Below are 72,089 nucleotides of genomic sequence, written 5' to 3'. Positions count from 1 at the left end.
GCGCCACCATCGCACCCCACCTCCACAAAGTCATCAACATCTCCTTCGAGACCGGGACCTACCCCCTACTCAAGAAACCCATGGCGGACCCAAGAGACCCCAAGAATTTCTGGCCCTTCTCCCTGCACCCATTCCCATCCAAGGTCATCGAGAAGATCATCAACAGACAACTCACCCACTACCTCGAAGAAAACAACATCCTGGACCCATCCCAGTCAGGGTTCCGCAGCAACCACAGTACTGAAACTGCCCTCATCGCCGCCACCAATGACATCAGGGCCCTGCTTGACAATGGCGAAACCACAGCCCTCATCCTCCTGGACCTCTTTGCCGCCTTTGACACCGTCTGCCACCGCACCCTACGCACACGCCTCCACAACGCAGGGATCCGGGACAAAGATCTGGAGTGGACCACCTCCTTCCTCTCCGGCAGAACCCAGAGCGTCCGCCTCCCCCCTTTCCGATCCGAAGCCTCCAAGATCATCTGCGGTGTCCTCAAAGGATCGTCCTTCAGCCTTACACTATTCAACGTCTACATTGCCCGCTCGCCCACGTCGCCCGGCTACACAACCTCAACATCATCTCCTACGCCGACGACACCCAACTGATCCTCTCCCTCACCAAGGGCCCCCTCACCACCAAATCCAACCTCCACGAAGGTATGAAGGCCGTCGCCGAATGGATGAGGAACAGCAAACTGAAGTTGAACTCAGATAAGACGGAAGTCCTCAGCCTGGGACGACTTTTGGTGGCCGACCGCTCTGGGAGCAGCCCGACACCCACCGACCACGCACGCAACCTGGGCGTCATCCTCGACTCAACACTCTCCATGACCAAGCAAGTCAGCGCCGTTTCCTCATCCTGCTTCAACACCCTCCGCATGATCTACAGATGGATCCCCACAGATACAAGAAGAACAGTCATCCAGGCCCTCGTCAGCAGCAAACTTGACTACGGAAACGCCCTCTACGCAGGAGCCCTGACCAAACTCCTCAAACGAATGCAACGCATACAAAACGCCTCCGCACACCTGATCCTCAACGCCCCTTGCCACAGCCACATCACTCCCCATCTGAGAGACCTACACTGGCTCCCCGTCAACAAAAGGATAACCTTCAAGCTCCTCACCCACGCACACAAGGCGCTCCACAACACCGGTCCAGCCTACCTCAACAGACAACTCACCTTCTACACCCTGTCCCACCAACTCCGCTCAGCCGACCTCGCTCTCGCCACCATCCCCCGCATCCTAAGAGCGACCACCGGATGCAGATCCTTCTCCCACTTCGCCGGCAAGACCTGGAACACCCTTCCTTTGCTCCTACGACAGACCGAAGACCTGCTGACTTTCAGGAAGCACCTCAAAACCTGGCTATTCGAGCAGTAGCAGCACCCCCCCTCCCCTCAGCGCCTTGAGACCCTTACGGGACGCGTCCACGGCAAGCCTGAAAAAACAGTCATGTCGGCAGTCTCCCGCCCGCCGTACTTAGATGCATTGCGGCTAAGCCCAAGACCACCACGACGGAGTATATTCCGTCGCGCCAGCTGCATCCCGCAGCTGACGCAGTGGACTCGAGTGCCTACGATTCGCACTCCATCACTGTCCTGATGGCAGTATCCCACCAAGCCTATCTAGATAACACAGTTGTGCTGATGGTGTGTCAGCAGTGGGCCCATGATGGTGGGACTCCATTGCAGAACCCGGTCAGTATAGTACCACGGCTGTGGCCATTGGTTGGATGCCAGTAGCCCACACCTGTTGCAAACTGGACAATTGTGAACACCTGCAAAACACACCATAAAACACACTCCTTTTCAGACCATGAGGGAGGCCATGCCACAAGATAAGCCTGCTCCCATCAGCCCAGTCCCTTCACCTGTACCCCCACTTCCTCCCCGGAGGGGACGGTCATCTAGACGAGCAGCAGAGGATGGCAAGACCAACACCACCACCTCCGGGAGACGCCAAACCTAATTTCCTCCTTGTGTGCCTACCATTCACTCTGTGGACTGTTTCATGGACACATTTACTTTTTCAGAGGACACTAGTATTGTGGACATTGGACTTCAAACTCCATTTGGCTCTACTAACTTTTCCATTCACCTTGATAGACTCTTCTTAGTTTATTTCATCTTATTTTATTTCACCTCACACTTGTTTTTTTTCATCCGAATAAATGTAATGGACACAGAGTACAAGACTCTAGTTTGATTATCTGTTACATTTCCTTTGTCATGTCCATCTTCAACCATCATGTTGGGGAAACTACTGAACCTCCATTCAGGAACAAAATGTTGCTATTTCAAAGAGGAAACTTGTCAACAAATTTATTAAAAGTAAACAAACTCGACGGAGAATGTATGTGGAGCATACTAATGTTACAAGCAGTTCCTTGTAGAAATTGAGACTGGGTTACAAAACCACTCCTAAACCAAATATCTGTCACATTCAGAGTTATATGCTCCACTAACTTGATACCACGGAGGAAAGGGAACATGCAGTGGGAACACATTAAATAGGCAAACTATCACTGATGCATGACCTCAGTTGGAGCCATACATCCTGCCCTCACAGTAGGAATCATTGGTCAATAACACCAATAGTCCACATTATGGCAGTGACAACATTTGAGGACACATGACCAGTACAGGACACGGAGGGGATATCTGGTGCAATGACACATTCCCAATTCACTCGTGCGCTAACAAAAAGTACTATCACCTATGATGAAACACATCAACAGCTACCTCCGCAGCCACAAATTGAAGATTTAGCAAATGTGAGGGAAAACAGTATGCTAGGACTTGACATACACACGTGGTTTGAGCAACTCAAGTGGCACATATTGCCTTGATGGCACCTTCACACACATACAATCTTAAGAACTTCCATGCTATCAGAGTGCACGTTGTCTTTGGAAAAGATTTGTCCATCTCAAGTGGGTGTCTGTCCCAGGATCAACACATGTATACTTTGTACTTCAAAATAGCAGCATATTACAGCAAATGTTACAACAAAATGTCCAAATGAAGATGACACAGTGAAGGACCCTAAAACAAAATAACAAAACAAAATTAATTTTACCACATATTTAATTGCAATCACTTGACCAGTCATGAGGATACACGTACTTAGCACAAGCACAGTTCATCTATGTGAATGACCACATAACCCTATGTAGGGCAACTCTGATCCTCTAACATTTTTGCTTTGAACTTTCCTGCACTGACCATTCCTAACAAATTACTGTAGCAGTCAGATAAGTACCCTGGTGCACAAGTTGTACTGACATTGGAGCTTAATATTTGTAAAGAGATACTTATACTCAGGTAAAGAAGTGGGAAATTCATTGTGACGTAAGTCAACTCCTTCCTCTTCACCACTGTCATCTTCAGAGGACATTTCATCACCCTTACCGATGGACTCATTATGGTCTCCCTCCTCTGCAATTATAGGGATGTCTCACCTCAGGGCGATGTTATGGAGAATGCAGCAGGCAACCCTGATCTGGCACACCTTATCAGGTGAGTAGAGGAAGGCTCCACCGTCTTGTCTAGGCACCTAAACCTAGCCTTTGGGAGTCCGAAAGCCAGCTCCACTGGCCTCTGTGTTCTTCCATGGGTCTCACTGAAGTAGACTTCCCCTAGTGTTCTTGAATTCCTCAGCTGTGCCAATAACTAAAGTCAGTTAGGATACGCTGCATCTCCTACACTGAAGCAACACACAAACAGATTGGTCACATATTAAACCATTGTCCCTTCCTGAACTAGGACTCAGGCAAAAGATCAACAAGTCATGTTGTACTTACCAACAAGCCAGGCCCTCTCTGGTTCAAGTTGTGACATCTGCATTGGTATATTGCTGTTCCTTAGTATGAATGGATCGTGTTGACCCAGGGAAGAGGGCACACACACTTGAGATGTACAAGCCTGGTAAGCAGACAACTTGCACATTGATGGAATGAAAGTTATTCTGATTGTGGTAGACCTGTTCTCTGTTGTGTGATGGCACCAAGGCAATATGTGTGGCATCTATTGATTTAACCACTTGCAGCATTCCACCCAAAGCATAAAATTCTCCCTTCACGGTGGCTAATACTGTGGATGTGGGAACTGGATGTAGCAGTTGATGTTTTTCATCAGGGAAGCAAGGACTTCTTGTAGTACACCTCTGAATCTTGGCTAGGAGATGCCCCCAGATACTGCCATGGTGTATTGAAAGGTGCCAGTGGCTACAGCATATAGCACAGCCATGAGCTTTACTACTGGTGTTATGGCTGTTGGATTCCTACTGTGAGGCAGAAGATCAGGCTCCAGGCTCCAACTGCTGACACAAATCCAGGATAGTTTGCCTATTTAGATGCTATTGATCGATTATGTCTCTTTCCTCCATGGTGGCAAGGTCTGGAAAGGGCTGGAACACCTGAGGCTGTCGCCTGCTTCCCATAGCTGGGTTCAGACGTCTGTATGTATGGAATAGAAAAGAAAAGGTGAAATGGTCACTCCATACTTTTAATGTCAACACACATCAGAAATCTGGGTACAGTAGAAATGTCATTGGGTAATACATGTAAACACATTGACATCAAACATTTGGTCCACTAAGATCTTACAAAATCCATATTTAGGATGTTCTGGTCATCATGTGCAAATAATACATTCAAACTGTATTATTTGCACCAATTGTATTTCTTTAAAAACCTTCAACTGAGGTAGTACTTCCCCTGCAGCACTACTGTTGTCAAAGACAGTCTTGGTTCACATTGTATCGTGTCATATCTTGCCAAGAGAAGTGTTGTTTGTATCTGACATTTATAAATGCACTAACCTCCATTTTGAGTGCTAGTGACGCAAAAACATTTGTAAAATGCGCAGCTTCACACCCTAAAATGGTGGCTGTCTGACCTTGCAGTCAGGATATTGGCTACCCGGCGACCGTCAGCAGAATTTGACCATGTAATACAGTGGTTCCCAAAGTTTTTTGACCCGCGGCTCCCCTGACCTATTGGCCACTGGCCATGGCTCCCCATTATGTTACTTTTTTTTGGTGGGTGGGGGGATGTAAGCCCGGCCTCTGGAGTAGTTCCTTTTTTCACTCTAAAACATAATTGGGATGGAGCCGATGAAGGTACCATATTCATAAATATAACAAAATTAAAATGTAACAATTGTTTAATTTAAAAAAACAAACTTTAATTTGTAAAGTCAGAAACAATACTCTTCAACACTTGGGTGTACATTTGGATTTTTTAAAAACAATAGACCCAAACTGGGCTAACATCACAGAGGAATTTTCACAGTTGAGAAACGCGGATTGTTACCCATGCGCAGGAATGTGTTTGCTCAATAAAAAACCATAAAGGTGTTTACACAGAACCTGTGGGAAAATATATGTGAGCAGTTTCCCCCTCAACCGGCAGGTTGCCCACATGCTGAGCATTGGAATAACCAAGTTCATTAGGTAATAAATAACCATGCTATGTATATCATACAGAAATAAATGAAGTAGCTTAACATGAAATATTCAATCCCTCTCCAGTAGGTGGCGTCCGAGCCTGTGAAATGCTGTCTATGGAACTAGTATAGTCCTTGATGAAAATGCCAAATTAGGGCTTTGGTATCTGTTTGTATATTTGAATTATGTGACTTTTGTGCAATTTAACGAATTCCAGTAACAAAGGAATGAACAAAAAAACGATTCTTATATAAATTTACAGTTTTCAAATTTGATTTCCTATTAGGTCATAAGATTAATTGGCACCATCAGCACATAATTGTATCATAAAGTGCATCTTTTCACGGCGCCCCTGGCTGGCTTTAATGGCGCACCTGGAAACCACGGCGCACAGTTTGGGAACCTCTGATGTAATAGATGGTAACCTCCACGATAGGCCCTGCCACAGGCTAACATGTGTGACGGCTATGCACAAAAGCTAATGGCTGTGTCCATCTCTGTTACAGGTCGCATCTGCCATGTACTTGTATGCCGCATTGCAAAAAAACACTCACTTGCCTCCTAACACTGCAGCCCTCTGGGAGCCAGGCTGCCAGGCGAATCTGATTACAGGGCCCCTCCCTTCTTCCTTGAGGAGCTGGAGTCCTGGCAAGGGAAGTTCTGTCCCTGTACAGCCAACTCTATGGGATGCCAGAGGAACAGGTGCATGTCTAATTGGTGAATGTATGACTGAGTAACCTCTTCCTTTCTGATTCACAGGGTATGTGGTCTCTTTTTGGTAATGTGGGTGGTTTTGAGCTTGGAGTTGAAAGAATAATATAGTTGGGACAGATTTTTGTGACCAATGTCTGAGCATGGCATTATTAAGTCACCTGACAGTAACATCTGTAATGTGTGTCCAGGTAACACACAAATCCTATTTCATCACACAAACTGCAGGCCGCTGACTAACTGTGGCAATTAGACAATGTACCAGTAGCATGTTTGACAACATACAGCCAGTGTTGAAATGACAGTGATGTAGAGTGAAAAATGTGGAGGGTCTGAAGTTGTCAGATGCTGTACTGTCACGTGGGATTACAGCACACATTGGCACTCCTTCTTACCGCCATGCCGACTGCCGCCAACATACCGCGACTGCGGTGGTATACCGCAACGCGTATTATGACCCACACATAAAAATCCGCCACTATACAGCCACACACATAAGTCTGCCAGCCCAAAGATCAGTGATAAACTGGTGGTCCCAAAATCCACACAGTTACGCCAACAGAAATACGCCCACAGCATTATGACCCACGAATCACCACAGCGGACATTCAACCATGGTAAACCATTGGCGGTACATACCGCCGCCCTCAAAATACACACACTCAAACAAAACACCACCACATTGGACAATACACACACCTGACACACATACACACACCACACCCGCACCACTATAAAACACCCACCCACATTACCCACAACCCTTTACCACAACCAACAATTTACAACAGAGAGAGACACGCCAGGAGCACCTACAGAACCAGAGCCACAAAACACCATCACCCATACATTGTCCACGCACGTCACAGCACACACCCCACACACACTCACACACACCACACACACTACACCCATGGCACCACAAAGATACCCCAGATTCTCTGAGGAGGAGCTAAGGGTCATGGTGGAGGAAATCATCTGGGTAGAGCCACAGCTATTCGGATCACAGGTGCAGCAGACATCCATTGCTAGGAAGATGGAGCTATGGTGGAGAGTCGTGGACAGGGTCAAACCCATGGGACAGCACCCAAGAACCAGGGATGACATCAGGAAGAGGTGGAACGACCTACGGGGGAAGTTGCGTTCTGTGGTTGCAAGACACCAGATAGCAGTACAGAGGACGGGCGGTGGACTCCCACCTCCTCACCCACAACTAACAACATGGGAGGAGCAAGTCTTGGCAATAATGCATCCCGAGGGCCTGGCAGGAGTAGCAGGAGGACTGGACTCTGGTAAGTCAAATATTTACTACTTTCACACCCTACCTGCATGCCATCACATACCCCCACCCTCACTCCCATCACTCCACTACCTCCCACACACCCCACCATCACAACCCACCTATCCCACAACCAAGCCCTGAATACAACATCAATGCATGGACACCCATCACAGACCTGCATGGACACCCATCATCATAGCATGGACAGTAGTGACAATCACTTAGCCAACCAAATTACAACTCACACAAGCCAAAGCTGCCTTGGTAATAACAACCACAGAGGGAAACACACCCATGCACCACATGTCACAAGCAGAAGCAATAACACTGCATTTACATACCCACAGGACCCCCACACAACATCACTGGAGAGGAGGTGCCAGCAAAATCTAGTCCCCCCCCAGAAGATGCCCACAGTGATGACAGCAGCTCTGCACGCCTGGATATGGATGACCAATCTGGCCAATCTGGGATCTCTGGACAGTCGGTTACCTAGCCACAGTCCCATACCACCACAGAGCCTCCCCCCCTCAGGAAACACCACCACAGCACCCACCTGTCGGGCCCATACCACTGTCCCCAGGACACATCAATCAGCAGTGTGTCCACCACTACAGGGACCCCAGGCAACTCCACAAACACAGGACAATCAGGGACCAGGGGTCAGGCCAGTGGGCACATGGTTCAGGGGACAGAGGCACAGGACAACAGGTAAGCTGGGAGGACTGCTGGGCGACAGGGGGAGGACAGGCCAAGGGAAACGACCCTCAAAGAGGCACTTGCAGGGATCCTGGGAGCATACCACCATTCCCAGGAGACGATGGGCCAGATACTGGCCAAGTTGCAGGAGACCCAATGGCTGCAGGAGGGACAATACCTGGGGATCAGGGATGACCTGAAGGACATCCACACCACCCTGGTCACCATTGCAGGGGTGCTGGCAGACATGGCCAACACCATGAGGGAGGCAGTGGCACACTACCGGGCCCATGACACTAGCCACACCGATGAACAGCCCTCCACCTCCGCCAACGCTAGTGGACAGGAGGCCCCGCCACAGGAACAACAGACCACCAGCACCCCAACCCCTGCAGAAGGAGAACCACCATACAAACGGTCCCTGCAATCCAGACAGAAGCCAGAGAACATGCCAAGACCCCGCCAGGAAATGAGACTCACCTGATTGTCACCCTTGTGTCCCACTCTGTCACCCTGCCCACCTTGAACTGCCATTGCTCCCCTTCCTACGCCCCCTTGGACAATGCACCTATGATACCAATAGACTGTACTCTATCATGGGCTCTTCTCCACCATCACCCCGGCCCATTGCACATCCCCATTTACTTCTCAGCACTGAAATAAACACCCTTGGAATAAACATGTATGGAGTATGTCAAATGATTTAGGAAGGTAGTTGTTTAACAATCTGTAGACATTGCAAATAGACAGTACAGTGATGTAAACATAGTTATGACCTGTAATGTGCTGCAGTCAATACACCAGGAGCCACTGGAGGGTACAAATATCTGCAAATAGACATGTTAAAGGATACAATAAGTGGGCTGTGTAGTGGGAACAGCAGCCAGACAGAAAAAATTCACTTCACAAAACAGCAATGGAAGGTGAGATTACAGTATCTTACCTGTGTGTCACTGGAAGTACTGTTGTATTATGGTTCTTCTGTTGTCCACATCCTCTTCCGCTGCCTCCTCTTCGTCACTGTCAGTAGGCTCCACCGCTGCCACACGACCATCTCCAGCCTCATCCTCCTGCAGAAAAGGCATCTGGTGTCTCAAGGCCAGGTTGTGCAACATGCAACGATGATCTGGCAGACCTTCGTGGGTGAGTAGCACAGGGATCCACCTGTCAGTTGGAGGCACCTGAACCTGGCCTTCAGGAGGCCAAAGGTGCGCTCAAGGATCCTCCTTGCTCGCCCATGTTCCTCATTGTAATGTTCCTCTGCCTTTGTCCTGGCATTCCTCACTTGGGTCAGTAGCCATGAGAGGTTGGGGTAACCAGAGTCACCTGCAAATACCGAGGGATACCAGTTAGCCAGACACTCACCCTTAGGGCCAACCCACACCCATATACCAACAACCACTGAGTCGGGACCATGGGCTCAGCTATTAGCCACACCCGGTGCCTCTGGAGTTGAGCCATCACATATGGGATGCTGCTATCCTCAGGATATGGGCATCATGCACAGACCCAGGATACTTTGCATTGACATTGGAGGTGTCACTTCCTTTTGTCCTCGCATTATTCCTGAGGGTTACGGGGTGGATATGTAATGTTGTTGCATCTGTTTGAGTGTATGGTGTTGAAGGTTGGGATTGTTGCGTGTATGTGTCAATCTCTTTTTCCTCCCCCCTCCCTTGTGTGCTAGGTGCGGTACTCACCGTGGTCTTCTTCGCCGCCGTTTGTGTTCCTGGTGTAGGAGGCGGTATACAAGCATGGGGAAGATGTGCAACTCGGGCTCCATGGCGTTGCAGTTCTTCCTTGAGTGTCCAGAGGTGAGTCGTTTCCCTTCTGTGTACTGTTTCTGCCGTGCTTTTGATGGCGTTGGTACCGCCCCGGAAAAGCTGGCGGATTGGCTTGTTGTAATAGGGTGGGCGGTACATTGTCTTCCACCTGGCTGTTGGTGGTTACCGCAGCGGTGCGGAGTGTTAAAGTGGCTGTCTGTGTTGGCGGTTGCCGCCGTGGTTATAATTCCATTTTTTTTTACCGCCGGCCTGTTGGCGGTATTACCACCACTTTATCACCGACCGCCAGGGTTGTAATGAGGGCCATTGTGTTTCATTTTACTCTGTATGGTTTAAACCTCTCATGGAGCCATATATAGGTGGACTTATTTTGTGTTCAGATGGCAATGGCTCACCATCGTCCATTCCAGTCTTTTCCATTAGAATCACACTTGTTCAAACAACCCACAAATCCCTTCTCTCATTGACACATAGCAGCCCTCATTTCTTGCCCTCAGTATCTGTATGTGATGCAGACCACGGCTACTGAGATGATGTGTCAATAATATGCACATATGCATTTAGACAGGAAGCCAATGTAGATGTGATTATGTTTATGTGCAAGGACTGTACAGGTTGTTTGGCCTCCAGTAGCGCACAATGATTGTGAGTGATCAGGTTTGTCCCTCACAACAGAATTGGTTGCACAGTTCTGGCCAAGATCATGTAGGCCTGATCAGGTAACATGAGAAGCTACCAAGTATTGACAGTACACATGAGGACACTCCAAATCAGTACTTCCACCTGACCTATGACAGTTTTATGGCAACAAATTCTAGTAACTGTTTTATAAATGCAAGCGTGAATTTATGAACAGTGATGTCACAGCAGTACTGTCCAACAGTGACACTGAATTGTCTTTTCCTGTTCTATTGTGTCATATAAACAGGTCAACGTCCATCATAAGAGAGATATCTGGAAGGCCATCGCCAAGAAGGTGTGGACCCTGGGGGTCCACAAGCAGTGTAGTCTGCACTGTAGGATGAGGTGGGAGGACCTGCGTTGGGCGTGCAGAAAATCAGCCGAAAGCCAAGTCGGGCAGTCCTCCCACTGATCCAGGCGGGTGCACCGCACCCTAACCGCCCCCCAATTGCCTGCATCCTTGCATTGGGTTCCCTGGAGCTTGATGGGCAGCTGAGGGCCCAACCACAGCAACAAGGGGGTAAGTCATTCTCTCTAGATATTGTCGTGGTTTGACCTCTTTACTTTCCAGTTATGTTGTATGACATCAACTTTGAAACGTCCAAAGGCAATGATGATTTCTGGAGATGTAAGTTGATCAGACACTGTATGATAATGCTGTGTGTGGTATATTGCTTTGAGCTGTACCTTGCCAATAACTTCCTCCTCACAAGGCAAGTACTGTTGTGGGCAGACACATGGCTGCATGCAAACAAAGGGATTGCCAGCATTTTCACAAAACATTCCCCATGTGTGATGGTACATCACAAATGTATGTAGTGAATGTAGGCTGACTTCTGATATGGTGAGCAGGAGAAGACTTGGAAAAAGTCTGAACTGTAAATGGAAGGGGAGGCTGAAAGTTAGAGATAGGGTAAGGATAATGAATCCTGTGTTGGTCAAACATGCTTTATCAAAGTTTAGCATACCGCAATGGCTGCTTGCGATTCAGGGGAAACCATTGAATTTGTTGTTTGGTTGTTGGCTGAATTTTTCAGGTGTATTGTATGCTGAAGAAAAGCATTGGAAATGTGTCTGTTTGGGGTGATTGTGATGCATTTATCAATGATGGACATGTCAAAGACTTGCAGGTTGTAGATCTGGTGATCTGGTTTTGCACCATGATTAGTGCAGCATGTTGTCAGGAGGTGTTTCCACTGCAAAATGAAATTTGAAACTGTGTTACCTGTTAAGGCATCATTTATGGTTGTTGCTTTACTCGTGTTGATAACATTGTTCTTATTTTCCTAGTTTGTAACAATGGTTATTTTGCATTTAGTTGCAATTTTATTGATCTATATTTTTTGAAGTGTAGAATTCAGAGAAACAACCTACTGCTAGCCTTGGGCCAAGTTGCTTTATGAGAAAATGACTGTACAGTCAGTCATCCAGTTAAAAACTAGCTCTTCTCTAGCAAGTGTGAAGTCTCAGAGCCAAGAGGGCAAGGCGAAGCAGTGTCTGCTGGCACATGGGACTGGAGGTTGCTGGTAGCTGGCCAGTCAAAAATACTGATCTCCAACTAGGAGTGTAAAAACCATTGGGTAATTCATGCCACTGATGCAATCTATGTTCACAGTTCACATGTTCTTCTTAATTGTCTCTAAGATTATTTACTTTTTCCAGATATTATATTCTGTGATTTGTTTTTCATCTAACATATAACTTGTGCATAGTGCATACTGATTACTGACTTGCCTCTAGGGGGTCTGGGTAAGTATGATTTGCAGATGGGTGTTCATACAGGGCATGATTCAACACTCTAGATTTGAGTCTGAAGGCAGTGGAACTGTCTCACAGTACTGCCTGTCTTTGGACCATAAAGTGTTCAGAATATGCTCAGCCTATTGTTGGTGTGTCGCAATTGGAACATGTTCAGTTCTATTTATTTACCACAATATCATTGTTGTTATTCCTGTAAATGAAAATGAATAAAATTCAGTCATGACAAGTACTGACAGAGCAATCCATCTAGCTTGTTTTAGGTCTACGAATCTGTTCTTGTGATATACCTCGGTGAACTAACACAAAACGCATAGAGAAGCACTTTAATACTGGTCAAGTAGCATGGTGTGTCACGCACAGGATATTAGTGCACCTGTTTTAGGACAAGTGCTTAATGACATAGTCCATGCCTCTTGTAAAGCATTGTCTTTACAAGTTTTGAAATGCCCTTTTTATAAACCTCACCTCCGCACAGGAGGTTACTGATCACTACCAAAACAGCTCTTCTCACTTCATCCAACCATTCCACAAGTTGTGTGAATGTTGTAGGGGAACTGAGGGAAGAGCTGCTACAGAAACATGGCCACAGTAGTATTTCCTCAGCTGGCCTTTTATTGCTATTACAGGAATTTCATCGTGGCCCACATCCTGTGTTGGTAGTTCACCCAACTATGGTTTTCATTTGCTTTCTGGTACTTTTATTTTTGTTTTTCCCCACCATAAATGCACCAGTATACAAGTGAGTAAAATAAAACAATAATTGGGCAGGACCTGGTTGCATACCAGGCCCTGTAGCCAACATCATGCTGCACCTGTGGGGTTCACACAGTTATGTATGGGAATAAAATCTTATTTTATGTTTTAAAAAACTTAGGAATTCATTAAAAAAAACAAAGGTGAAAGTGATGTTATAGTTAGGTATGGTAATAACTTACTTTACATTTTTTTTTTTAACTTAGAAATAAACTGAAAAAAACAAAGGATAAAGTGATGTTTTAGTTAGGTGAAAATGTCAGTTAAAACATAACATTTTAAAGTAAAAAAAGCTTGGAAATTCACAAACTATAGTTAACCGAAGAAACAACAACTCATGCCTTCTTCATGCCCTGCTTATGACTTCACACATTACATACATCACTTATGAAATGTTCAATGACATAATTGACATCACTGATGACATCTGAAATGACATCACCTTTGCTTCGCCACTGTCATATTAGGTAAGATGGGTGTGTGCACGTCATTGACAGTAAGTTTCAGAATCTAATAGTATTTGGGACCTGGGTGAGTGAATGGTAAAGTGCGGGTTGAAGTGGTGGAAGTGCTTTTTGTTTTTCCAATGCAGTTTTATTTAGCGTGCACTTGGCCAAATGGCATCAGTGCAATTTACATGAGCACCAGATTACATTAAATTACATTGTCTGATTTTGAGAAGCAAAAACAGGGAAAGGTGAGACATAAAAGTAGGATTAAAGTGCTTTGTGTAACTTTTATGTCTGACCTGTACAATTTATGTGTGTGTGTGTGTGTGTATACATATATATACACACACAGACACAGACACATATATATGTCTGTGTATATATATATATATATATGTTCGATGGCATGTGTAGCTGCAGATACACATGCTGTGCATTATCCTGACATCTAGTGTTGGGCTCGGAGTGTTACAAGTTGTTTTTCTTTGAAGAAGTCTTTTCGAGTCACGAGACCGAGGGACTCCTCCCTTTCGGCTCCATTGCGCATGGGCGTCAACTCCATCTTAGATTGTTTTCTTTCCGCCATCGGGTTCGGACGTGTTCCTCTACGCTCCGTGTTTCGGTTCGGAAAAGATTGTTATCCATCGGAAAACTCGACGGTATTGTTTGCGCTCGGTACCGGGTTAGTGCTAGCACATCGACACCGAAGAAACAAAGGTTCCGGCAGCCCTTCGGGGTTTCCACGCCTCGGCGGGGCCTGGGCGGCCCGACCGCATCCATCTTCAACGCTCATAGACCCGGCCCCCTTCCGCTTCTGCCCCAACTGCCACGCAAAGTATCCTTATACAGACCAACACTTGGTCTGTAATCTGTGTTTGTCCCCCGAACACAACGAGGATACTTGTGAGGCCTGTTGGGCATTTCGATCCAAGAAGACACTGCAGGATCGTAGAGCTCGAAGACTCCAGATGGCGTCGACACCGGCCGGACACACCGACGTCGAAGAAGAGGAGACATTCGCCATTAGAGATTCGGACGAGTCAGAGAGTGAGCAGCCGAAGACACAGCAAACCGTGAGTAAACCAGCCCCGGCAAAAACTCACTCGAAAATCATGAAGGCCCAGGGGACGCAACCGCCAACAGGCCATGACTTTACACGAAAATACGGTGACCAAACATCGGCACCGAAAAAGGCCTCCCAGCAGCCGAAGACATCCGACTCTGGTCGAGATACCGGCTCCGAACAGACACGGCACCGAGAGTTCGGCACACCGAAAATCAAAAAGGTTTCCTCGGAGCCGAAAAACACTGTCGAAAAATTTTTGGTACCGAAACATTCTTCCTCGGAGTCGAAACAAAGCTCCTATACAGAGGAACAAGGCCTTTCCACACACTTACAAGGCCACAGATTTGAACAAGAGCTGGGCATGGGAGAGCCTGACCACACCCAAAGAAGGCTCCATATCCAAAAGGACACGGGGAAAATCAGAACTCTTCCTCCAATCAAAATGAAGCGAAGCTCGCATTTCAAGAGGTGGAAATGCAGCCAAAGGCAAAAGTGGCAAAAGAGAAAACTCCAGCACAATTTTTGCCACAACAATCACCAATACATTCACCACATCTGTCTCCGGTAGCAACACCTCCAATGATGCAGTCACCAACGCACACAGGGATGAGTCAAGATGACCCGGATGCATGGGATTTGTATGACGCACCGGTCTCTGATAATAGTCCCGAATGCTACCCGGCAAGACCTTCACCACCTGAAGACAGTACTGCTTACATGCAAGTGGTTTCCAGGGCAGCTGCATTTCGTAATGTTGCATTGCATGCAGAGCCCATAGAAGATGACTTCTTGTTCAACACCCTGTCATCTACGCACAGCCAATACCAAAGCTTGCCAATGCTGCCAGGCATGTTAAAACACGCTAAACAGGTGTTTCAAGACCCAGTCAAAGGCAGAGCCATCACGCCTAGGGTGGAGAAGAAATATAAACCTCCCCCTACTGACCCTGTGTACATCACACAACAGTTAACTCCAGATTCAGTGGTAGTAGGAGCAGCCCGAAAAAGGGCGAACTCACAAACTTCTGGAGACGCACCACCACCCGACAAAGAAAGTCGGAAATTCGATGCAGCAGGCAAAAGGGTGGCAGCACAGGCAGCCAATCAATGGCGAATTGCCAATTCTCAGGCTCTTCTAGCAAGATACGACAGGGCACATTGGGATGAAATGCAACATCTCATTCAACACCTTCCCAAAGAGTTCCAGAAACGTGCCCAACAGGTTGTCGAGGAGAGCCAAAGTATCTCCAACAACCAAATAAGGTCGGCCATGGACTCAGCAGACACGGCGGCCAGAACAGTAAACACGGCGGTAACCATTCGGAGACACGCATGGCTATGAACCTCCGGATTTGAGCCCAAAATTCAGCAAGCAGTGCTAAATATGCCATTCAATGAACAACAACTATTTGGGCCGTAGGTGGATACAGTGATAGACAAACTGAAGAAAGACACTGACACGGCCAAAGCCATGGGCGCGCTCTACTCCCCACAGAGCAGAGGCACTTTTAGGAAGCCACACTTTAGAGGGGGGTTTCGGGCCCAGACCACAGAGCCTTCCACCTCACAAGTCAGACCCACATATCAGGGCCAATATCAGAGAGGAGGTTTTCGTGGACAATATAGGGGTGGACAGTTCCCTAAAACAAGAGGGAAATTCCAGAGCCCAAAAACCCCACAAACTAAACAGTGACTTACAGCGTCACAAACCCCCACCACACAACACCAGTGGGGGGGAGACTCACAGATTATTACCACAACTAGGAACACATAACTACGGACGCGTGGGTCCTAGCCATTATCCAACATGGTTATTGCATAGAATTCCTACATTTGCCACCAGATGTGCCTCCAAGAGCACACAACATGTCCAAACAACACTTTGATCTGTTACAGCTAGAAGTCCAAGCATTGTTACAAAAAGAAGCAATAGAACTAGTACCCAACCATCAAAAAGGAAAAGGTGTTTACTCCCTGTATTTCCTAATCCCAAAAAAGGACAAAACACTGAGACCCATATTAGACCTCAGAACACTAAATCTTTACATCAAATCAGATTACTTTCACATGGTGACACTTAAAGACGTGATTCCCTTGCTCAAACAACAGGACTACATGTCAAAATTTGATCTCAAGGATGCTTATTTCCACATACCCATACATCCTTCCCATAGGAAATACTTGAGGTTTGTAATCCAAGGAGTGCATTACCAATTCAAAGTGTTACCGTTCGGCATAACAACAGCCCCAAGAGTATTCACAAAATGCCTTGCAGTAGTAGCTGCTCACATCAGGAGGCAGCACATGCACGTATTTCCTTACTTAGACGATTGGTTAATAAAAACCAGCACTCAGCAACTGTGTCTTCTACACACAAAATACGTCATACAAACCCTTCACAAACTAGGGTTCTCTATAAACTACCAAAAATCACATCTACAACCGTGTCAAATACAACAGTACTTAGGAGCAACAATCAACACACAAAAAGGGATTGCCACTCCAAGTCCACAAAGGGTACAAGCCTTCTAAAATGTAATACTAGACATGCACCCAAACCAACACTATCAAGTGAGGTTTGTAATGAAACTCCTAGGCATGATGTCTTCATGCATAGCCATTGTCCCAAACGCAAGACTACACATGCATCCCTTACAACAATGTCTAGCAACACAATGGACACAAGCACAGGGTCAACTTCAAGAACTAGTGTTGATAGACCGCCAAACACACTCCTCGCTTCAATGGTGGAATCCTATAAATTTAAACCAAGGGTGGCCATTCCAAGACCCAGTGCCTCAATACTTGATCACAACAGATGCTTCCATGATAGGGTGGGGAGCACACCTCAACCAGCACAGTATACAGGGACAATGGGACGTTCAACAAAGGCAACTGCATATAAATCATCTAGAGCTCTTAGCAGTGTTTCTAGCGTTGAAAGCATTTCAACCGCTAATAGCCCACAAACACATTCTTGTCAAAACAGACAACATGACAACATGACAACAATGTATTACCTAAACAAACAGGGAGGGACACACTCATCACAACTGTGTCTCTTAGCACAAAAGATTTGGCATTGGCCGATTCACAATCACATTCGCCTAATAGCACAATACATCCCAGGGATTCAGAACCAGTTGGCAGACAATCTCAGTCGAGATCACCAACAAACACACGAATGGGAAATTCATCTCCAGATACTACAAACTTACTTTCTACTCTGGGGAATACCAGAAATAGACCTATTCGCAACAAAAGAAAACGCAAAATGCCAAAACTTCGCGTCCAGGTCTCCACACCCTCAGTCCAAGGGCAATGCATTATGGATGAGTTGGTCAGGGATATTTGCCTACGCTTTTCCCCCTCTCCCACTCCTTCCTTATCTTGTAAACAAATTGAGTCAAAACAGACTCAAACTAATACTGATAGCACCAACCTGGGCTCGCCAACCATGGAACACAACACTACTAGACCTGTCAGTAGTACCTCATATCAAACTACCAAACAGACCAGATCTGTTAACTCAACACAAGCAATAGATCAGACACCCGAACCCAGCATCGCTCAATCTAGCAATCTGGCTCCTGAAGTCTTGGAGTTTGGACATTTAGACCTTACACAAGAATGTATGGAGGTCATTAAGCAAGCTAGAAAACCTACTACAACACATTGTTACGCAAATAAATGGAAAAGATTTGTTTATTATTGCCATCATAATCAAATCAAACCACTACACGCTTCTGCAAAAAACATTGTAAGCTATTTATTACACTTAACCTAGCCTTTTCTTCTATCAAAATACATCTCACAGCAATATCTGCCTATCTGCAGATTACACATTCAACATTACTCTTTAGAATCCCAGTCATCAAAGCATTTATGGAGGGTCTAAAGAGAATCATACCACCAAGAACACCACCAGTTCCCTCGTGGAACCTCAATATTGTATTAACACGACTCATGGGTCCACCATTTGAACCCATGCACTCTTGTGAAATGCAATACTTAACCTGGAAAGTAGCCTTCCTAATAGCTATCACATCTCTTAGAAGGGTAAGTGAAATTCAAGCATTCACTATACAAGAACCCTTTATACAAATAGATAAACATAAAGTGGTTCTCCGGACAAATCCAAAGTTCTTACCAAAAGTTATATCACCGTTCCACCTAAACCAAACAGTGGAACTCCCAGTCTTTTTTCCACAACCAGACTCAGTAGCCGAAAGAGCTTTACATACGCTAGACATCAAAAGAGCATTAATGTATTACATTGATAGAACAAAACAATTTCGCAAGACAAAACAATTGTTTGTAGCCTTTTCCAAAACCTCATGCAGGAAATCCAATATCCAAACAAGGCATTGCCAGATGGATAGTGAAATGTATTCAGACCTGCTATATTAAAGCAAAAAGAGATCTGCCTATTACGCCAAAGGCGCACTCCACTAGGAAGAAAGGCGCCACAATGGCCTTTCTAGGAAATATACCTATGACAGAAATCTGTAAGGCAGCCACATGGTCTACGCCTCATACATTCACAAAACATTACTGTGTAGATGTGTTAACAACACAACAAGCCACAGTAGGGACAGGCTGTATTACGAACATTATTTCAAACAACTTCAACTCCTACAGGCTAAACCACCGCTTTTGGGGAGATAACTGCTTACTAGTCTATGCACAGCATGTGTATCTGCAGCTACACATGCCATCGAACGGAAAATGTCACTTACCCAGTGTACATCTGTTCGTGGCATGAGTCGCTGCAGATTCACATGCACCCTCCCGCCTCCCCAGGAGCCTGTAGCCGTTATAAGTTGATGAAACTTGTACATTTATACATTTGTAAATATATAATATTTTTTATACATATTATGTACATACATACTCACTCCATTGCATGGGCATTTTTACTATATACACAACTCCTACCTCACCCTCTGCGGGGAAAACAATCTAAGATGGAGTCGACGCCCATGCGCAATGGAGCCAAAAGGGAGGAGTCTCTCGGTCTCGTGACTCGAAAAGACTTCTTCGAAGAAAAACAACTTGTAACACTCCGAGCCCAACACTAGATGGCAGGATAATGCACAGCATGTGAATCTGCAGCGACTCATGCCACAAACAGATGTACACTGGGTAAGTGACATTTTCCATATATATATATAGTAAGTATTTTGGGCTTTTAACCACGTCCATCACTTTCACTCGTTCGTGGGCTTGCCTTTCAAAAAACCATTGATGTCATTGGTAAATGCTTTACGTTTGTCCCGCCTTGGGGCGGTTTTGTTACCACCTTGCACACTGACCCTTTTACATGGATAATTGCACGAATACCAATCTACTTCAGCGTGGGCAAAAAAATATGTTATTTTCTCTCTCCCCTTTGTGCTCCATGGCGGCCATGGCACTCACAGCACAGATCATTAGCGGGAACTCCATCTGCAATATTGAAGCGCTGGTCGCATTGTTCACACTGTTACCTAATCAAAGTCATTTCTTTTGGAAAGTGGCATCCGTCAACGGTGCCATGTGCCCTCATTCTGCTGCTAACCAGACCAGAGGTACCGCCGCAGCCCAGAAATTTGGTGTGCTCACTACCCCTTCCTATATGGAGCACTTTCTTGCTCGCAGGCTCTGTTAGTGTTTAAACTCAGAGATGCTCTTCTCCCCACTGCCAGGACAAACTTGAAATTGCCAGGGCAACTTAGGACCTGATTGTTCAAACCTGCTAACACAGCTGGTTTTTTTTACAAGATTGAGAGAAACCCTACTGTGCAACATTACATAAGATAGCAAGAGTAAATGGTGACTTTCTCATAACCCAACAACACTATTACATGAAGGGGGCAGGATGTGGCGTTACAGCCAGAGCTGCCTACTTGAAACTGGTGAACTATGTTCGAGTCCTGATGCTGGCTCAATATACTGTGATTCTGGTAAAGTCACTTCATCTCCCTGTACATCGTCTTTTCAAAAAGAAAAAAAATAGTGGTCTTGTGTAATGTGACTGGTGCTCAAGTAAAGGGCCTGGATGCCTTTGGGTCAAGACTGCACTACATAAAAACTGGAAAAAAAATGAAGGCGGTCGCCCATGCTGCCATGGCTTCTGTGCACAAACAACACTAGGTTACGGGATGATGCCGAGCACAGGACGAATTAAGACAAAAAGTGAAAAATCCTGTTTAGTGTAACTGCATGGCCCATCTGGATTTTTTTATTTAAATGGCATTCTTTCCAAAACTGATGATCGATGCAGAGCATTGCGCAAACTCTTCCAAGACACCACAGGCAGTTGCAGGGTCTGTATTGATGTTCGGCAGCAGGCAAGATGAGCCACTCAACAAAAACAGACAAAACACTTCACTTCTGCATTTCTGGGCTGGCATCAATCAGCTCATTTTCATACGATAAACACCTGGTGCATTAAAGGCTGAAACATGTAAATAAAAGGACATGTTTCTTTGCATGTACAGTATTTCAATTACTTAAGCAAAGGGAGAGACGTCCACACGTTTGCTTACCGTATGGTTACGTCATTGTTTTGTTAAGTAGGCACACAGCTTTCACGTTTGATTTTGTGTCTCATTTAAACATATTTCATTTATATTTCTGCTTAGTTGTATTAATTTGCAGTTAACGCATGCTTATGGATACGGCAACCCTTCCTTTTGCGTACGTTGGGGACAGAGTTCTCTCTTTTGTGATCCGAGGTGCTAAAGAAAGACGTGTAGCAGTTGGATTGTTTGAACAAGCATAGGCTAATAAAACTTTGTAGATGTTTGTATTAAGCAGCAGTATGTGTCCCAATGTAAAAAAAAAAAAAAAACGTTTATTGGGACTCCTCAATTGCATATTTTCCTTTTTCTGGATTGAAGAGTAGGCCATTTAGATTTTATGGTCAACTTGACCAAATGAAGAGATTAACAGCAACTGCAGTCACATTCCACGTCTGCTTCTGTTTCAAATGTATGGGCTGCTGTAGGATATTAGGTAAGTTTGCGACATAACTATATATATATATATATATATATATATATATATAAATTCAATTAATTATCACTAAATCTGAATTTAAATACAAGGCTGTTGGCTCGTAAAAACGCAATTCTAAAAAACATTTGTCGTATTGTCCTATTTAAACGAGTAACGCCCAATATTAAAAACTGCCTTTAATCTTTGTCCCTATGCTTTATTTGGAAACTCGAATCTGCTGTCTGTCTCCCCTCCACAGCCTTCCACATGGGTTTTTAACACAAAATGATATGTTTAAACCTTTGTCCGATCAGTATGCGTGCATGCGTGCTGCAACGGTTTAATAGAAAGATGATGAAAAGATGGTTAGTATTACATACAAAGATAAGGCAAGTTTTATATCAAAGGCACGAGGTCCTGGCGATGAGACGAATAGAACGGGAAGGGATAGCTTTTACATTATAAAGGTCTCTGAGTAAATATTGTGAACTCCTGTAAATGAACAGCTCCAGACAGGGACAAAGAGGGATATTTACCCTGATTAGAGTACCCATTGCTTTCACTCGTTCAGAAACACTTTAATGTCATTGGTAAATACTTTATGTTTGTCCCGCCTTCGGGCGTTTTGTTACCACCTTGCAGACTGATCCTGTTAGATGGATTATTGCATGAGTGCCAATACATTTCAGCGTGGGCAAACTATTTTTTCCTTTTGTCTTTCCCCTTTGTACCTCATGGCGGCCATGGGCAGAACAGCAGCGCAAACACCATTGGCGGTATTGAAGCGCTAGTCACATTTTTCAGACTATTACCTAATCAGTCATTTCTTTTGGCTCTTCCCTTCACGCTCCATTGCTTTCACAAACACAATTGTAAGTGACAAATGCTTTACCTAAAAAAACGCAGAAATCCACAAAGCGTCTCTCCCGACAAAGCGAAAGAGCTGATGCTACAATATTCACGGCACTCGGGAAACTCACCCCATAATGCTTTGCAGGCTATTACTTTTAGAAAACATTTTTGCTCATAACTCCTAGGACAATTGGACCACCACTAAAATGTTCACGACAATGTGCTCTTTCTGTCTACATCATCTTTGGGTCCCCCCACTAGGTTAGAGGGGACTCCAAAAATAATAACCCCTCCCACCATTTACTGTCTTAATCCCTCTCATGGCTGGAACTTTTGCCAGTCCTGAAAATGTATAATGCACTATACCCACTAGGGGCTAAATCTGTGGTTGCACTGCATTATTGTCTGCCCTTGTTTTCATGTGGTTATGCCCTCCAGGGGCTAACTATATGGTTAAATGACCATGTTTCCTATAAATGGCATTTTTATTTTGGTATCATCTAGGGGCTGTTCTGAGCATTACAGTCAACATACTACCATATTTGCAGCACTCTGCAACTCACCCCAAAATGCTTTGCAAGGCATTCTTTCTTCAAAATATTTTTGCCCGTAACCCAGCCTGTGGCGGTCCTAGGACAATGGGACCACCGCCAAAATGTTCAGCATGGTGCACTCTTTCTGTCTAGGTCAACTCTGGGTCCCCACACTAGGTTAGTGTGGGCCCCAAAATAATAACCCCTCCCACCATTCACTATCTTATTTAAGCTCTATTGTGGCTGAAACTTTTGTTTTATAGCTGAGAATAGTTTGTGTTTTTAAGGCACTTGTTTGTAATATTATTGTAGTAGGCCTGCTAGCCTTGAAAATGTTTACCACACTATGTTCTCTAGGGGCTAAATATATGGTTGCACTGCATTGTTTTCTGACATTCTGTTTTCATGTGGTAATAACATATATGGGCTAACTATATGATTACATGACCATGTTTCTTAGAAATGCTATTTTTATTGATGTGTCCTCTAGGGGGCTTCTGAGCATTACAGTCAACATACTACAATATTTGCTACACTCAGAAACTCACCCCATAATGCTTTGCAGGGCATTACTTTTACAAAATATTTTGCTCATAACTCAGCCTGTGGCGGTCCTAGTACAATTGGACCACCTTCAAAAAGTGTTCACCATAATGTGCTCATTCTGGCTGGATCATATCTGGGTCCCCACACTAGGTTAGTGGGGATCGAAAAATAATAACCTATCCCAACAGTCAGTGTATTTGTAAACTCTCTGAAGGCTGAAAATGTTGTTTTGTGCCATGGAGTTGTTTGTGTTTTAAGGGCGTTGTTTGAGAAAATATTCCAGTAGGCCTACTAGCCCTTTAATTAATTATAAGCAGAGCCATTGCAATTATGTGGTAAAAAGGGCTAAGATGTGTGGCAGTAGTGACCAATTAATGTGGCAAAAGAAGTCCAGTTATAAATTTACAATGCCAATAGCTCAATTAATGTGGCAAAAGAAGTCCAGTTATAAATTTACAATGCCAATAGCTCAATTAATGTGGCAAAAGAAGTCCAGTTATAAATTTACAATGCCAATAGCTTCAACTCAAGTAAATGCGAGACGTTTCACGTGTATTTAAAATACTGTTATACAAGCTGTGACAGAACCTCTATCCTCAGCCCCCACCCTTAACGCCCTCCTCCCCCGTCTGTCTTCCCTGCACACCTCCTGTGCTGTCTGAAAAAAACAGATAATAAATGAAATCACTTTAGAGGCATCCTAGGAAGGAGAACATAGTTTCATTGCTGATTTGCAGAATGCCTTTATCTTTGTCCCAAAAAACGTGACATCTTTTGAAAATTATAAAAACCTTCGAACAGTCAACTCAAAACTGTCCGGTACGTCTGATCACCCTAGTTATATATCGAAAACTAAAAAAAAAAGTGCATTTATATAGCGCTTACTACTCATGATAAGTACGCAAAATTAGAATTGTTCTGGGCGCTGCAAGTGGGAGACAACCAGACTGCGCCTGGGACACATAAGCACCCTAGTCGCTAGAGTAGCTCCTGACTGCATGCGCTTGGAAGCCTGTCCTCCGGTGAGATGCTCCACCGAAGCCCACCGGGGTCCACCGGTCTGGACTACTAGACCGCTGTCAGCCCTCTAGGGGTTCCCCTCTGCGCCTGCGCACGGGCTACACATGCGCAGTGGCGGCGCCAGGACAGAGCGGATACACCTACAGACACATTCTTCCTTAGCCCGGTCAGGCGAGCGGCGGAGCGAGTGTGCGCTGCGGGGTGAGAGGGCGCGTGCGGGGCGCTGCACGTGAGTCACGCGCCTGCTTTTCTAATACGCGCACTTACCGCGTGCCGCCGCCGCCGCGCGCCGAGTTGTCCGGACAGGGTCAGCTTTGCATCGCCGTTGCCTGGCGAACATAGGTCAAGTGTGTCCACCTGCCCCAAAATAGCAACAGTTTTTACAGTCCGCGAGATGCATTCTGGGGTCTGTAGTTTACTGGATTCTATTATACGTGCACTTTAGTTACAGTTGCCACTGTTACTTGGTGTGCAGCCCGTGTCTAATGAGGAGGACATTTGACTCCCAATTGTATTGAGAGCTTTGACCCCCAGTTTTTTACACTTGAACGCTGCCCGAATAGCTGTCCGAGCCCGTTGTTCCCCTTCTGATGCAGTGCAGTAGGCGGACGGGGCACTCCCTTCGACTTCATCAGGTGTAAACATTTGAGCACACCCCCCAGCCCTCCACTCCTCTGCCGGGAGGGCCGTTCTTGTGAAGGCCACTTAGGTTTAGAAGAGCGCACCTACACCAAAGAGTTCATGGCGCTAAACAAAAGTGGGTAAATATGGAGGGAATGAAAAGTCGGATTAAAAGAAAACCAGCCAGATACTCGGCATGAAACGGCTTTTTTGAATAGTCCCGTATTTTTTAATGATCTCCTAAAGGGATATTGATCATGTTCTGGACGAAGATGCGGCAGAGAGTTCCACTCCTTCGGAGTCAATCCTCAGAAGCTCCCTCTACTGCACCTCGCAGTTCCCTGTATCCAGGAAATAGTAGTGCATGTCCTGCAGAGGACCGGTGAGCCCGTGATGGCACTTACCTGCACAGCCGCCTGGTTACGAATTGACGAGGCCATTCCATGCAGGGCCTTGGGGGCCAGGCAACATAGTTTGAATTATGTTCTTTGCTTGACTGGCAGCCTGTGCAGTTCTTTCAAAAGAGTAGTCGTATGAATTCCCGTAGTTGCTTTAAAAAATCAGTCTATTTGGTGAGTTCTGTAGTTACTGCAATCTGACTCAATCTCTCTGGGGAAGTCTCAAATAAATGGCATTGGTGTCATCCAGACACGAGCCGATCATAGCTGTCATAATGGTTTTTATTGCTTCAGTAGAAAGGTAAGGGAGTAACTTCATTGTAGTCCGTAGAAGGAAAAAAAAACATTTTGATACTACTGAGTTAATATTGAGTTTCTTTGGGGTCTGCTGGTCAATCCGTACTCTCAACCTTTAGCAGACTTCTTAGCAATGGTAATAGCCCCATAGTCCTGGGCCAATAATGTTGGGTCCATAAGCCAAGGTTTTTATGCATAACCACTATTTCACTCTTGTTGCATTCAGTTTTAGGTAATTGTGCCTCATCCGTTCACAGATGAAATCATTATGTTTTGGAACATTTATTGGGCGGCATTGCTATTGTCCAGGTGGATCGGGATTTGAGAATCTTCTGCGTAGTTGTACAATCAGCATCCTTGCGCTGCTAGCTCTCTTATCAAGAATCTAATATAGATAGTGAATAAGTGTGAAGGTACTCCACACTACACATGGATCTCTACTGCATGACTTAGTTAGGAGTCTAACCATGCACAGGGGGATGTCTGTTGTACCTGTAGCTTAGACACGCCGTGGTGTAGTAGGAGTTTCTGGTCTTTCGTGTCGAAAGCTGCAGATAAGTCCAACAGTACTAAAGTGGGGATTAAGCAGTCGTCCAGATCAGCTCTGAGATCTTCAGTAACTAACAGTAATACAGTCTTAGTATTATGGCTTTGACAGAAACCAGCTTGAAGAGGATCTAAATACTTTTGAGTTGTGCAGGAACTTTTTTTTTTTGGGACACATGCCACACTAGTAGTTTAGCACAATAAGCCAGTAGGGAAACTGGACAATAATTCTTCAGTATGAAAGGGTCTTTACTAGGTTTTTCAGGAAAGGGATTGCATTGACTTTTTTTGTTTTAAGTTTCCAGGTACTTCACTCAGTGTGAGAAATTCAAATAGAAATTGAAAGCAGTGACTCAATAATAATTGGTGCCATCCATTTAATTACTTCTGGTGGGCATGGGTCCAGAGGAGAGCCGGGTACATTTCGGTGAATGAATACTGCAAGATCAGCTACAATTATAGTACTATTCACAATACTTTCCTTAATTTTATATTGAATAAAGTATTTTATTTATTGCAATGTGTGCAAAGATGTTAAAGGTTGACTAGTTCTGTCAGCATCAAAAGAGCTCATGCTTAATTTTAAAAGTTTCCTTTTGAAGATTGTGTGAATTACACATCCTATTGGAATAATAGGAACTTTTAGTTTGTAACAACCGCTTCTTATATTCAACCCTGTCTAATTTAAATTTGAGTTTGGGTTGTCATTGTTCCTGCTCCAAATATGTTTTACATTAGTTTATGAGTAAGCCAGATTGCCGGATCCCCCTTTTAGGTACCCATTTCTTTATTTCAAATACATGTAGAATTCTAGCAATGGTTATCCATAATATAAATTCCTGTTACTGCCATATCCAAAGAACTGGGCAAAACTGGCTTCATCTCATCTAATGGTAAATGAAAGCTTTCCATTTTCATTTGGCAACATTTACATATAAAACATCAAATAATGTACTGATGTATCTGTTAGAATATTTATGCACTCTATGTCCCTACTCTTAGTAATTTATCACTGCTGGTGCAATCACCTGGGTCAGCTACTGCTGCCACAGTGTGTCAGAATAAGTCCACTAGTAAACATGTTTTTGTGCACTCATCAAAACTAATACTCTTTCAATCCTCGTTAAGCCAACACGAGTCCCTCAACGGAATGGTATTTTCCAGAGGTCTTGCAATTAGTCTGATATGTATTTCTTTATTTTTCTTATCAATCCAAAGGAAACATTATAAAAAACAATAATTACAGCCAATTTCCAGCCAACGCATTTCGTCCCACAAAGGACTTTCTCAAGGCTAATTTGTTTTGTTGTGGATCTGTGAATAGGACCGTGATCAGTGGTATATTGGCCGTGAAATCACCAGTGGTGACTGTAGAATGGAGCACAAGTCTCATAAATCTTGTCTTAGAAAGTAGACAGAAGGTTACTGTGTGGGTTTTGCTGAGTGCACATAAACTTGTTAAGTACATTTACATATAGGTTTGAGTTCAAATTAAGTTTTCTGAGTAAACATCAACATGATTAAATCAAATTTGATAAGAAAATGGGCCGACCATATGCAGTGTGAGCTTCCAGTATTGGCAATATTACAGTTAATTGTCCACACCTGGTTAAGTATATGACCTTTGTGATGACTTGGCTGCTTGATATGTTGAGTTAGTTGTAAGAAACTCGTTAGCTCCATAAATTCAGTCTTTTCGGCTAGCATACAGAACATCATCCCAATACTTGAAATCGCCAATTAAGATTAATTTGGAATGATTCTTAGTGAGCAGATCTTTTGAAATTAAATTGGGAAATTCCTCATATGGTTTGGAGGGCAAGAAACATGGTCTGTGTGCTATTTCCTTGTTCCATATTGAATGGCAACATTTCTCTTTTATCAGTGACACTGATAGCGAGCTTATTTGTGCAAAATGAGAAGCCACTTCCCGTCGCAGTTTATTGTCTGCTCTATGCACATCAAGTATAAAATGACTGCCTGGGAAGGCGTCTATCAGAGATGGTGTAAATTCATCCGTCGACCAAGTTTCAGTAAGAAGAAGCATATCGAGTTTGTTGGAAAGCTGAAGATTATAGACTTCCACATTGTTTCACCATAGACCTACTGTTTAGGGAGGCCGCTTCCAGTAATTTATTAGGTTTTCCGTAAATTAAATCAATTTCAGGTCTGCTCCGCCCCATCCCTCTCCCCCGGTTGGCAATACAGAGACTAACAACAAAATTAGAGGTCTCAGGTGAGATATTATGGCTTGCTTTATTCAGTGCATGGAGTTGAGTAGGTCTTAAAACCACCATAGTGGCTGGTCTCTGGTCAGTCGAGGATGGGGGCGATGGGCTTTCCTTTGACGCAACCACACAGCCAGCTAATTTATGGAGCCCCTTGGCACATCTAGAGTGCTGCTCTTATCTGGTGTAGTTTAGGGTTTATAAGTGTTTAAGTATACATATTATCTGAATGTGTTCATATGCATCTTGGAGTGCCTTTCTGTATAAATGGTTTAGAGCAGAGGTGGCCAGAATCTGTTAAGAGGTGAGCCTTGGATCCCTCAGCAGGAAAGAAGAAAGAGAAGTGGCAACAGCTCTCTGAAAGCCATGTGTCCTGTTTTCTGAAATATACTTTGCACATATCACTGATAGTTGCTTCTGGTGTTGCCCGCTGACAACAACACTCTACGCAGTTGTGTTGCTAATGATTAGGAGTGCCAGTAAAGTTAAATCTGTCCACAATGGAGGAAGTTCGCTCATTTATGTCATCACTGATTTCTCACTTAACTGTTTGCACACATACATACTTGCCGGGTGTGGGCACATACATGTGGCAACCTTATTTTGTGTTCGTCAGATCTCTGCCGCGGGGGTGCGTGTGTAAATATTATCCTATAGAATTGCACTCATTGTCATTAGAACTCTGTAGATGGGAGAGCGCTCCTAAGCCAGTCTTGTGGTAGCCCTGCCATGGCATCCTTCTTGTGATTCAGTTCTTTAGAACAAACCTGGAACCTGCAGCTGCCTCCATATCCTGCACTTTCACACCTTGCAAATTCACTTTAAATAGCAGGAAAGACTATGGGGAAACTGGTGGATTGTGAGTTACTGCTGACTCTATAAAGCCCAGAATGTCAGTGTTAGTGGTGTTTCTACACCTCTGGGTAACAGTGTTAGCAGTAAGGATAGCAGCAATAATACTAATGGATGCAGTGTTAATAGTGGGTAAATACTGCTGAGAGATTTCAGGTTAGCAGCAAGTATAGCAGCCAAATTACCAATAGTTGCAGTGTTAGTGGTGGGTTCCTACAGCTAAGTATCAGTGTTAGCACCAAGAATAAGTGCCAAAATACTAATGGCTACAGCGTTAGGAGTATAACTGTTAGCAGCAAGAATACTAATGGCTGCAGTTAGTACTGGGTGTATATAGTTTAAAGTAGGGGTCTCCAACCTTTTCTGTAACAAGAGCTACTTATGTTCAATAAAAACTATCAGGAGCTACTAATATTAGTGATGAAGTAGTGACCACCCTATCCAAGATTGTCAGCAGTGATCACGTTGCCTCTAAATAGGTAGTACATAACAGCCATAGCTGCACACCCCTGGCACCAGAGTAACAATCTGAATAATACAACTCTCCAACTTAAATATTAGATTGAAATACAAATACATTTTGAAGATTCAACCATTTTTCTCCAAACACCTTAAGAGTACTGAAAATACACACATTTTCATTTCGAATATGCTTTTTAATTTTTTTCATAAATATAATTACTCAACCAAGCAAAAGCTTCTATAGTAGTAGGATGGTCTGCACACAGGAGATCTACTCACAGGGAGAGCTACTGGTAGCTCAAGAGCTACTCGTTGGAGATGCCTGGTTTAAAGTATCATTGCTAGTAGCAAGAATAGCAGCCAGAATACCAAAGGCTGCAATACTTGGGCTGGGTATATACAGCTGAAAGTATCAGTGCTAACCTCCGGAGTACTGATCCCTGCATTGTTAGTAGTGGGTATCAATCAGTATTTGTATCGCACAATACCCACCTGTGAGGGTATCCAGGCACTGAGGTCTATGCTGCCCCATAGGCATCAGTTGAAATGTCAGGTCTTGAGTCCCTTTCTGAACTCCTGAAGAGAAGGTGAAGATCGGAGAAGGAGGGGGAAGCAGTTCCAGGATTTAGCAGCAAGATAGGCTTTCCTGACTGCCCTGTGGGGGGGGGGGGGGGTCACGCACCCCAGGTGCCAGCAACCCTTGCGGCAGGGAAGCCGTTCCTGATCACTTTCGCACCCGGAGGGCTCTTTAGGTGGCAATTGACCTACTGCGTGGGGCGCTCTCCTGACAGACTTGTGGGAGGACCGCACATCACAGGTACTCGCAAACCTTGCTGCAGTGAAGCCTTCTTGTTCACTTTCGTGCCGGGAGACACTCTTTAGGCAGCAATTGACCCGCTGCACGAGACGCTCTCCTGACAGCCCTGTGGGGGGCTGCGCACCACAGGTACCAGCAACCCTTGTGACAGGGAAGCCGCTCCTATTCACTTTCATGCTTAGAGGTGCTCTTTGGGCGGCACTTGACCTGCTACTCGGGATGCTCTCATGACCATCTCTGTGGGGGTGGTGGGGGCACCAATGGTTCCATCCACCTTAATGGCCGGGAAGCCGCTTCTGTTCACTTTTGCACCCAGATGCGCTCTTTAGGCAGCAACTGACCCGCTGCGCCGGACACTCTCCTGAGAGCCCTGTGGGTGGGGGAGATGTGCACCAAAAGTACCAGCAACCCTTGCCACAGGGATGCTGCTCCTGTTCACTTTTGTGCTTAGAGGCGCTCTTTAGGCGGCAATTGACCTGCTGTGCAAGACGCTCTCCTGACAGCCCTGTGGGGGGCTTCGCACCACTGGTGCCAGCAACCCTTGCGGCAGCAGAGCCGCTCCTGTTCACTTTTGCACCCGCAGCGCTCTTTAGGTGGCAATTGACCCACTGCACTGGAAGACCGGGCCAAGACGGGTCCATTATAGACTGGCAGAGGCCCGGCTGGGCCTACCCTCTGGCAAAGTTCTCTTCACCCCGTAAGCGCCTGGTATAAGGCTGTGTATTTTGTATGTAGCCCTTGAGCCATCCCTTGGGAAGCTTGGTCAATAAGGGTAAAAGTAAGGCAATCACTGGTTCTACTTTGGCCTCGCAAACCCATCCACGGTGCTCTATTGACAATTTTCGAGTGCGGGCCATGGATTTAGTATCCAACAAAATCAAACTAGTGGAGCAACGACTCTCTCTAGTGGGGAGGGCTTTGAAACTATGTCTCTCCCTAAGGCATTAAGCCCTGCTGCTCCATGTGATTCTGGCCCTTTTGGAAGCCTTTAGATAATTCTCTAATGGTGCCCCTTAGCCAAACCCCCCTCTGTGAGTCGGACAGCGTAGTTGCAGGTGATTTAGTATCAGAGGAAGGCCCAGATGTTATTGACTGCTCTTCTGTTCCAAGTGGCTCTTTGGACTCTGGCCCATTAGCGATAAAGGCGAAAGAGGGCCTGAGATCTAAATCAATTCGACCTACACAGACCTTAAAAACAGATAATCCAGTTAATCCTGTATCACTGCTCCTATCCAATGCTGACTCCTGGGTCTCACTGAGGACTTGGTTCAATGATTTGTTGGACTCCAAGCTGCAACATATCCATAGTCGACTAGCCTCGATAGAATCTAGCTTGGGTAATTTACTGTCTGTGGCAGAGAAGGACCTCATACCTTTATAGTCTGCAATGACCCAGACAAAAGAATTGGATTGATCTCCTTCCATGACAGTTACTTCTGGTCCTAGTCATTCTTCTGCTATAGTTGCCTAGAGTTTGTTTTCAAGTTCATCAGATGGTGGTCGCGGTGATGGTTCAGATAATCAGGCGGTGAAATACTGTCAATCCCCAACCAAGGAGCTAATTTCTCTGTTTGTCAATAAAATGTCGCATTCTGCTATCCAACAAAGTCAACGATCTTTAGCATTTTCAGTTTCATTTCCTGGTTATTGACCTGCCCCCTTCTTCATGTCCCTATGTTGCTATTTTAGATAATGTGCCTAGGCTTCAAGGCAATATCATTGAGCTACAGCTTGCAAAAACAAAGCAATTTTTTGGTTAAACACAAATGTATGTTGTAAGTGGGGCTTATTTAAAGAGATTTTGTTTAGGCAACGGGTAGGAGGCATAGGTCCCTTGGTGAGGCAAGCCCTTGGCGATCTTGCGATTATTAATTTCCGTGATCCTGGTGTCGCCAGGGAAGTGCTTGCATTAGCTAGAGGTGGCATAGTGAGATTTAAGAAGATTAGAATATTACCTCTGAGCTTTTTTTTTTAATAAACATCTAGCTCCTGCTCATATTGTCGGCACTATGAAAAATCAAAACCCAAAGATGCCCCTGTGTTGGCTATTGGGAACCATCCTCCCCCTACTCCTTTCCCACTTAGTAATAGATATTCAGCCTTGTCAGAGCTGGAAGGTGTTGATTGACAACAATTCACAATTCCTACTAATGCGACTAGTGAAACTGTCTGCAGGGGTGTACAGGGGCTGGGGGGAGCTCCATTGATAGGCCGCCTGAGATTAGTTTCCCTGCAAATTCCCCTGGAGAGTCTTCCGTTTCACAACCTTTTGTTAGCAAGATGTCAAATCTGAAATTTCTTAGCTGGAATGTAGCTGGTTTGGCCTCAAAGTTAGAGGTTGAGGGATGGCGGTCGTTTAGATCCAACTATGATTCATGCAAGGAACCCGGCCTGTGTCCAAAATAGTTCTTGATCGGTATAAAATTGTTTGCCATTTTGCTACTCCCTCAATCTGAGGTCGTTCTAAAGGGGGTCTGGTGGCCTGGATCAAGGTCAATATTAAGTGCAAAATCCTTCAGGTAGCTATGGATATTGGGGGTACAGATGTTCGTGGTTTGTTGGGGTGGTAAGTTAAAACTTTTTACGGTGAACTATTATAATAATGATTTCACATCTAAAAATAATTCTACGTTTCTAGGCATTTCTGCAGTCATTGGCTCTTTAGCTGACAGAGCCCAGTCTAAAAATGGGTTATTTAATCTTTTACTGGCAGGGGATTTCAATGGTAAGCTGGGGGGTATGCCTCTACGAATTGACTCTCCTTTCGATCCCGTTTAGGATTAGGTTGATATGGACTTGAAGGGGTGGCACTTATATGCTTTTCTCCTGACACATGACTTAGCCAGTCCTGCTATCAGCTCAGATGGTATAGCAGTTCCTACATTCATCAGACCCGGGTGTAGGTTGACTATTGACTACGTGTTCGCTTCTCAGAATCTCCTAGCATTGATTCATGGGACTGAAGTGATACCATCTGTCTATAGCGACCACGACCACAACCCCTTAGCTGTACTTGTTGAAGTTGCTCCAGAGGCTGGAACAAGCGTGGTCGGCCCTAAGCAGGCACTAAGGATAATGGCAGGAGGGTGATCTGGCGTTTTTTTGCCAACTTAGTGCTCAAAATGATCCAGGTCCAAAATGATTGTTCTAACCTGATAACATTCTGTTTAGCGGATTGTGGTGACACCAGCCAATTCATTATCAGGCTTTGTCGAGCTCTTGTCTCGTATTAGGGATATGTTGTGTAGACTCACAAAGAAAGGTCCATCAGTTGATAGTTCATGGTTCGACGAAGAGTGTAGGAAGGCAAATGTCACTTTGCATCAGTGTAGGAAGTTGGCTCTGTATGCACTATTTCAAAGTAAGGAATAGTATGCACAGAGTCCAAGGGTTCCCCTTAGAGGTAAGATAGTGGCAAAAAGAGATAATACTAATGCTCTATTTTGTGGTAGTGTGGTCGAGCAGTAGGCTTATCAAAGGAGTAGTGTTAAGCATTTGTTGTACATACACACAGGCAATAAATGAGGAACACACACTCGGAGACAAATCCAAGCCAATAGGTTTTGTTATGGAAAAATATCTTTTCTTAGTTTATTTTAAGAACCACAGGTTCAAATTCTACATGTAATATCTCATTTGAAAGGTATTGCAGGTAAGTACTTTAGGAAATTTGAATCATTACATTAGCATGTATACTTTTCACATAAAACACAATAAGCTGTTTTAAAAGTGGACACAGTGCAATTTTCACAGTTCCTGGGGAGGTAAGTTTTTGTTAGTTTTTGTCAGGTAAGTAAATCATTTACAAGTCTCAGGTTTGGGTCCAAAGTAGCCCACCGTTGGGGGTTCAGAGCAACCCCAAAGTTACCACACCAGCAGCTCAGGGCCGGTCAGGTGCAGAGGTCAAAGAGGTGCCCAAAACGCATAGGCTTCAATGGAGAGAAGGGGGTGCCCCGGTTCCGGTCTGCCAGCAGGTAAGTACCCGCGTCTTCGGAGGGCAGACCAGGGGGGTTTTGTAGGGCACCGGGGGGGGCACAAGTCCACACAAAAAGTACACCCTCAGCGGCACTGGGGCGGCCGGGTGCAGTGTAGAAACAAGCGTCGGGTTTTCAATGGAAATCAATGAGAGATCAAGGGATCTCTTCAGCGTTGCAGGCAGGCAAGGGGGGGGCTCCTCGGGGTAGCCACCACCTGGGCAAGGGAGAGGGCTTCCTGGGGGTCACTCCTGCACAGGAGTTCCGTTCCTTTAGGTGCTGGGGGCTGCGGGTGCAGGGTCTTTTCCAGCCGTCGGGAAATGGAGTTCAGGCAGTCGCGGTCAGGGGGAGCCTCGGGATTCCCTCTGCAGGCGTCGCTGTGGGGGCTCAGGGGGGACAACTTTGGTTACTCACAGACTCGGAGTCGCCGAAGGGTCCTCCCTGAGGTGTTGGTTCTCCACCAGTCGAGTCGGGGTCGCCGGGTGCAGTGTTGCAAGTCTCACGCTTCTTGCGGGGAGTTGCAGGGGTCTTTAAATCTGCTCCTTCGAAACAAAGTTGCAGTCTTTTTGGAGCAGTACCGCTGTCCTCGGGAGTTTCTTGGTCTCTTGGAAGCAGGGCAGTCCTCTGAGGATTCAGAGGTCGCTGGTCCTGGAGAAAGCGTCGCTGGAGCAGGGTTCTTTAGAAGGCAGGAGACAGGCCGGTAGGACTGGGGCCAAAGCAGTTGGTGTCTTCTTTCTTCTTCTGCAGGGGTTTTCAGCTCAGCAGTCTTCTTCTTCGGTAAGTTGCAGGAATCTAAATTCTTAGGTTCAGGGGAGCCCTTAAATACTAAATTTAAGGGCGTGTTTAGGTCTGGGGGGTTAGTAGCCAATGGCTACTAGCCCTGAGGGTGGGTACACCCTCTTTGTGCCTCCTCCCAAGGGGAGGGGGTCACATCCCTAATCCTATTGGGGAATCCTCCATCTGCAAGATGGAGGATTTCTAAAAGTTAGAGTCACTTCAGCTCAGGACACCTTAGGGGCTGTCCTGACTGGCCAGTGACTCCTCCTTGTTATTCTCATTATTTTCTCCGGCCTTGCCGCCAAAAGTGGGGGCCGTGGCCGGAGGGGGCGGGCAACTCCACTAGCTGGAATGTCCTGCGGTGCTGGCACAAAGGGGTGAGCCTTTGAGGCTCACCGCCAGGTGTGACAGCTCCTGCCTGGGGGAGGTGTTAGCATCTCCACCCAGTGCAGGCTTTGTTACTGGCCTCAGAGTGACAAAGGCACTCTCCCCATGGGGCCAGCAACATGTCTCGGTTGTGGCAGGCTGCTGGAACTAGTCAGCCTACACAGATAGTCGGTTAAGGTTTCAGGGGGCACCTCTAAGGTGCCCTCTGGGGTGTATTTCACAATAAAATGTACACTGGCATCAGTGTGCATTTATTGTGCTGAGAAGTTTGATACCAAACTTCCCAGTTTTCAGTGTAGCCATTATGGTGCTGTGGAGTTCGTGTGAAACAGACTCCCAGACCATATACTCTTATGGCTACCCTGCACTTACAATGTCTAAGGTATTGCTTAGACACTGTAGGGGCACAGTGCTCATGCACTGGTGCCCTCACCTATGGTATAGTGCACCCTGCCTTAGGGCTGTAAGGCCTGCTAGAGGGGTGACTTATCTATACCTGCATAGGCAGTGAGAGGCTGGCATGGCACCCTGAGGGGGAGTGCCATGTCGACTTACTCGTTTTGTTCTCACCAGCACACACAAGCTGGCAAGCAGGGTGTCTGTGCTGAGTGAGGGGTCTCCAGGGTGGCATAAGATATGCTGCAGCCCTTAGAGACCTTCCTAGGCATCAGGGCCCTTGGTACCAGGGGTACCATTTACAAGGGACTTATCTGGATGCCAGGGTGTGCCAATTGTGGATACAAAAGTACAGGTTTAGGGAAAGAACACTGGTGCTGGGGCCTGGTTAGCAGGCCTTAGCACACTTTCAATTCAAAACATAGCATCAGCAAAGGCAAAAAGTCAGGGGGTAACCATGCCAAGGAGGCATTTCCTTACACAACCCCCCCCCAAACGAAAGAGGATGAGACTAACCTTTCCCAAGAGAGTCTTCATTTTCTAAGTGGAAGAACCTGGAAAGGCCATCTGCATTGGCATGGGCAGTCCCAGGTCTGTGTTCCACTATAAAGTCCATTCCCTGTAGGGAGATGGACCACCTCAACAGTTTTGGATTTTCACCTTTCATTTGCATCAGCCATCTGAGAGGTCTGTGGTCAGTCTGAACTAGGAAGTGAGTACCAAAAAGGTATGGTCTCAACTTCTTCAGGGACCAAACCACAGCAAAGGCCTCCCTCTCAATGGCACTCCAACACTGCTCCCTGGGGAGTAACCTCCTGCTAATGAAAGCAACAGGCTGGTCAAGGCCATCATCATTTGTTTGGGACAAAACTGCCCCTATCCCATGTTCAGAGGCATCTGTTTGCACAATGAATTGCTTGGAGTAATCTGGAGCTTTTAGAACTGGTGCTTTGCACATAGCTTGCTTCAGGGTGTCAAAGGCCTGTTGGCATTCTACAGTCCAGTTTACTTTCTTGGTCATTTTCTTGGAGGTGAGTTCTGTGAGGGCTGTCACAATGGATCCATATCCCTTCACAAACCTCCTATAGTACCCAGTCAAGCCAAGGAATGCCCTGACTTGAGTCTGGGTTTTTGGAGCTGCCCAGTCCAGAATAGTCTGGATCTTAGGCTGGAGTGGCTGAACTTGGCCTCCATCTACAAGGTGTCCCAAGTAAACCACAGTTCCCTGCCCTATCTGGCATTTGGATGCCTTGATAGAGAGGCCTGCAGATTGCAGAGCCTTCAAAACCTTCTTCAGGTGGACCAGGTGATCCTGCCAGGTGGAGCTGAAGACAGCAATATCATCAAGATAAGCTGCACTAAAGGATTCCAACCCAGCAAGGACTTGATTCACCAACCTTTGGAAGGTGGCAGGGGCATTCTTTAAACCAAAGGGCATAACAGTAAACTGATAATGCCCATCAGGTGTGGAGAATGCTGTTTTCTCTTTTGCTCCAGGTGCCATTTTGATTTGCCAGTACCCTGCTGTTAAGTCAAAGGTACTTAAGAATTTGGCAGCACCTAATTTGTCAATCAGCTCGTCAGCTCTAGGAATGGGATGGGCATCTGTCTTGGTGACAGAATTAAGACCTCTGTAGTCCACACAAAACCTCATCTCTCTCTTTCCTTCTTTGGTGTAAGGTTTGGGGACTAAGACCACTGGGCTAGCCCAGGGGCTGTCAGAGTACTCAATTACTCCCAATTCCAGCATCTTGTGGACTTCCACCTTGATGCTTTCCTTAACTTGATCAGACTGTCTGAAGATTTTGTTTTTGACAGGCATGCTGTCTCCTGTGTCCACATCATGGGTACACAGGTGTGTCTGACCAGGGGTTAGGGAAAAGAGCTCAGCAAACTGTTGTAGGACCTTCCTACAGTCAGCTTGCTGTTGGCCAGAGAGGGTGTCTGAATAGATCACTCCATCCACTGAGCCATCTTTAGGGTCTGATGAGAGGAGATCAGGGAGAGGCTCACTCTCAGCTTCCTGGTCCTCATCTGTTACCATCAACAGATTTACATCAGCCCTGTCATGGAAGAGTTTTAGGCGGTTTACATGGATCACCCTCTTGGGGCTCCTGCTTGTGCCTAGGTCCACCAGGTAGGTGACCTGACTCTTCTTTTCCAGGATTGGGTAAGGGCCACTCCATCTGTCCTGAAGTGCCCTGGGAGCCACAGGCTCCAAAACCCATACTTTCTGCCCTGGTTGAAATTCAACCAGTGCAGCCTTTTGGTCATACCAACAGTTCTGGAGCTGTTGGCTGGCCTTAAGGATTTTGCTTGCCTTTTCCATGTACTCTGCCATCCTTGAGCGAAGGCCAAGTACATAGTCCACTATGTCTTGTTTAGGCTCATGAAGAGGTCTCTTCCAGCCTTCTTTAACAAGAGCAAGTGGTCCCCTTACAGGGTGGCCAAACAGAAGTTCAAAGGGTGAGAACCCTACTCCCTTCTGAGGCACCTCTCTGTAAGCGAAAAGCAGACATTGCAGGAGGACATCCCATCTCCTTTTGAGTTTTTCTGGGAGCCCCATGATCATGCCCTTTAATGTCTTGTTGAATCTCTCAACAAGGCCATTAGTTTGTGGATGATAGGGTGTAGTGAACTTATAAGTCACTCCACACTCATTCCACATGTGTTTTAGGTATGCTGACATGAAGTTGGTACCTCTGTCAGACACCACCTCCTTAGGGAAGCCCACTCTGGTAAAGATACCAATGAGGGCCTTGGCTACTGCAGGGGCAGTAGTCGACCTAAGGGGAATAGCTTCAGGATACCTAGTAGCATGATCCACTACTACTAGGATGTACATATTTCCTGAGGCTGTGGGAGGTTCTAGTGGACCAACTATGTCCACACCCACTCTTTCAAAGGGGACCCCCACCACTGGAAGTGGAATGAGGGGGGCCTTTGGATGCCCACCTGTCTTACCACTGGCTTGACAGGTGGGGCAGGAGAGGCAAAACTCCTTAACCTTCTGGGACATATTGGGCCAGTAGAAGTGGTTGACTAACCTCTCCCACGTCTTGGTTTGTCCCAAATGCCCAGCAAGGGGAATATCATGGGCTAAGGTCAGAATAAACTCTCTAAAACCCTGACAGGCCGGCGGTGCTCCCTTGGGCATTCTGACCGCGGCGCTTTGGCCGCGGTCAGAAAGGGAAAACCGGCGGTCTCCCGCCGGTTTTCCACTGCCCCTAAGAATCCTCCAAGGCGGCGCAGCTCGCTGCGCCGCCGAGGGGATTCTGACAATCCTTACCGCCATCCTGTTCCTGGCGGCTCGCCCGCCAGGAACAGGATGGCGGTAAGGATTGTCGTGGGGCCCCTGCAGTGCCCATGCCAATGGCATGGGCACTGCAGGGGCCCCCGTAAGAGGGCCCCGCTAGTATTTCACTGTCTGCGTAGCAGACAGTGAAATACGCGACGGGTGCAGTAGCACCCGTCGCACCTTCCCACTCCGCCGGCTCGATTACGAGCCGGCATCCTCGTGGGAAGGGAGTTTTTCCCTGGGCTGGCGGGCGGTCTTTTGGTGACCGCCCGCCAGCCGAGGGAAAAACTCATAATACCCTCCGCGGTCTTTTGACCGCGGAGCGGTATTATGGAGGGCTGAATTCTGGCGGGCGGCCTCCGCCGCCCGCCAGAATCAGAATGAGGGCCTATGTGTTCCATTTTTCTTGCCTTTGGACTCTTCAGCAGCTTGCTGCCTAAGGCCTTCAAGAGAGGGACAGGTTTCTTGTCCCTTACACAACTCTTCCCTTGAGGGTCCCCCTGGGCCTAAGAGCTCAACCTGATAAGGTTCCAGCTCCATAGGCTCAGTTCCCTCAGAGGGCAGAACTTCTTCCTGAGAAGAGAGGTTCTCTTTTTCTTGTTGTGTTGCAGCTGGTTTCCCAGCTGACTTTCCTTTTCTCTTGGTAGGCTGGGCCTTTCTTCCAGACTCCAGCTCTACTTTTTCACCCTGTGCCTTGCACTGTGCCCTTGTCTTGACACACACCAGTTCAGGGATACCCAGCATGGCTGCATGGGTTTTCAGTTCTACCTCAGCCCATGCTGAGGACTCCAGGTCATTTCCAAGCAAACAGTCTACTGGGATATTTGAGGAGACCACCACCTGTTTCAGGCCATTGACCCCTCCCCACTCTAAAGTTACCATAGCCATGGGATGTACTTTAGTCTGATTGTCAGCGTTGGTGACTGGATAAGTTTGTCCAGCCAGGTATTGGCCAGGGGAAACCAGTTTCTCTGTCACCATGGTGACACTGGCACCTGTATCCCTCAGGCCCTCTACACTTGTCCCATTAATTAAGAGCTGCTGCCTGTATTTTTGCATGTTAGGGGGCCAGGCAGCCAGTGTGGCTAAATCCACCCCACCCTCAGAGACTAATGTAGCTTCAGTGTGACACCTGATTTACTCTGGGCACACTGTTGATCCCACTTGGAGACTGGCCATTCCAGTTTTAGCTGGAGTGGAGTTAGAAGTGGTATCTTTCTTGGGACAGGCCTTGTCTCCAGTTTGGTGTCCAGACTGACTACAGCTACGACACCAGGCCTTTTTGGGATCAAAGTTTTTACCCTTGTACCCAGAATTGTTTTGTGAAGAGGCTCTGGGCCCACCCTCCTGTGCAGGTTTTTGGGGGCCTGTAGAAGACTCTTTACTATTTTTGTTTTTGGCTGTCTCACCACCCTTCCCCTGGGGAGGTTTTGTGACCCCTTTCTTTTGGTCACCCCCTGTGGAAGTTTTGGACACACTAGTCTTGACCCAATGGTCCGCCTTCTTTCCCAATTCTTGGGGAGAAATTGGTCCTAGGTCTACCAGATGCTGATGCAGTTTGTCATTGAAACAATTACTTAACAGGTGTTCTTTCACAAATAAATTGTACAGCCCATCATAATTACTTACACCACTGCCTTGAATCCAACCATCTAGTGTTTTAACTGAGTAGTCTACAAAGTCAACCCAGGTCTGGCTCGAGGATTTTTGAGCCCCCCTGAATCTAATCCTATACTCCTCAGTGGAGAATCCAAAGCCCTCAATTAGGGTACCCTTCATGAGGTCATAAGATTCTGCATCTTTTCCAGAGAGTGTGAGGAGTCTATCCCTACACTTTCCTGTGAACATTTCCCAAAGGAGAGCACCCCAGTGAGATTTGTTCACTTTTCTGGTTACACAAGCCCTCTCAAAAGCTGTGAACCATTTGGTGATGTCATCACCATCTTCATATTTAGTTACAATCCCTTTAGGGATCTTCAACATGTCAGGAGAATCTCTGACCCTATTTATGTTGCTGCCACCATTGATGGGTCCTAGGCCCATCTCTTGTCTTTCCCTTTCTATGGCTAGGATCTGTCTTTCCAAAGCCAATCTTTTGGCCATCCTGGCTAACTGGATGTCCTCTTCACTGGAGTTATCCTCAGTGATTTCAGAGAGGTTGGTCCCTCCTGTGAGGGAACCAGCATCTCTGACTATGATTTGTGGAGTCAGGGCTTGAGAGGCCCTGTCCTCCCTAGATAGGACTGGTGGGGGGGAATCACCCTCCAAGTCACTATACTCATCCTCTGTGTTGCCATCCTCAGAGGGGTTGGCTCTTTCAAACTCTGCCAACAGCTCCTGGAGCTGTAGTTTGGAAGGTCTGGAGCCCATTGCTATTTTCTTTAGTTTACAGAGTGACCTTAGCTCTCTCATCTGTAGATGGAGGTAAGGTGTGGTGTCGAGTTCCACCACATTCACATCTGTATTAGACATTATGCTTCTAAAAGTTGGAATACTTTTTAAGAAACTAAAACTAGTTCTAGGATCTAATTCAAACTTTTACCAAACTTTTAAACTCTAAAAGGAAATGCTAACAGGGACTAACACAAGGCCCTAGCAGGACTTTTAAGAATTTAGAAAAATATTTCAAATTGCAAAAATCAATTTCTAATGACAATTTTTGGAATTTGTCGTGTGATCAGGTATTGGCTGAGTAGTCCAGCAAATGCAAAGTCTTGTACCCCACCGCTGATCCACCAATGTAGGAAGTTGGCTCTGTATGCACTATTTCAAAGTAAGGAATAGTATGCACAGAGTCCAAGGGTTCCCCTTAGAGGTAAGATAGTGGCAAAAAGAGATAATACTAATGCTCTATTTTGTGGTAGTGTGGTCGAGCAGTAGGCTTATCAAAGGAGTAGTGTTAAGCATTTGTTGTACATACACACAGGCAATAAATGAGGAACACACACTCAGAGACAAATCCAAGCCAATAGGTTTTGTTATGGAAAAATATATTTTCTTAGTTTATTTTAAGAACCACAGGTTCAAATTCTACATGTAATATCTCATTTGAAAGGTATTGCAGGTAAGTACTTTAGGAACTTTGAATCATTACATTAGCATGTATACTTTTCACATAAAACACAATAAGCTGTTTTAAAAGTGGACACAGTGCAATTTTCACAGTTCCTGCGGAGGTAAGTTTTTGTTAGTTTTTGTCAGGTAAGTAAATCACTTACAAGTCTCAGGTTTGGGTCCAAAGTAGCCCACCGTTGGGGGTTCAGAGCAACCCCAAAGTTACCACACCAGCAGCTCAGGGCCGGTCAGTTGCAGAGGTCAAAGAGGTGCCCAAAACGCATAGGCTTCAATGGAGAGAAGGGGGTGCCCCGGTTCCGGTCTGCCAGCAGGTAAGTACCCGCGTCTTCGGAGGGCAGACCAGGGGGGTTTTGTAGGGCACCGGGGGGGGGCACAAGTCCACACAAAAAGTACACCCTCAGCGGCACTGGGGCGGCCGGGTGCAGTGTAGAAACAAGCTTCGGGTTTTCAATGGAAATCAATGAGAGATCAAGGGATCTCTTCAGCGTTGCAGGCAGGCAAGGGGGGGCTCCTCGGGGTAGCCACCACCTGGGCAAGGGAGAGGGCTTCCTGGGGGTCACTCCTGCACAGGAGTTCCGTTCCTTTAGGTGCTGGGGGCTGCGGGTGCAGGGTCTTTTCCAGCCGTCGGGAAATGGAGTTCAGGCAGTCGCGGTCAGGGGGAGCCTCGGGATTCCCTCTGCAGGCGTCGCTGTGGGGGCTCAGGGGGGACAACTTTGGTTACTCACGGACTCGGGGTCGCCGAAGGGTCCTCCCTGAGGTGTTGGTTCTCCACCAGTCGAGTCGGGGTCGCCGGGTGCAGTGTTGCAAGTCTCACGCTTCTTGCGGGGAGTTGCAGGGGTCTTTAAATCTGCACCTTCGAAACAAAGTTGCAGTCTTTTTGGAGCAGTACCGCTGTCCTCGGGAGTTTCTTGGTCTCTTGGAAGCCGGGCAGTCCTCTGAGGATTCAGAGGTCGCTGGTCCTGGAGAAAGCGTCGCTGGAGCAGGGTTCTTTAGAAGGCAGGAGACAGGCCGGTAGGACTGGGGCCAAAGCAGTTGGTGTCTTCTTTCTTCTTCTGCAGGGGTTTTCAGCTCAGCAGTCTTCTTCTTCGGTAAGTTGCAGGAATCTAAATTCTTAGGTTCAGGGGAGCCCTTAAATACTAAATTTAAGGGCGTGTTTAGGTCTGGGGGGTTAGTAGCCAATGGCTACTAGTCCTGAGGGTGGGTACACCCTCTTTGTGCCTCCTCCCAAGGGGAGGGGGTCACATCCCTAATCCTATTGGGGAATCCTCCATCTGCAAGATGGAGGATTTCTAAAAGTTAGTCACTTCAGCTCAGGACACCTTAGGGGCTGTCCTGACTGGCCAGTGACTCCTCCTTGTTATTCTCATTATTTTCTCCGGCCTTGCCGCCAAAAGTGGGGGCCGTGGCCGGAGGGGGCGGGCAACTCCACTAGCTGGAGTGTCCTGCGGTGCTGGCGCAAAGGGGTGAGCCTTTGAGGCTCACCGCCAGGTGTGACAGCTCCTGCCTGGGGGAGGTGTTAGCATCTCCACCCAGTGCAGGCTTTGTTACTGGCCTCAGAGTGACAAAGGCACTCTCCCCATGGGGCCAGCAACATGTCTCGGTTGTGGCAGGCTGCTGGAACTAGTCAGCCTACACAGATAGTCGGTTAAGGTTTCAGGGGGCACCTCTAAGGTGCCCTCTGGGGTGTATTTCTCAATAAAATGTACACTGGCATCAGTGTGCATTTATTGTGCTGAGAAGTTTGATACCAAACTTCCCAGTTTTCAGTGTAGCCATTATGGTGCTGTGGAGTTCGTGTGAAACAGACTCCCAGACCATATACTCTTATGGCTACCCTGCACTTACAATGTCTAAGGTATTGCTTAGACACTGTAGGGGCACAGTGCTCATGCACTGGTGCCCTCACCTATGGTATAGTGCACCCTGCCTTAGGGCTGTAAGGCCTGCTAGAGGGGTGACTTATCTATACCTGCATAGGCAGTGAGAGGCTGGCATGGCACCCTGAGGGGAGTGCCTTGTCGACTTACTCGTTTTGTTCTCACCAGCACACACAAGCTGGCAAGCAGGGTGTCTGTGCTGAGTGAGGGGTCTCCAGGGTGGCATAAGATATGCTGCAGCCCTTAGAGACCTTCCTTGGCATCAGGGCCCTTGGTACCAGGGGTACCATTTACAAGGGACTTATCTGGATGCCAGGGTGTGCCAATTGTGGATACAAAAGTACAGGTTTAGGGAAAGAACACTGGTGCTGGGGCCTGGTTAGCAGGCCTTAGCACACTTTCAATTCAAAACATAGCATCAGCAAAGGCAAAAAGTCAGGTGGTAACCATGCCAAGGAGGCATTTCCTTACAATCAGGCTCTCAGGCAAACTCCTAGGGATCAGGCTGCTGTATATGCCTGTAGAAAGGCTTAAGCCCAGGCCTTGAAGAAGAGGAGGGCCAAAATCAAAGAAGAGCAGTGGGAAGCTCTTGTAGTTGCCTGCAAAAAAAGGATACTCAGGCCTTTTGGCGGGTGGTTTGCACAGACTTAGGTAATGGCAACTCACCAGACATCGTTACTGTTAGACCTAGCATCCATGGCGCAGGCTTCCCCGTTTTTTGCCTCTGCTTCCTATGTTGTGACTGTGTGCTGGACTTTGTTTTTGCTGGTTTTTGATACTCTGGGCACTTTACCACTGCTGACCAGTGCAAAAGTGCAAGTGCTCTCTGTGTAAACTGTAACTAATTGGCTTTAGCATGATTGGCGTATTTGATTAACTAGTAAGTCCCTAGTAAAGTGCACTAGAAGTGCCCAGGGCCTGTACAGCAAATGCTACTAGTGGTCCTGCAGCACTGGTTGTGCAACCCACATGAGTAGCCCTGTAAACATGGTTCAGTGTCTGTGTGTGCAGTTTTAAATTGACAGTTCAACCTGGCAAGTGTACTCACTTGCTAGGCTTAAACCTTCCCTTTTTGTACATGTAAGGCAACCCTAAGGTAGGCCCTAGGTCTTTTGGTAAAGTTTGATTTTAGATTGTCAGTTTGAAAATGCCACTTTTAGAAAATGGGCATTTTTCTTGCTTAACCATTCTGTGCCTCTGCCTGCTTGTGTATTCCACGTCTGAGTCAGACTGACCGTTTGGCTGTTGTGAATTCCCCCTAGACAGTGACACTACGGGAGCTGGGGTGTAGCCTGCATATCCTGATGAGTCTCCTGGGCTGAGTGGGAAGGGAGGAGCTGACACTTACACCTGAAAGGGCTGTGTCCATCCTCACACAATGCTGTCTCCTACCCCCTGGTGTGTGTCTGGGGCCAGGCCTGGGGAAGGCAGGATCTTGTCAACAACAGAGACATTCCTTTGAAGTTTCCCTACTTTAAAGGCAGAAAGGGGTATAAGTAGTGGACCCAAAACCCCAGATTTTTAGAACGCTTCTGGATCAAGAGGAACCTCTGCAAAGGAGAAGAGCTGAATAGCTGGAGGAGGAGTACTGCCTCTTTGCTGTGTGTGCTTTGCTGAGTTGGCCTGCAGTTGCTGCTTCTGCCTTAGAGAAGCCAAAGACTGACTTTGCTGTGTATCCTGCTTGTGAAGTTTCTCCAAGGGCTTGGACTGAGATTGCCTCCTGTTAGAAAGTCTCAGGGACAGAAAAGACTTCACCTACCAGCCTCTGGGTTCACTTGCTGTGGACTCTACTAACCAGTTAGTGCTTACACCAGTTTCTGGGCCCTTGGGAGTGAAAGGTGGTGAAAAACCAAGAAAAATCATGTGCACTGACTCCGGACGACGCCCAAACTGATGCCTCTGCCGGATCCTGCAACACCGCCTGCAACTGAAGCCTTGGTCCCCTTTGAGGTGAGACGACCCCCACCGATCCCGCAGGCCAGACGCCACCACAGCCTAGCTGAAGTCCACGATTCTGTGAGTCCCGAAGTGTCGTATTACCGACGTCCGTGACACCCGACTCCGCTACTGCGCCTGCAGCCTGGTGGTGTGAAAACGACCCAGTGAGGTTGCCCCACCGCCTCTTAACCACCAAACATCGACCCTGCCGGAGCGTAAGGAACCGACGCCACCTCATCTCCACTGCTCCGCTGCAAGGAACCGGCTCCTTGCACAGACTCCTGTGCTTCGCAGCACCAGAACAGATGCTGCACACGATCCAGTGACGCCGCGATCACTGACTCCATGTTTCCTTATTTTCACAAGGTACTATACCTGGGGGTATGTGCAGCTCTGTGGCTGGCAACATTGGCGTCGGATTGCTGGGAACAACTCCTTCACAACGCCATGATAACACCCTAAATTGAAGCATTTATGTTTCTTAGCACTATATTGAAGTTTAATCTTTGAAAATGCATAACTTTGCTTGTGTATGTTGGATTTTTGTCGTTTTGGTCTTGTATTACTCAGATAAATGTTGGCCATTTGTCTAAACTGATGTTCAGTGCTTTTGTGGTGTTTTCCCTGTGTTACTGTGTGTGTTGGTACAAATACTTTACACATTGCCTCTGAGATAAGCCTGACTGCTTGTGCCAAGCTACCAAAGGGGTGAGCAGGGGTTATCCTAGGTGTGTATCTCCCTTACCCTGACTAGAGGTAGAGTCCCTGCTTGGACAGAGTGCATACTGACTACCAACCAGAGACCCTATTTCTAACAGTTACGTCACACATTAGCCCTGAAGCCTGAATTGACCCCTTTTCCAGCATTTATGGGTCAGGCGATGTAAGGGTTGATAATTCTCAGGTGAATTTGCCCTTGAATTTTAGCCCCTCTTTCTCAGTAACAGAGGTGTCAAAGGCTATCCATCATAGCCTCCCTAAAAAGACCCCAGGGCCAGACAGCATTCTGCTCGGTGTGTTTCAAAGAAACCAGAGTTTTGGTCCCCACTTTTAACTAATATGTTTAATTCTGTGTGCACCGTTGGGCCCCAATATCTTGGTGGACTGCCAACCAGAGACCCTATTTCTAACAGTTACGTGTCACATTAGCCCTGAAGCTTGGATTGACCATTTTTCCCGCATTTATGGCTCAGACGATGTAAGGGTTGATAATTTGCAGGTGAATTTGCCTTTGAATTTTAGCCCCCCTTTCTCAGTAACAGAGGTGTCAAGGGCTATACCCGCGATAGCCTCCCCAAAAAGGCCCGAGGGCCAGATAGGATTCTGCTCAATCTGATAATAAAGAAACCAGAGTTTTAGTCCCCACTTTTAACTAATATTTTTAATTCTGTGTGTAGGGTTGGGCCCCCAATTTCTTGGCGGACATCTGTAGTGGTAGCAGTTTTTTTTAAAAAAGGCAACATATTGGAACTTAGGTGTTATCGTACAATTTCCTTGTTAGACCCTTCCTCTAAATTAATAGGTCGGGTCGTGTTGGAGTGCCTAATTTCTTGGGTGCAAGAAAATAAAATTCTCTCTCAGGTCCTATGTGGCTTTAAGAAGTGTTTGGGCACAATAGAACAGTGTCTTAATCTTCACCTCCTCATGGCCAAGTATACATTTGTGAATGGCGCCCCTGTCCATTTGGAATTCATGGACTTGTTGAGTGCGTTCAACTGTGTTAATAGGCAGAAGTTATGGGAAAGTTATTGCCAATGGCCTCGATGTTGGGTTGGTTAACCTTTTGTGACTTTTACACCAGGATCTTAAGGCAGAAGTTAGGTTTGGGCTAAATGGTGAGAACACTTCCACGTTTAGAGTAAATCGTGGTATGCGCCAAGGGTGTGTTCTCGTCCCCATTCTTTTTCTTTTGTACATTAACAGCCTTGAGAGAACCTTGGTATCAGTAGGAGCTGATGTCCCACATATTTGTAATAGCATCATTCCTGCTTTACTGTATACGGATGACTCAGTCCTGCTGGCAAGAACGGCCAATGGGCTTAAGCAGTTGGTAGCCAGCTTTGTTAAATTCATGAAAGGTCTGAACCTTGAAACTAATTGTATGAAAACTTTTGTAATGGTTTGCGGACCTAAGAATACTAAAAACCCCAGTGCACATAGGAGGGCATGCACTGGCTAAAGTAAGCTCCTTTCAATATCTGGGACTGGAGTTTGATGAGGCTTGTATTTGGCTTCCCTGTTTAAAAGGCAGAGTCTCACGTTTTCTGCGTACAGTAGGAATTACCTTCTCCAGAGCTGCTAATATAGGGAGACAGCTAGTTGCCCCTATATTGGAAGTCTACAAGAGGAAGTGCTTACCTGCTGTTACTTACGGTACGGGGGTTGTGGGGCTATAAAGAGGTTCGGAGCATTCAGGCGGGAGAAAACTGATTCTGCTGCTGGTTGTTTGGTGTTCTGCCATCTACACTGCAAATTTTTATTCATAAGGAGTTGGGTCTAGAATATTTACAGGATTGAATTAACATCGCTCTCCTGGAGCTTTGATGCACAATATAGGCCAGCAAGGAGGCTGTTTTCAATCAGTTGATTATTAAGGAATTCCTCACTAGTGACTTTGCCTGTTCGATTCTGTGGCTGATATATATCAAGGCCACCATGACAGCCCTGGGCTGCCCTGATTTGTTTGAGAATCTGCATTTAGCATCTAATAAGGATAAAGCTTGGGTTTGAGACTGCTTCCTCAAGCATAGACAGGCAGCTCAGGCGCACAAACGAGGTAATGAAGCCGACAGTTAGGGAGTATTTTATGGTCTAAATGTCAATGGGACCTGTGCGCCTTACTTGTATGTTCAGAGCGTGTATGAACAAATGTTACTGACCGCTTCAGGCTGGGGTCTGTCCGTTGGATGCTGTCTTTTTGTCTGCCCTTGTGATGAACAATCCCCAGAAACACTGTTGCACTTTGCTTTTTTTCTGCAAATTTTATAAGATTATTAAGAAATGGTACTTGGTTCCTCTATTGCGGCAAGGGAATTTCACTGATTGTAGGGCTGCTTTGCTTTTTTTCTCCAACAGTTGAATGACTGATGTATGTTGTTCTGTTGGCTACTTCTTAAAAGGTGACGTGGTTTTAGTTATCCTGGCAATTAGATGATTTGCTCTGTTGTATTGGGATTTGTTGCTGGATTTTGAATGATTTTTTTGTTTGTACATATGTTTTGTTTTAATGTATTGTATTTTGATTCTTTTATGATCTATATTTATATGATCAAATAAAGAGTTATTGGTTGATTGACTAATGGCTGCAGTGTTAGTACTGGGTTCATATAGTTTAGAGTATCAGTGTCAACAACAAGAATAGCAGTTAAAATACTAATAGCTGCAGTGTTAGTATTGGGTTCATACAGTTTAGAGTATCAGCAGCAGAATAGAAGCTAAAATACTAATGGCTGCAGTGCTTGGATTGGGTGTATACAGCTGAGAGGATCATTGTTAACTTCAGGGGTGCTAAGGCTGCATTGTTAGTAGTGGGTATCAATCGATTAATCAGTATTTGTTTCACGCACTAATCACCCATGAGTGTATCCAGGCACTGAGGTCTGTGCTGTTCCATAGGCATCAGTGTAAAAGCCAAGTCTAAGTCCCTTTCTGAACTCCTGAAGAGAGGGTGAAGATCGGAAATGGAGGGGGAGGCAGTTTCAGGATTTTGCAGCGAGATAGGAGAAGGAGCGTCCACCGCAGGTGCTTTGGCAGGGGTGTGGGTGAGGTAAATGGAGGCAGAGCATAGGAGTTTGAGGTTTGGTGGAAGTTCAGGCAGTGGTTGATGTATGCTGGTCTTTGGTTGTGCAGAACCTTGTAGGCGTGAGGCAAGATCTTGAATTGGCGCTTCTTGTGGACGGGGGGGGCAGTGGAGTTTCTTTAGGTGGGGGTTGATGTGGGTGTGTCTAGGGAGGTAGAGTATGAGTCTAGCTGCTGAGTTCTGGATAGTCCACAGCCTCTTTAGGTGGTGGGAGGTGATTCCTGCATAGAGTGAGTTGCCATAGTCCAAGCAACTCATGACGAGGGCTTGAGTGATGGTGTATCTGGTGAAGATAGGAAGCCATTTATAGATCTTCCGGAACGCGCAGGGGAAGGAAGCAGATGGAGGATCCTGCATTCATCTGGTTCTTCATGGTGTGTGATCTGGTACTTCACCTAGTTGTGTATAAAACGGGCATATACAACACAGAGTATTAGTGTTAGCAGCAAAAATACTAATGGCTGCAGTTTTGGTAGTGGGTATACCGCTAGTGGGTATGCAGTGGGGAGTATCTGTGTTAGTTGCAAGGATAATAATGACTGCAGGGCTGGTGAGCCTATGCAGTTCAGTGTGTCGGTGTTAGCAGTAAACATATTAATGGCTGCGGTGCTAGTAGTGGGTATAAACAACAGAGAGTATTAGTATTGGCAACAACCATTCTAAGGACTGCACTGTTAGTAGTGGGTGCCCAGCTCCAGTATTCAGAATCTGGGCGGGCCATGAACAGGTGTAGGTGGGCAATGATTGTAGGAGATGAGTTACATAATCTGTCTACTACCTGATCATGCCTACTAGTTTTAACTCTGTATTTCTGGGGTTATACAAATATGCTTTATCACTTCTGCTCTCCGCCTCACCCTCCTCCCTGCCCCCTCAAACTCATCTTTCTCCTCCCTGCTCTTCTCTCTCCACCTCACCCTCCGTTCTCACTGCTTCATCCTCCTCTTGTGGCCACCTCACCCTCTGCTTCCACTGACCCTACCCTCTTCACCTCACTGCCTCTTTTTCTGCCTCATGCCTCACTCTCCACCTCCATCTCCTCTCTCTCCACCTCTGTCATCTTTCTTCCCCCAAGTGTGTGCTCGTTACTCCACCTCACTGTCCTTTTTCTCTCACCTCATTCTCCTCTTTTTCTGCCTCCCTCTCCTCTCACTCGCTACCTTGCCACCCTCTCGCTGTGCACCAGCCTCTTCTTTCTGTGCCTCACCCATCTGTCTTACCGCCTCACCCTCCTTCTTCGATCAGGCTCACAGTCCTCTCTCTCTTTCCCTCACTGTTCTCCCCCTTTCTACCTCAACCTCCTCCCTCATCGTCACTCTCCATACTCTGTTTGCTTCATGCTTCCCTCTCTCTACCTCAGCCTCTTCTCCATCTACCTCACCCTCAACTCTCCACTTCACCTTCACTGCTTATGCCTACCTGAGTAATGATTTTATGCTTGTAAAGGAATATTGAACTGCTATTGTACAAGCCGGAGCGAATCTGCTTGTGGGTGCATGGTCATGCATAATTGAAGTTTGAACTACTGTTGCCCTGTACCTGTCTGTCACTGGTGGGTTTCAACATTTTGAACAGTGAGAGGCCGAAAGCCTTAATTACATAGAGCTTGCCCATCTGCATGCAAGAGTCTACAAAGACTTGGGGGCAATGCTTTACCCCGCCAAACCTTCCCCTCCTTACAAAACCACCTCGTATCACAAGGCACTTCACAGGGCAGCAACCTTTCACAAGATGGACCTACACACTATCACAAAAGAGGAGGACTTCCTGGTGAAAACATTCTCCCATACCCAGCGTGCCATCCAGTTTGTGCCTATGCTTAAGGGAATGTTTAGGGCTATACACAAAGCCTACAGTTAAGGGCAGGTTTGACAAGAAATACAAGCCCCCACACTCTGATCCTCCCCACTTTAGAGGCCATAAACAGACTGGTACTGTGGATGCCTCCCACCACCCTGAAAAAGACGTAAAAAGATCAATGCAGGAGGAAAAAGGGTTGCCTCACAAACTGAAATTCACTGGCATATCGACAACTCCGTAGCGTTACTGGTGAGATATGACCATGCTCAATGGTACGAAATGTTGGACCAAATTCAATATCGCCAAGACCAATACAAGCAAAGGGCAAACAGTCTACACATCACCATCAGGTGTGCTGTGAATGTGGCTGACACCGCCGCCAGTGGCATAAATTCCAGCATTTTAATCCACAGAAGTGGTTGGTTCCATATCTCTGGCTTTAAGCCAGAAGCCTAGCAGCATCTGATCAACATGCCTTTTGATGGACAAGTCCTCGTCGGGCCTCAAATTGATCAGATGCTGGAGAAAATTTTAAAAAAGACACAGATACAGCCAAAATAGAGGCTCTCCAGTCTCCATCATCCTAAGCAAATGTTTTGTCGATTCCAATTTTGTGGCGGCGCAGAGACTACCTCCACAGATGCAGTGTCCTCATACCAGAGCTGGCAGCAGCAACGACCACCTTCCCGATGATACCCAAGAGGTGCCTTTAGGGAAAGCAATGCAAAAGGCAGGGGTAGAGCTGGAGTGGCTAAGGGAGACGCATCCCTCAAGCAGCGATTTCCTTTCCCTTACCCTTAATCACATAACACCTGTCGGGGATGTCAGCTGTGGTTCCTTTCACAATGGCAAAACATAATTTCAGACCAATGAGCCTTGTCCGTTGTGAAGCAGGGATACTTCCTGGAGCTTATTGCCCCACCACAAAAAAAACCTCAAATACTCCCTTTCACTACAATACCAAAGGTTCCTCCAAGAGAAGGTAGACGCACCCTTGCACAAGGTAGCCATAGAGGCAGGGCTTCCCCAACAATAAGACAAAAGGTGTACGCCCTATATTTTCTAATCCCCAAGAAAGATGGTCATGATCCTTGGTTGTTATTCCAATACTGCAGCAAGGCAACTTCATCATTGCCCTCAACTTGAAAGACTCCTATTTTCCCAGCCCAGGCCTCCCCGCACATCATTGCTGCCTCTGGTTCGTGGTAAATGGACCACACTTTCATTTCAAAGTTCTACCCTTCAGTGTCACCACTGCCCCAGGAAATGTCATCAAGTGCCTTGCAGTGGTAGCCGCTCATCTACGAAGGAGCAGCATACACAGCTTCCCATATCTCGACGACTGGCTCATAAAGAGTGCAGGCTGCAGTGTCTGGCTAACATGCAGATCACCTTCGATCTCCACAATCTGGATTTCAGTATCAGTGCGGGCAAATTTCATCTTCAACCGCTACAAGTACAACATTTCTTAGGAGCAATACAGAATTCAGTCACTCAGAAAACTTATCCTAGTCCTGCAAGAGTCCAAGCCTTTCAGTTACTGCTGCCTCTTTTTCAGCCAGATTGTCAGCTAACAGAACAGTGATGCACCTCCTGGGCATGATAGCCTCCTGCATCACCATCGTTCCCCACGCACGCTTACACACGCGTTCACCTCGAGTGCCTAGTAGCACAGTGGTCAAAAGCAGAGGGTATGTGGGAAGATCTAGTGTTGATTTGGGCCAGCATTCATTGCTCTCTTCAGCGGGGGAACAGCAACAATCTCACTACAGATGCCTCTGTCACAGAATGGGGGACACATCTACAAAACATGACTGTACAGGGTCTGTGGATACCCCTATAACAGACCTTCCACATAAATTATGTTGAATTATTGGCAGTTCAGTTAGTTCTGAAGGCCTTCTTCTACCGTGTTTATCACAGTCCCGATCAAAACAGACACAATAACTGAAATGTATTGTCTGCAAAAATAGAGGGGCATGCACTCTTCTCACCTTACAGCTTTGGTGCAGGACATTTGGCATTGGGCAATCCACCACAGAGTATACCTGTTAGTGGACTAAATTCCTGGAGCAGACAACGACTTTGCAGAACTGTTCAGGATGCAGCAGCAAATCTGCAAGTGGGAACTACACCCCAATTTCCTGTTCCCCTGTTTCTAGCGTTTGGGGCTTCCTGACATAGATCTGCTTGCAACCCCCAAAAATGCCAAATGCCCAAGCTTTGCCTCCACAGTTCATGGGCAATGCATTATGGATGAACTGTCAGGGATATTTGCCAATGCTTTTCCGTCTTTCCCAAATCTTCCATACATGATCCAGAAGCTTTGGCAGACGTCTGTCACCCTCCTACTAGTTGCTTCAACGTGGGCCAGGGAGCCATGGTTCACAACTGTCCTTGAGTTGTCTGTAGTCCCTCAGGAGAAGCTCCCACACAGGCCAGACCTTCTCACTCAACCCCAGGGCATGCAAGGGAATCCCAGTCCCAGGCAGCTCAACCTGGCGATCTGTCTTCTGAGGTCAGTGAGTTTGTTTATCTCAATTTGCCTTCTGAATGTTTGTCCACCCTCAAAGAGGCTCACCGTCCCACTACTCGAGCCTGCTATGCGGCAAAGTGGAAGAGATTCATCCACTACTACCTACCCAAACACATTGATCCACTAAATCCAACAGTGCAGGACACTGTATGTTACCTGCTGCATTTGCAGCGCTCGGGCCTGGCTTACACTTCCATTAATTTACATTTGGCTGCGGTGGCAACATACTTAAAAAAAGGGAACACTCTACACTGTTCAGAGTCCCAGTAATTAAAGCATTTATGGAAGGACTTAAGAGGGTTATCCCTCCCATTTACCCCAGATCCCACCTTGGAACCTCAATGTAGCCCTCACAAGTCTCATGGGACCCCCATTTGAACCCGTCCATGCATGCCCTCTACAAATTTTGTCTTGGGAAGTAGCTTTCCTGGTTGCGATCACTTCCCTGAGGTATGTGAGCGAGATCCAAGCACTCACGATGGAAGTACCTTTTTTTAAGGTTCACACTGACAGGGTAGCCCTCAGAAGTAACACAAAATTTCTACCAAAGTAGATCCCTGCTTTCCACCTCAATCAGACAATTGAACTCCTGTTGTCTTCCCACACCCAGACTCAGTAGTAGAGAGAGCCCTTCACACGCTAGGTGTAAAGAGGGTCCTTCTTTACTGCATTGATAAGGCGAAATCATTTAGTAACACACAACAGTTATTTGTCTCCTACTCTAAACCACACAAGGACCGCGCCATTTCAAAATCAGGGGTAGCTCACTGGCTAGTCAAGTGCATTCAAACATGCTACACTAAGGCCAAAAGACAGGTTCCTGCTTCACCAAGGCTGCACTCTACACATAAAAAAGCAGCTTCTGTGGCTTTTTTAGGTAACATCGCAATAGCGGATATCTGTATTTTACCTATCTGGTCCACACCACACAAGTTCACCAAATACTACTGTGTTGGTGTCCTAGCACAACAACAGGCACAAGTAGGCTGGGTTGTACTAAGTAGACCTTTCCAATCCTGTGCAAAATCCTCTGGATAGCTACTGCCTTGTGGGAGAACAGTCTAACTATGGAGCTGATGCCTATGCGCATTACCAGTCATGGGAGGAGAACACCATATATCTCCTGACTCAAATGACTTCATCAAAGAAAAACAAGATGTACACATCTGAGCCCAACACTAGATGGCGGGAGTATGCAGAGCATGTGAATCTACAGCACTACATGCCACAAACAGATGCTTACAGGGTAATTAACATTTTCTTCATGCCACGATTCACCTGCTGTTATCATTTTGATGCTTTGTTCACCTTTGCAATCCTCAAAAGATGAAATCCAGTCAGTCCTGTTAATCATCTGTGGTGTGGATCCCTATTGGACGAAAAAGTCCCTCCTTCAGTCTAATAATCAAACACACTATGCTGCACCCGCCCATACTGTTTCCAATATAGTTTGACAGCTTATACAGCAGGTCCTTCTGCTGCTGTCTGTATCCGTTGCATTAGCTGGACTTGAAGGTTTGTTAATATTCTTTTGTGATCAGTATAAAGCAAACTTCGTAAAACAGTGGTTCTTCTTTTAACCCATCTTTTAAATGCATTTGTTTTATTAACAGGTTGCCGGGTCTGCATCTCTTTCTTTTCCAATTTTGTGTTGAAATATCTGGATCAAAGTTTCTTCTTTGCCTGTAAAATTTCTAAAAATAAATAGTAACCAGTGAAGACTTTATCCTGACCTTCAGTTTTGTCAGTCTTTTCTTCTCCACTCTATCCGTATATTCTCTTGAGGCTCTCAGTTTCAGCCCTCTAGTTTAGATTTTGCATATGTATTATTTTGTATTGGCCCATTTCTGTATCGTTCTTTCACTTCTTCCAAGGGCCCAGAGGTTGGATCGTCCTATCCGAATCACTCTCAGAAATATGATTATTTGATAAGGAGATTTCATCTCATTGACCTAGAAGGTACTTGCAAACTCCTAGTCAGATTTTACTTCTCAAATATTTTTATTTGTATTTGCTTAAAAATGGTCAAATATATCCATATAGACATTCCATTGCGCTAGAGACCACATTACCTCATAGAGGTCCATATAGCCCATTAGAATACCTCGAATCGTTGCAGTGGTCATCCAATGGTTTGCACTATATGGACTCATTGTAATGCTGTTTTTTTGTGATGAATGGTTCAATACCCGTTGACAGGAAATCTGCTATTAATATTTGTAGTGTATAAAAAAAAAAAATTGAAGCTAGAAATAGTTATTATATTGATTTAGCTATCTATTTCATTGCCAAGCTCTGGCGCACCGCTTTATGATGGAGTCAACAGATACAAAATTATTTTTAATTTTTAACCTGGTAATTCTTTGCTCATTTTGAGCTTCACACCAGCAGCCTTTCGTTGCCTGCAACTGGAATAATTATTGGGCGGAGTGTAGTAATACTAGTACCATTTTCATGTGATGCAGCTGAAAAATACTTTTTTCCTGCTCTTTCACAATATCAGCAGTTTTCAGTGAGCTGGGTCGGTTGCAGTTTGACAAGTTAAAACAATTGAGATAGCAGCAAAATAATTCTGACCCATTGTGTTTAAATCCACAGTTGATTCTAGACTGGATTACCTCATTACTCTCCACTGATGTGTTTCTAAGAGGATAATGCTTGCTCATAATGTAGGATTGAACAAGGCCGGTGGTCTTCCCAATTGCATCTTATATCTGCAGAAAGAAGCATGCTGCATAGGTTTGAAGTCAAGATTTGTAGCAAATCTGGATAGCCCTGTATTATATATAAATGCTGTGACAAATGAGGCCAGTTTGGCAAACATCTAACAAAGCTACCTGCAATAAGAACTGTACTGAGATCTTTGTCAAAGTCACTTACTTTTGCCACCTTTAGATTCTCTGCCATGGGTGGGCAGCAAAGTGTTGTGCTGTCGCCCACACTGTAGAACATATCACTATTGGCAATGAGGTAGGAGACACATGACCTTGGATAACGTTTGGCCTTCAGAGCTCAGCTTTTTCAACCTGAGGCTGTTTAGTCATGATGTTGAACTATGTCTCATGCAGCTAGGCTGTAGGCAGTTGACAGCATGTGACCCTGAGATGGATTGTTTACTAACTGTGCTGTATTAATTCCATTCTTGATTCATTAACCATGTACTTGAAAAGGGCTGGGCTGAGGTGGCAGCTGTCTCATTTGAAAGATAAAATGGTGCAGCAATATTGGGCCACAGTGTCATCTCTCAGCTCATCAAAATGGAGGTTGAACAAGGTTGAGCCACGGTTGCATCTCTGTTAAGGCCATCTGTAGAGTGTTTGTGTGGAAGTGGACCAGGATTTCCCCTCTCATGGAGACATTGATGAGTTTCATCAAGGTTAGGGAAAGGTTTGATGTTCTATGTTTATTGACAGTGAAACTAAACTATTGTGCAGATGTTGCACCTTTTCCTTTGATCATTGATTGTGTTTCTGAACAGGATTTGTCAAAGGTTTCACCTGTCTCAGGTCATCAATTGTAATTTTGAGCAAAGTTCTACCTCTTCTTATGATCTTTGATGGTGAGGTTAGGTTGGATGAATATTTCACCTTATCAAATGATTAGTTAAGTAACTGATCAGGATGTGGCTAAAGTCTCTTCTCGTGAAGTTGAACCAGAATGGCTTGATGTTGTACCTGTGTCTCATGTCATTGTGTCTCTTTGGTATTTGATGGAACACAGGACTGACCTGGCATTATACCTATGTCTCACATCATTGACTGATTGTCAGAACAGGACAGGAGTAGACTTAGGACTTATATAGATCATTGAAAGTGAGGTTGAACCGGGCTGTGCTCTGATTGTACTTCGTACTTATGACATTGATAATGAGGTAGGGCATGATTAGGCTGTTTTCATGTCATATTTGATGAGGGCAGTTTTGAGGTTTCAATTCTATTTCTGGGTATTGTTGACACTAAATAGGGTTAGGGAATACCCACAAGTGATGGATGAAATGCTTTAATTATTCTGGTAGTTACTCTGGGCCTCACCCCGCTCAATTATAATTTGTTATCTACAATGCCACCTTCGATTATAACCATCCTAATGCAAATCAGCCGTAATCCTTCTGACACAGGAATAGTCCAACGCAAACTAGCAAGCCAGTCCTTCCATGAACCAGAACACCAGCAACCCAAGGCCAGTTGTGGCCTATTTGGGCCTCTTCAGTCAGGTGAAGCTTGGTTGCAGTGACAAAGTAAGCATGAGACCCAGGTCTGGGCATACCTGTCACACTTTTAGCATCACAGTTGAAAATGTAAAAACGTAATGAGTGGAATGCTTGAATTAATCTCAGCCCCTTATAATTACTCTGGGTTGCATCCCACTCAGTCTTTTTTTCCCCATCAGAGTAGGACCAGGACTGATTTGCGTAAGGCAGGCCTCTGTCTAGAATGGCACAGTAGGAGACAAAAGATGTCTGGAATGCAGCCCCAAGTGATCACCTGTGGCGGAGATTAATTTGTGCATTGCTCATGTTGTTGGTTTTACAGTAAACTCCATAACTGCAGTGGATCTGTCCAGGTGTGGGTCCTGTGCTCACTGTTCTCTCAGACACAAGCTATACCTCACTGATGAGACGTAAGAAGGTCAAAACCAGTTGCTTGCTTGTGTTCCCATCTGGAGGAGACTTAGCCTGGCATTTTCGGCTGGATTGTCTTATTGGAGCAAGGACAAGACTAATTTGCAAAAGATTGGTCTGCTTTGAATGAGACACTAGGCGAAAAACAATGGTCTGGAATGTGGCCCTGAGCAATCACCAGTGGCTGAGATAAATTTAAGTATTCCTTCCATCATCTCTTTTTGGTGTACATAGGGTTAGGCTGAGGTTGTGCCACTGCCCTATACCATTACACAGGTGCTGAATATGACAGGTCCATAGCTTCAGCTGCCTCTTTGTTGCTTCAGCCTTGATAGCCCCTGTGTGCATGGCATGTGCATCAGGTATTGGGTGTAAGGAAATGCCACTTTTTGTATGGTCACTCTCAAGTTTTTTGACTGATGCTGCTGGTTTCTCGACTCTGAGAGTGCACTGAGGCCTGCTCACCAGACCCTAAAGTGTATGTCGAACTGGTCGTATCCAGTTGGAAGTGGCTAACTTACCTTTAAGCCCCTAGCAAATGGTACCTTGGTACTCAGGACATATAGGTTGGAGGGGTACCCCAAGGTTTGCAGCTCCAATTGTACCACCCTGGAGGTCTTCCAAGTAAAAGCCACTGCAGACTGGTAGAGCAGTCGTGCACTGCTAGCTCTACCTTACCATTGGAAGCAATGGCAAAGCCTCCACTTTCCCTGGACATGTGTATAAGTCACCCCTCTTGCAGGCCTACTGAGCCCTAAGGGCAGGGTGCAAAATATGACATAAGCAGGGCATGTACTTTACATATCTGGACAGTAAAACACTGAAAACTACAGTTTTACTGTGAACATAGTTGCCTCATTGGCGAATACTGGGTTACCCACTAACCCCGCAGCTGTACTAACTCCTGAATGGTGCGACCAAAGTGGGCACTCCAAGATATCAAACAGCTCATTACATTAAGCCCAACTTGTATGTCAGGTTGAAGTTAATGTAGCTTGTTGCAGTGTGTAGCTTTAGCAAAGCTCACACTTTGTTGCCCTTAAAACTCTTGTACCTTCCCAGCCTCCACGAGACAGCTTTCTTCCCTCTTGGAGAGACATGCTGATGACTTCAGGAAGGAGAACAATGAGGGATAGCATGCAAGGGAGGTGTCATCTCCCTCCTGCTGGAAGCCACTTCGGTGTTACCCCAAAAGGCAGGCTTCAAAGATGAAGACGCCTTTGAAGGGCTGATGTATAATAACAAGAGTGAGGCCTACCCCACTGTTGAGGTAGATAGGCTGGCACGGGAGGCATGGAGGGAAAACTGCTTTTTCTGTGACGGTAACTGTTCTCAAAGACCTTGCTGGTCTCCGTGACAAGCTTCCCGCTGGAGTTGGTTACCTCAGATACTTGTAGCGATCACATTGACACTTACCTAAGTTTTGTAAACATTTTTAAAAGTCAAATTTTTGACTTTGCCTAGGATTGTTAGTGGTTGAGTCACATTACTTAGATTTATTATTGCTTGTAAAATCTATATCTCTGAAACCCTCCAGTGGATCTTTTTCACTCTAGAGTCTAAATTCTTATAAAACTACAGTCTGTTTTTATAATTTGGTGTCAGATTTCATCAGTGTTGTATCGGTTTCTTCATTTGTTTTAGTGCTGTTTAAATGCTTAACAACTAACATTTTGTAAGCTTTGCTGCTCAGTACCACAGCTACTGAGGTTTGAGCTGAGGGTCTGACAGACAAAGTCCAAGGATTGTAAAGGGGTTGGTAGTTGTATTACACATCGAGGTTGCACAACTACAACATATAATACCCCCCCTTTCCTCACATTGGGGAGTTTTGTAGTCCTGTGTCTTCAGTCAGTGCCTGAAATCCCTTCTCATAGCAGTCACTAACTGTAAATATGCCCACCCTCAACCACTTCTCCATCCTTTGTGATGTAAAGAATCACCCCCTAGTACTGGGAAGGGCCAGGGCATACACCAGGATATGTCCTGTTTTCCTCACTAACTTTCTCCAAGAGTGCATTGCTGTAAACAGCAGTTTGGGCATCAGGACCATCCAAGCATGCATGTCCAGCAGGAGTGCAACTAAATCTCCCTGTTGACGTGATCAAAATACCGCATTTCTTCACATTTTATTCCATCCAGCCATCTGTCCACCCACTGCAACTGCTCTTTGATGTAGTAAAGCTCAAAACTATGTTTACACACAGCTAAAAGAGACATATGCCCAAACCACTAGTAACAACTGCAGAAAGTCGTCCACTTATACCATAGATCACTGTGCCAGTACTAAAGTATTTGGGTTTGTATACTGAAGGCAAAAAAGGCAATGATAAATAAGGGAAATAAATAAAAAAAAAATGGGAGTAACATTTCTGATGCATGTAAAATAGATTTAATTTGCAATTATGATAGGACCCTAATAAAAAGTAAATCAACTGTTTGTGTGCTAATAGAATTAATGAAATGTAAATGCCCAACAGTAGTGCTGCGTTGTCGCACATGAAACAGAATGTCTTACGAAATGTGATTTCAATGACCTGGACCTGCACACATATTGTAGAGGACATTTTGGACAGCCTGTTATTGACTTTGTGGCCCAGGAACCTTCAGTGGCCTACAGGCTTCCAAGTATCACCCAATGTCTAGACTCTGAGATTGACCTTTGATTGATTGAAGTACAATTGTTATGGTGACTGTTTCTGCTCTGCATTTTATTCTTACGGTCTGTAGCCACTTCACTTTGTGTGACATCGCCTTAACCCCTCCTTTGCCCTTTCTCTTTTTTTACCTCCTTTCTAGGATATTGAAGTTAAAAACTACTTGGCCACACAAGGAGAGGCGCTGCAAAATGGCGTGTGGAATAGAGATCTTGAGGTTTCAGCTTCCAGGCCATGAGGCAGCTACCCTGCGCAACATGAGCCAGCTCCGGTCAGAAGAGCGCTTCTGTGATGTCACCATTGTGGGGGACAGTCTCAAGTTTCGAGGCCACAAGGTTATCCTGGCAGCTTGCTCTCCCTTCCTGCGTGATCAGTTTCTTCTCAACCCGACCTCGGAACTCCAGGTCTCTCTCATGCACAATGCCAAGATCATAACCAACTTGCTGCTTTCCTGCTACACAGGTACACTCGAGTTTGTCTTGCCTGAAATTGTCAATTATCTGATTGCAGCAAGTTACCTGCAGATGGACCACGTGGTGGAGAAGTGTCGCAACGCTCTACACCAATACATCGAGCCTAACATCAGCTATAAGGAAGAGATAGCAGGTGCCACACAGATAGCTCGTGCTAAAGGCACAAGCAGCGGACACTTCAAGGAACTGGAGCAAGCTCCAAAGACTTCTAATGAGGCCTACAGCAGAGTTGGCATGTCCAGCGGCAAAGACCTTGGAATAAAGGTGGAAACGAGTGAGGAGGAGGAGGAAGATGACAACTATGACGACCAGGAGGACGACTCAGTTTCAGACCTCTGCATTGTGCAAGTAGAGAACGCCATGGATATGTCTCAGCGTGAGAAACACCTGCAGCAGGTCTGTGACTGGGTCACTGATGGTGATGAGGTTGGAGAGCAGGAGGAGGCACAGGTCAATTCCACCATGGAGCTGGAGAGGAACCATCACGGGGTGGTGAAGGCCTGCTACAGCTTCTCGGAGGACACAGATGGCGAGGGGCTGCTGATCATCCCGAGCAGCTTGCACGAGGAGAGAGAAGCAGCTGCCAGCAGTGGGGAGTGTGGGAGCAGCATCAGCGGCCTCTCTGGAGCCCCGCCTGGGCCAAGCAAAGAAAACGGGAAGAACTTTCTGAGAGTCAGGAACCCTCTGAGGAACATGAAGTGCCTCAAATGTGACGAGGCCTTCCAAGGGGTGGAGAAACTTGTCTTCCATATGAGAGCACAGCACTTTATCTTCATGTGCCCCCGCTGCGGCAAGCAGTTCAACCACAGCAGCAACCTCAACAGGCACATGAACATCCATCGAGGCCTGAAGTCTCACACGTGTGGCATCTGTGGGAAGTGCTTCACCCAGAAGTCCACACTGCACGATCATATGAACCTGCACAGCGGAGAGCGACCCTACCACTGCTCCTACTGTAATGTCCGCTTTGCCCACAAACCGGCTATCCGGCGCCACCTAAAGGAGCAGCATGGCAAGACCACTGCTGAGAACGTCATGGAGGCCAGCATGGCTGAGATGAAGGTGGTGGTTGGGTAGGTTGCCCAGGATGTGGACAGAGAGCGTACAGCAGATGCTGCAACCTGGCCTGAAAATGCCATTTGGATTCTTATGGATTTACTTGAGAATTAGCAGCATATTCTTGGAGACTGATTTACTAAGAACTAAATCTCAAAGTTGCTAAATGTGGTGTGTCATGTGTAGAACTGTCTGAACGAGGTGTGTCAAAAAAACTGTGCAAAAGTCAGTACTATATGTGCCAGAAGGCCGTATTATGTGTAATAGCGTTACACACAGATGATATCTGTAACTAGAGGTGTTTTGGCAACTGGTGAAGAAATCCTCCCTCCCATCTGTTGGAACCAAACTAGAATAGGGTGTAGGATTCACCCAGCTAGTAATGTGATGCTTAACAGCATGCCTACGGAAACAGCAGTGCTAGTTGCTCGGTTGCTTAAAAAGTTTCCTTGCAGACTACAGGCACACTTGGTGTCTGTGACCCAAACTCACATTGATTTGACCATCTTCCCAGTAAATGTACCATCTAAAACCATTACTTTTGAAAGCAGTGCTGGGTGAAAGAATTCTTCTGGAGCTGTGTGGATCCAGAACAATGATCAGCTATAGATATACAGAAATGTGATCATATCTTACATTGGGAATTCAGTGACTGGAGGCATAGATGGAATGTGTTGGTGAAATAGTATAAAACACAATTAACTAATAATGGCTTAGACTAATAAATACTTACAAAGGCAGATAATTGCTTGGCTGGATTTTCAGAACTACATTTTCTGTACACTTATTCCTGTAGAGTGGTAACCAGCATTTCAAATTGCCAAAGAAGGGGCAAAGTAGATCCCTCTCATGGCAGATTATCTGTCTCCCATTGACCTGGTTTGAAAGTTGCTTAAAATTCTACCAATGTTTAATTTAAAAAAAAAAAAAACGAGTTTTACTGTGGAAGTGGTGTAGAGCTCTCTCTGCCAGTGATAGTCTCCACGTTGATGGATGGCAGTACTTTGTAAAAAAAAAAAAAAAAAAAAAAACACATTTAAGTGCCCCAGTAAAATGATAGCTACAGTGGAATGGGCCACCGAGAATCTGATCTTTTTTCCAAAACAACATTTTTTTGTATCTGAACTACCATATTAGTATTTTAAAACAGCCTGCCTTTTTACTGTTCAAATATTGCAAACCAGCTAGTATTTTTTGGTCAGTGCTTACTGGTGGAGCTCGCTGGTGCATTGTGAGTAACCCTCAGGGCCTCCTGAGTAAGAGCGTTGCTTCTAGAGGTGCACTCGGCTCCAATCTAGATGAGCCAAATATCTTCTGACATACCCTGGCATATATCCCCCTGTGACCCAAAGAGCCAGCCACAGTGACTTCACAGGATGCTCAGCATGAACTCGGACCTTATTCAAGATGCCCTCAAGCAAAGACTTTTTCAACTTGGTGGATTTGAGAATACTAATCACTGATTGAAAGCATGGTACTTTTTGTTATTCACACTCTTCGTGAGCCATTTGAAGGAATACATAAATGAGCATAGGAAATACTACTTTGAGATGTCCTGTTCCCAATCGCTAAAAGAACGTGCTGCCCTTTGAAACCACATGTATTTCTTGTATACAGATGTGTGGGGTCAAAACTGCTCCCAAAAAAGCAACTTTAGCATTTCCTAAAGGGAGGTCAAACCTTTATACTGGTATATTAATACCACGTCTCACAAGGACCAGGTCTCACTGCCTAAACTGTGACTGTTAAAGTACTGCTGAACTAGCACCAATTAAATAGCTCTGAAACCAAGGCTCTTAAGCTGGTCCTAGAGAAATTGCTGTACCTCCAATATCCTTTTTTTGTATATCACAGAGTGTGGCCCTTCATGGGCTGTGTACGCCCAGACATGGGCCCCAGGCACATTGTGTCACTGGAACCAAGCTATACCTGGCTGATGAGCCCTAATAAGGGTGAAACCGGTCCTATGTTGCTTGTACTCTGGTTCAGGGATGTCCTGGCCTGCAGGTCAGGCTAGACTGGAGAAGGGTCACGACTTATTCGCATATGGCTTGGTCCAAATGTCAGTAGCATGGTGTGCAAAATAATGATGGATTGGGATACGCCTCAGAGTGTATAGCAGTGGCTGAGATTAATTCACACATTCCAAGCATCACTTTTTTTGTATACTATAGTAACCAATACCTGTCAGCATCTCTACCACGTTTCTCTGGGAAGTGCTGTATTAAACTAAAATGGAAATCAAAAAGCCTTTGTATGGCTAAACTGTTATCTAGGTGTAGTAGTGTCACACTGACCCATAATTTGCTTGTCATTACACAGTAAGCTTTAACTCCAGATGATATCTGGTTTACAGTTGAACCCATTCCATCTAATGGTTATTACCAATCTGAAGTTCTGCCTCGTCTCCTTCAAAGTCAGTAGGGCCCGTTTAAACAGACAAATCACTTGTTTTTCTCTTAGACTTTCCATAAATAGAAAGCATTGGCCTATGGATTAATAACTGTACTGTTTGCAGGGGTAAATGTTCATCTTGACCAGAAACTGTTTTCTGTCACATCTGTTCCCCCTTATTCACAATACATCAGGGGTAGAGGTGTTGTGGGTTAAGAGTGAGGTTAGTTATACTTGTTAGCTTCTTCAAAGGATTATTTTCTCTCTAACTTCCTTGCCAAAGTTCTCCTCCTCATCTCAGATTGTGCTGGGTACGATGAGTTCATTGGCAGTCCCACAGAGGGCAAACTGTCTACCCCACACACTTAATGTGGGCATTAACTGACTCTAAAAGTAGCACTGCTACCTCCAAGGTCCATTACCACTATCTTCCCATCTACTCTGTGCATACAGGGAGAAGTGTATATTTTGAAAACTTCCTCTATGTCCTGCTGCTTCAAATAGGACCATGTTTAAGATGCTCTGTGACCTCCTATATATTAGTTCCCATGGCAGCAATGAACTCCAGCGGTAAAGTCTGGTGTGATCTCTCTTGTCTCCACCCCAAGACTGTTTTTGTTTACTTTTTATCTATCATAGCATTTTTTAAAGTCAATCTGTGGTAGATCTACCTGAAGAACGTTCTGCCTTCAGCTTATTATGAGACTGTCACAGCCAGTCGTAAGTTCTTTCTTTGAAAACCCATGGGAAGACAAAACACCATTGTAGTAAAAAACAAAAAATTCTGTGCTGTAGTGAAACTAAGCCAAACCATAAATTACAACATTTAAAAATTAAAAGAGAGAACGACAACCAGGTTCAATCCAAAGCATCATGCTTGCAGTCTTTGTCTCTTCACATCTTGGCGCTTTGTACATACAACCAAACTGGGGACTCGGTGAGGGGGTAGGAATGTACTGCTCAAGCAAAAAAGTGATGGATACTCCTTTAATCCTCCAACCACTGGCATCCTATTTGGAAATAACAGGGGAAAAAGGTTTTTTAAAAGGCGAAGGCCGATTTCAAAACCCTTGTTGAGAGCAAATAAATGGCCGTGTTCTTTCTGCATTGTGGAAAGTTCACTAGTTCTGCAGCTTTTATTTTACAATATACATGTAGCCCGGCTTTGAAAGGGTAAGGTTTTGCCAGCGTGGATTCATGATCCTTTGGCTGTTTGCTTGGTAAGGCCCATGGCGTGTTTGTTTCCCAGGTGCTTCACTGAGTTCATAGTGTACACAAAGCAGGAAAGGGTGAGCCATGCTGTGCTCTGGGTGCAGATATGTTCTGAGTCTGGAAGCATGAGGCGTCACCCCAGTCAGTTCATATAGAAGCTAGTGTGTCTTGGAGTGTGCTTGATACTGAATCATCAGATGTTGGACTTTTTCAGACTTACTTTTTATTTTTAACCTCTCATGTATCACCTTTCCTGTAAGGCTCACTAACTGAGCCAGCCACATGTACACATTCAAGTGCCTCCATCTTTGTGGACAGATTCCAGCTGATGAAAGCCCTTCAAGGTAACGAGACTGGCTTCACTTATGCACATGGCTGCCAGGAAACACAGGGAAGAGGTTTGCAGAAGGTATATTCACTCTACTTGTTAGTGTGTGAGCTGATGCAGGGACTAAGGGCCAGATGTACGAATGTCCTGAATTGCGACTCGCAAATTGCGAGTCAGAGCGTCTCGCAATTTGCAAGGCGCAATTCAGGATGCAGGATAGTGTCCCTGACACCGTCTGCGACTCAAAAGGGGGTCGCAAAGGCCCACCTCATTAATATTAATGAGGTGGGTCGCAATTTGCGACTCGCAGCACTCACAGGGATGGTGGCCTGCTGGAGACAGCAGACCACCATGTCTGTGACTGCTTTAAATAAAGCAGTTTTTTGTTTTGTAATGCAGCCCGTTTTCCTTAAAGGAAAACGAGGTGCATTACAAAATGAAAAAATTAAACGTTTCAGTTTCATTTGTTCAGAGCAGTAGGACCACTGCCTGCTCTGAAAAAATGTTTTCCAGGCCATTCACAATGGGGAAGGGGTCTTTCCCTTTTGCGAATGGGTTACCACCAGTGTGACACTGGTGGTAACTGCGATTGCTTTGCGACCGCGTTCGCGGTCACAAAGCAATACAGCATCGCACTGCGACTTGCAAATAGGAAGGGGAACACCCCTTCCTATTTGCGACTTGCAGTCCCGTTTTGCGAGTCAGTAAATTCCCTGATTGCGACGTGAAAAACCTTTACTACATCTGGCCTTTAAAGTGATATTTGGAGTTGCCCAAGTCTATCCAGATGCATCAAATTCTTGATCTGGCTGTGGTTGTCAAGGAGTAGGAGCTGCATTAAAAAAACCTTGTGAAGAAAGGAAATGAGACCGACCAGTCTCATCGACCAAGGCGTAACTTATAACCTGCTTTTCTCAGAGTGCTCTAAAACTAGAGCCATTGGGCATGGGATACAGTAAGTAAAGATGTCATGGGTACTTTATTAAACAGATCTTTTCATTGGTTTTACAAAGATAAATAATTGATGACACCTCGCGATACACAGGACAGTATGTTTGACAACAATCGCCTCGAGCCCCAAACCCAGTTCAAGATGTTTAGCTTGCAGCATATTGAGAGTACTCATCATGTCACATGCACTTAAAAAGTACCATTTACATATCTCTGTGTTTCTTATCCTGGCCCCTCATTTGAATGCACTTTGAGAAGTATTTTGATGATGCATTGTGTACTTGACCAGCAAAAGAGGCTTTACATGATCTTTGCACATACACTGAAATGTAATTTCTTCTTCCATTTGTTTGTTCCTTGAGTGATTGTCCAGCACCTTTTGAAATAGGTAAAACATAGCTAATATATTTTTTGTGAGTTATATTTAGATAAAGATTCTTGTTTTACTGCTTGTTGTCTCATTATGTTTTGTTCAGTGACTGGATTTTATTAAATGTACAGCAGTGATTGGTTGAGTCCATCTATGGCTGCAGTGGAGTCCTGGTTTCATTTTGTGTCCTCGAAAAAGGAAAAATCTAGTGGTTTCTACATCCTTGAGCACAGTAACAAAATTATGACATTAAAAAGATCAGACATTATACAGATTTGTACTTCTCCAAGGAAACATGTGACAAGTAAAAGTGCCTGAGCACAGTTTGGTTAAAATATATGCAGAATTATTTTACAGCAGGAGAAATAAATTGATTTACCCTGTTGTTTATTTCACTATTGAAACCAAGTATTGTAAGCAGGGCAAATGCAGTTTTTAGGTCAAGGCTTACCAGACAGCACAGCTGTCTAGTTTGGAGAGACTTCTTGGACACATATGGAAAGCTCCCCTGGGAATGCATTTCACCCATTGCTTAACATTGGCTTTGTGGTTTGTAACTCACATTTACTTGCTTTCTATTTGCTGGCTTCATTTGTTTTAGGTTGTCCATTATGTCTTTATCCCCCCTATGTAGCATAGCCTGCTTACTGTATTCTTCCACAAGTGCCCACTTTCTGTTAAAAAAAGCCTTTAAGTTTTGTTCTTGTCACATTTGCTATACATTCAGAGACAGGGGTCATATGCTGGGCTCTGTCTTCCAAGGGAGCTTGGTGTTTACTTTTCTTTCTCTGACTTCAAAGGGAGAGTATTTATGTGACAATCATCGGGTACTTGAGGTGTCCTTGAGGAAGGCTGTACAATGTTAATTTTGCTAGCCCACAACAAAATATAAATGCCTGTAAATGAACTGTGAAATATTTCAGAATATATCAGAATTAGGAAAGCTCTAATGAAGCACATTTTTTGTAATTCTGAAGTGTGGTGGAAGCAGATATTTTAATATGATCAAATAAATCAGTACTCTTGGTGCCATTTCCACACATTATCCCTTGTGCGCTGTATAGTTATATCGTTAAAACTGTATATCTGTGCAAATGTAATGGTCATTTCAATTGCAGATGTGCTGTCTATAATGGCAGTGCAGTAGCACATCCTGTACTCCACCACACTGAACACTACTACTCCCCTCTATGCTACATCACTCCATCCATGACACTTTTCACCACTGCACTGCACTCTATGACACTCCACTCTACGCCATTCTACTCCTCTCTGTGCCATTCTAGTCCACTCTATGCCACTCCACTAAGTGACACTCTGCTCTAGTCTACAGCAATCTACAACACTATACTCCACTCTATGCCATGACACACTACTCTACTTTGTGAACCTCCACTCACTGCCTCCCCACTCCCCGTCACTCTGTGCACTCCACTCTGAGACACTCTACTCCCCACTACGCCACTGTGCTCCACGCCACGCCACTCTGACACAACTCCACTCTATGCCACGACATTCTGAGACTCTCTACTCCATCCTATGTCCCTCCATGCTTGTCCTCACCCCACACTCTACGCCACTCCACTCCATGACACTCAAGTCTGACACTTCACAACACCGTGTCACTCCACTCCACGCCACTTCACTCTGACACTACTCTACTCCTACACTATGCAACATTCTACAACTCTTAGCTCCATTCTATGTCCGTCCAAGCATCTACGCTCCCCCACCAATGTATGCCAGACCACAACACTTAACTCTACGACACTCCACAACGCTATGCCACTCTACGATACTCAACGCAACCTCATGACACTGTGCCACTAACTTTTAGCCATGCTGAACTGCAGTGACGCTGGTGTACAAAATGGCTAAAACACATTGACAAAGCCAGAACCTCTTTCATAGGCGAGACCCATTAGCTTTGCCAGTGCTTGTTACTATAGCCATAAGCTCCCAAATCCTTTTGGACATCTGTTAATACTGGGAGTTTTGTCTTTACAACAGAGTACATTCCAAGACCTGTACCCCTTCAAGAAGCATTTATGAGAGGGCTCTTCCTTCATTGTGACAACATTGGTTTCATGCAGCATTCACCCGTGGGATCATAACAAGATTGAGGCCAAGGTTGATTTTAGGGGTCTAATTCCTCTCTAAACCATGTAAATTCTTGGGCATCCCAAAAATCTGTGTGGTATGTTTTATTTATCGTCGCATGCTCTTTGAAGCCTTTCATACCTGTATTTATTGCATGTTCCAAGTCTGGCTGGTATGTACCCAAAGCCTAATAATCATAAGTAGTTCTCTCACTTGTAGATATTTTGAAGTGGAGCCCATCTTGTTCTAGGAGGTTTGCAAGGCCTGGTTAGCATGGCTGTTGTGTTTGGCTGAGGGAAGCTACTTAGCCATCATGGTTGCAGGTAAGTCCTCAATGCCAGTTATTCCCTGAAGTTTCCCAGTTCCTCCTGTGATCAGCTACTTTGCTAGCCCCCAGGCACATCACTGCACCCAGGTGGTCCAAAATACATACTTTTTGCATTGTCAGTGTTTGTGCTGTGGAGCAGCACCCTCAGTTAGGTCTGCCTTACATAGATTCGGGCAGCATGCCAGATTACCTAAAAAATGCACTGTCCTTATTATTGCACTGGTCTGTAAGGGGATGCCTGGCTAGGGTGGAAGGGGGATGCCAGCATTTGTAATATGTGATGGGTGTAACAGCAACAGGGCCGGCTTTAGTGCAGTGCGACCGGTGCAGCTGCACTGGGTGCTGATAAGAAGGGGGTGAGGTCACTGACCTTGGGAGGGTGCTGTGTTTAGCATAACTTACATTTAAAGGCACCTGCTGCAGAATTCTGTGGCAGGACCGGAGACTCTGATTATGCTTCCTCCATCTTTACTACTCCAAAAATTGAAGCCATTAAAAAAACAGTAAAAAAAAAAAAAACATAAACCACATTTCCCATGAGGCTTTGAACCACACCTCCATCACATTCCACCAATAGTATATAGACATAACCTACAGATCAGTGAAGCACCAAGATAAGTGACTCCGTTTTTAACTTTTATGTGATATATTTTACTTTTGTGAATAATAATAGGTGCCTTTGTTCTGTCACGCTACCAGCGACTTATTGCTGTCGCCCTTACATTGCTTTCCTCTCCTCTTACGGTGCATGTTGCGCTAGTGATTTAACCCTTTCCTTATTATCCCCGTTGCAGAAATAAAGCCTCCTTTGCACTTCTGCGAAGCCATGCATTGGGCAGCAGCCGCTCCTGGGAGCGAGGATGCATGTGTAGCCCAATTGGGCTGTGCGTGCGTCGTACCTTTGGGAAGTTTGCCGACACCTCTTTCGCTTGGCACCTTCACTGGAAAC

The 72,089-nt window shown here is 45.6% G+C and overlaps 1 protein-coding gene across 2 annotated transcripts; it reads left to right on the top strand.

Moving 5' to 3' along the window:
* The first annotated feature begins 24,689 nt into the window (after positions 1-24,689).
* Positions 24,690-64,464, top strand: ZBTB12 (zinc finger and BTB domain containing 12). 2 transcript variants are annotated; one of them, XM_069237197.1, is made up of 2 exons: positions 24,690-24,773; positions 62,071-64,464. In XM_069237197.1, the coding sequence occupies exon 2, from the start codon at positions 62,120-62,122 to the stop codon at positions 63,476-63,478; it is 1,359 nt and encodes a 452-aa protein (XP_069093298.1). In that variant the 5' UTR covers positions 24,690-24,773; positions 62,071-62,119; the 3' UTR covers positions 63,479-64,464. The 2 variants fall into 2 exon arrangements, with proteins under 2 accessions (XP_069093298.1, XP_069093299.1); XM_069237198.1 differs by having other exon boundaries at positions 24,697-24,801.
* The last annotated feature ends 7,625 nt before the right edge of the window (positions 64,465-72,089 follow it).

The sequence above is a fragment of the Pleurodeles waltl genome, chromosome 6 (assembly GCF_031143425.1).
Source record: "Pleurodeles waltl isolate 20211129_DDA chromosome 6, aPleWal1.hap1.20221129, whole genome shotgun sequence".
Lineage (NCBI taxonomy): Eukaryota > Metazoa > Chordata > Amphibia > Caudata > Salamandridae > Pleurodeles > Pleurodeles waltl.
The sequence above is the reverse complement of the archived record's forward strand: the minus strand, read 5'-3'. Positions and strand labels throughout refer to the sequence as shown.

Excerpts from the sequence above, each read along its gene's own strand:
- ZBTB12 (XM_069237197.1), top strand. The coding sequence starts at position 62,120 with ATGGCGTGTGGAATAGAGATCTTGAGGTTTCAGCTTCCAGGCCATGAG.